Source organism: Periplaneta americana, chromosome 16 (genome assembly GCF_040183065.1).
Source record: "Periplaneta americana isolate PAMFEO1 chromosome 16, P.americana_PAMFEO1_priV1, whole genome shotgun sequence".
Taxonomy (NCBI): domain Eukaryota; kingdom Metazoa; phylum Arthropoda; class Insecta; order Blattodea; family Blattidae; genus Periplaneta; species Periplaneta americana.
Genome location: NC_091132.1, coordinates 39636619 through 39699064, shown reverse-complemented (window position 1 = coordinate 39699064; position 62446 = coordinate 39636619). Strand labels below are relative to the sequence as shown.

Sequence of the window (62446 nt, the reverse complement as noted above, 5' to 3'; positions counted from 1 at the left end):
ATTCAAAGTTTGTTGCGTTTTTAGAAGTCGAGTAGCAAATTGCGACAAATGCGACTGTGGCTTAAATCCTGGTTTGCAGTGAAACGCCTGCCCCTGTGCCAAACACTGTGTATATGTAGTAGCAGATGAACTTAAATATTTTGTAGTAATACTTTATAGTAAGCAATATTAAAAGAGAAGTACAATATTTTGTTATTCTATATTTCGACAAGTGAGAGTTCAAGATAAATTTTTTAACCTAGGGTGGTCAGTAGAACATGTTGAATAGTTTGCAATGTTTCTTCACATTTACAGAGACAACTGTTTTCGATGTTAATAAGAAATATTTCAATATACGAAATTATTTTTTTTTTAATGGTTCTTCTGTCCTTCATAGGCTAACAGCTTTTTTGTATCGAATGAAAATCTGATCAACTTTTCCGGGATCATTGAATCCACGTATATCTGCGAACAATTTTTTCTAAAATGAACTTGATGAAAAATACTGCTCGTACACGTCTAATTGCCTATCATCTCGTAATTGCTTTTCGTTTATGTATATCCTAATATATACAGACTCGTTCTGACTAAATAGTATAGGCGATCTAGAGCTTATATGTGATTATTTATACAGTATTATATTTATATTATATGTGATTATTTATATGGCCTTAGTGACCATATAATGACTATATTACGTGTTTAACATGAAATGTTTAATGTAATGACATGCGTCATTAGTTTTGTACATCCCTAAGCGGAAGAGAAGCTAAGTTCATGCAGTTACCCGTTGATGTAAACACAGCAGCTACGCCTAAAATATTGTGGAAGGAGTGAAATCGATCATTTATACCTCCCCTCTCTTATGCCCATGTCATCCTGGCTATGGTAATATTTATTTAATTCTTGAGGCCATCCTTACCTAACCTAAATATATATACCAAGAATAAAGATGTTTCATGCAATCCAAGAGATTTAATAATTATCATGTCTTTTTAAAAATAGAATTGTTTTCCTGTAATTTGAATTGTTTTCAATTTGTTTATTCTTTTTTTAAGCATTACGCTAAATGGACAGGGCAAGGGACAGCAAGATGGTTTTCCCATAGGTGTACCAAGATGAGATAATGATCTAGAGATGAGATATTTATTAGAATTAGAGCGACGAAGATCAGAAATCTGACTTGAGGGGCGTATAGAGTTTTACGCCTCCGTATCTCACGTCATCGCATTGTCAGTTATGTGCCAAGTCTAAACTGGCGTAACACCTGTCATGCGATATGGCATCTTCTTATCGACAGATGTCACAGTTCTAGCAACTCTATGGTCATGTTCATTGCCACATCATGAGCCTGACGAAAGTAATGTTCCATGTTCCAGACTCGCATTTTGAAGTACTTATTAAAATAACATTTATGGAAGGAAATACAATCTTTGTTCACTTGATTTGGCTTTTCGAGAGCTGGGCTCGACCCGGGACGAGTCCTTGGACTTAGACTTGTACACCTTGTACAGGGTGATTCATAAGGTTGCGCACAAACTTAAGGAGCTTATAGAGGGGTCGAAATACAATAACTTTCGTATAGAAACTTATGGTCTAGGAAGTAATCCTGGGTCAGTGCAAGCCTGGGAATGTCAGGAACTACATTGCAGATGTAAGCTTACTTTGCAATGAGGAACTAGGTTCGATACACTATGAAATGATGAAGACTTTCCTCTGCCACCACTTTTGAATGCGGTGAGGCACAAGGTCTTCATACGAGACGTTCTTCCAGAACTGTTAGAGAATGTACCACTTGTCGTGCGTCGTCAGATGTGGATGCAACTAGACGGAGCACTTGCACACTTTTCTCTTCAAGTACGTGACATACTAAATGACACATATCCCGGCAGTTGGATCGGAAAGGAAGGTCCAGTTGATTGACCACTCCGCTCCCCTGATCTGACGCTTCTTGACATCTTCTTCTGGGGGCATATCAAAAGCCTCGTGTACGAGACACCAGCTCCCAGAAACACTTCTCAGTATTAAATTTAAAAAGTTACTTATGGATTTTATAAAAATTGAAGAATTTAAATTTATATATGCTTATTGCGTAGTAGATATAAGACAAATTGTATTATATACTTCTTAATTTCAATTCAGCAATCCGCCCCCGAGCACGAGTTATACTCTTTCAGGGGTGAGCTAAAGTTTTTCTGTTTATTTATATTTTATGTTACAATAATTATTAGAAAAATAAATGAATAAAATAAAAAAATCACGTACAGTATCGTAATTTGGAATTAAGAAATCACTTTTGGCTCAGATAGTGAGCCATAGTGGATCAAATCACCAAAGTGTTGCATCAATTAACATTACAATATTGTTTATATTTTATAAATCTAGAATTTGAGAATGGAGCAATAAAATTATTGCCAGTGAAAATAGATAATTCACTAGAGCAAATTAACTTTAAGTTGTATTATCTCAAAACTAAGTCTCATGGACTTGATCCACTTTAGCTCTGAACATCTATGAAGAATTGCTTCCCTAGCAACAAGTTTCTGTGTGGGAATTCTAACTTTCAGTCTAACAACAATAGCTGTAATACAGCAAGAAACACAATCGTGTAAAAAAGAGTGTTACATGAACGTAAGTCTGATTTTCAATTGTATTTGATTTATTTGTAGAGCCACCGGCGTAGCACTTGCCTCCTGATACAGAGCTGCGCTCGGGCGTGGGTTCGGTTCCCTCTTGGGACGATTAACTCGTTGAGTTTTTCCGAGGTTTTCCCCAGCCGTTAGGCGAATGTCGGGTAAACTGTCTCGAATCCTCGACCTCATATCGCCAAATATCATCTCGCTACCACCAATTCCATCGACACTAAATAACCTAGTAGTTTATACAGCATCGTTAAATAATGAAAGATTTAAGGATAAAAAATATTTATTTGTAAAAATGTACTCGGTCACATTGTGAATAAGGCTTGGTTAGTTTACAATCGGACATACATGCTTCATCGCAGCAATATAGGAAAATATGAGCGCGGTTCACACTCCTGCGACAAAGTAGTTCTAAGTGAAATAACTTTTGAACATCTGGTTTAAAAATTGCGATTCTGGTGCTTTAATTATTAAATGGTTTGTAAATGATTTTGCTTGTATTTGTCTTTAATTTCATCCGTTCTGCTTACTACAATTCCCATTTTATTTAATTTGAAACAACTGTGTCTTCTTAAAGACTGATATAATAGGATCCATGTTCTCATAAAATGCTGTGCTCAAAATAGTCCATTGAATTGGATCCCTCTAGTGAATCGTCGTATAACCATTAACCCAAGTTCGATATTGTAAGTAACTATACTCTTTAATAAATAACATTTAAATACAATTTCAAATATCAAAAGTTTAACAATATATGTTACAAGTAAAATGTTTATCGTCTTGAATATCTTTTCTAATTTTGAATGTTATATTACATTTTGTAAACATTTTATATCGTGTGTAAACAATATAAACTGTCAAAAAATACTGGTGATAAAGCATAAATTACTAAACAATAAAAGTCTAATTATTTTTCTGTAACTTTTGCGGTTTCCCTAAAAAAAATGTTATCTGTGAGTCTAATGTTTTTGGAAATGATAGTAGACCCTCATTATTTACTTCGATCCGCCTCGAACATTGCAACTGTGGTGATAACCTTATTTAAAAATTAGGGCACTTTGTTGTCTTTCTACTGCGGTGGTGTTGGCGTGTGTTGCACGGAAGGTCATTGGCAATGACGTTCACATTTACTCGAACAGTAAATATTAGACTACTATCAGTCCTAAAAACGTGATATTTTGGGAATTAAAAACAAAAATATAAGAAAAACAAAATTTCACTACACATTATGTTTAGTAGACCGAGATGTACAAGCTGTATAATTTTGGCAGTTTATATCGTTTACATCCTACGTATTACAAGTTAAAAAATAAATAATGAGCCAATTTATTTCTTGAGAGAACTGTTATATCGTTTTAAGCAGTTAATATAGTTCACTACATGTTCCTGATTTTATTTGCGAATTCACGAACAGCTTCGAAGAAATTTGTCACTGTGGGCTTTATTAGTTTTGTTGGTAATACAAATCCTGTTGCAGTGTTCGTGAGTTCGACAGTGTAGGAGAATTGGACCCCTGCTTTAGCCTTCATCCAGTCGTCACTAGCTCCAGCTGCTGCGTCTGCAAACGAAAATTATCTGCGTAATATCATTCATAATTAAAAGAGAATGTTCTAAAATCAACAGCTCGAAGTGTTATTTCGGAAGTCGCGAACCGTTGCGTGTGGTAAAGAAAATCTTAAATAAAATAGTAACTATATTAAGAACTGTAAAACACTAAGAAGTTCCCCAAAAATCTTAAAACCTACATTAGAATAATTTTCTGTCGGTCTCTTGGAAAACATACGGCTGACATAACTTTCCTTCGCTCTTTCCTTTTCAACAAGATCTTGAGACCAAATGTTAACATTCTGCCTTCGACCTTACTGAATTTATATTCTCAGATACAGTGGGAATTTCCTGTTAAGTGTTCAGAGAAAGCACAACAGTGCACATTGATGTATTTAAATGAAAGGTTAGATCATACTGCCTCTGTTGTAGAATACAGTTTGAATTTGCTAGCGACAAGTAAACGATAACTAAGTACAGTCGACTCCGGATATAGTGAACCTCTGCGGACTTGCACATTTTGTTCACTATATTCGAGGCTCACTAAATCCGAAGTGTCTCTCCCCTAACCTTAAATGACAGGAATTAATGAAATTGTGAACAAGAAAATAAAATACTATACAGTAATTAAAATATTTCATTTTTGTGGAATGGGTTACACTGTATACTGTTACTCATAGTTGATTTACTTAAACTATGCTGTCGACCCACGTCCGCTTGCGAAAGATCACGTTCAATGTCACTTATAATATTCGCCTTATCTTTCAAAGAAAACACTACGCTTTGACATTTTTGTACAGTGCATTCACTGTTCGAACACTAGAAACAGACTGATCTGGTAGAAATGACAAACGCTGTTATAGTGTGACTGCGTACTCAGCCTTGGAATTTCCCGGAAACTGGGAGGGGATTGATGGAGTTTGAAAGCCATCGGAATCTTACCTTCATTTTATGCTCTGGACACAATATCCGTCCCCTTTTAATAAAAGAAGGCAATTTCATTTTCAGTTGTTTCGATGCTATCCGTCATAATGGAAGTGTTTCTGAGAACACTTCAAACTGCATACACCTTTATTAAGAAAATGGACCTCTGTGTAATAAAAGGGTCATTGCTAATTTAAAAGAAACTATCGGTATGACACTTAACTTTTGTAAATACTGTAACTCGATTGCAAAAGAAAATTCGAAATTTTCTGAATATTACGGAAGTTAAATTCTTCAGATACTCCTGTATAAGGTTGGATAATCACCATATCAATTGCGTCATTGTATCATTTTGGCTTATTTGAAAATTTATGACTCAATTTTTTAAACTGGCTCTGAATATTGTAGGCTACGCGTCTAATCTCTGTATTTTCTGGATTTTTTAAATAGAACCCCTTGAGTGGGTATCATTTATTTGTTTTTAGTGCTGTTAGGTTAAAACACGTATTACAGAATGTAAGATAAAAAAACGGAATGATCATATCCCAATGTTAATAATTACTAGATTTATTTATAATAATAAAAAATAAAATATCGTTAAAGGAAAAGAATGAATCATAGACCAATACGAATGTGTGTACAATTACACCATGGAAACGTATAATATCCTACAATACATCCATAACCTCTCTTCTATGGCGCTATTAGCAGAAAAGGAGACGATACTCAAGGGTTTGTTACTGGAGCTACCTAACAGTTGTGAGCAGTATGGGATGAAGATAAATGCAAATAAGAAGAAGACCATGGTTATCGAAAGAAAAAAATAAAGAAGGTAAACGTGCGAATTCTAAAGGAGGCAGTAGAGCAAGTGGACAACTTCGAATACTTGGGGTGTACTATAAGCACTAACATGAGCTGCTCCCAGGAAATCAAAAGGAGGATAGCAATGACAAAAAAAGCTTTTAATGGAAAAAGGAGCATCTTATTTGGACCTCTGGAAAAAGAAGTAAGGAAGAGACTAGTGAAGAGCTTTGTGTGGAGTGTGGCATTGTATGGGGCTGAAACATGTACATTACGAAGAACTTAAGAGAAGCGAATAAAAGCATTTGAAATGAGGATATGAAGAAGATTGGAGCGTGTGAAGTGGACAGACAGAATGAGAAATGAAGCTTGCAAAGTTTATAGTTGTAAAGTTGTAAACAGTTTTTGATACAGGGTGTATATTAACAAGAATAAATTATCAATGAAACATATTTGACAATAAGTTAACGATGCGAGGGGATTGAGTTTTGTGCTTCGTAACTTCAAAAATACTAAGTAATTGAATGTAAACTGAAATGAAGCATAGAATTCAGTAATTAATGATCATACTTACATAATACTCCCGCAGCGCTTCCTACTGTGTATGATTCACCACCTGCTTTCACGTGAGCATTGTTTACAGCTAGTCCCAGTGCCGTCTATTATGGAACAGAAAAGCAGTGTGTATACAGAGTGTTATAAAAATCTCTCCAAATGAAGAGCTTATTTCCAAAGTGACGTAAATCCATATAATACAAAACCTGAGGAGCCACGATGTTTTATTTCCTTATAACTAAATTCAGATATGAATACGTATAAATATAATGTAGCTTCATTCATTATTTGTATACTCATCCTAACAATGTATTTTAAAAATCTTGTGTTATTGGAAATGGTAATAGTTACCTCATATAACTTGGAGCTACTACGTTTTGAATCTAAATTATTTATTGACATAGGCTATGTTCTGAGTGACGTTTATGAACATTTAAATGAAGGGTTCAGAACCACAGTGGGCCAAGCGCCATTTACTAAAACAATAGAAACAAGGGTTAAAATGAAGTTATTACCATAATTCAGTGGAAACATATAGCAAGTAATATGAAATATGCTCATTAAAACTAAATGATATGTTAATCTGCATTAAACTATGGTATTCACTTAACTTTAACCCTTGCTTTCTCCGTTTTTAATAAATGGCGCTTGGCCCACTATGGTTCTCAACCCTTCAAATGTTTAATATATACCTACATTGCAGATATGTTATTGATTATAGCCTATATGAAGTCCACCACTTATTACAGCATTTACATGAGCAAAATATATTTTAAAATAAATGTTCAGAACATGAAGCAGGCTACATGACATTGTACTCAATCATCGCTATCACTTTCACTATCATTATGAATGTTGCCAGCTAGAAAAAAACATTTGTTAATAAAACGGGATCGCAGGATGGTTCTGAGTTATGCGGAGTTTATTTAGAAGCATCTTTATGTCTTTCATCTTCACCTGTTTCACTGGGTGGCCTAACAGTGTTGTCGGAGCCGCCATTTTCAGTTTACTATCTACGCCAGCCGTCGGCAAATTTGTACTCACTATGACATCACTGGACGCAAGCCGCAATACATAAGATGTAATATCAATCGAGGAGTATACTGCTTGTTCAGTTCAAAATGCGTCGTGGCTCGCTGTATGCCGTCATGTGGCTAGTCGTTGAGCCTAGAGAATTCAATCTTCCTACACTTCCACAGAGCCGTATTACGTATGTGCAAGAGAAGTTGCCTAGCAAGTACGGCGTTCATTCTGAAGAGTACTTACCGATACGTACGGTAACGCCTGTAGTGGCAGGAATGTGAACTGTTTGGAAACACGTACTGAGGTGAGTTTTTTTCTTACTGTCGGGATATGTGGAGAGGGTTAAGACGATTACTTACGTATTTGTTGACATTAACTTCGACGGTGAACATGGACACGAAGCATTTGATTAATGTTGTGGAATGTTGCCGTACGCAACCGATGATAACAGTACTCTGCGTACGACTTGCCCGCGCAAAACACAGTTCGAAAGAGGTTATGGTAGCACACAGACCGTACAGACCGCCATCTGTTGCTACGACATTCAAGTTATACCGTACACGTTCTCAAGTTCAGATAACAATAATAATCCGTGGCGCTACAGCCCATGAAGGGCCTAGACCGACCAGCCGGCTGCTGGCCTCACACCCACATGCCGAAGCAGAGGTGGACGATCATCCAACCAGAATGGAGGTATCGTGTGGTTAGCGCGATGATCCCCCCAGCCGTTATAGCTGGTATTCTCAACCGGATTTCGCTACCTAGCGTAGCTCCCCAAGTGCATCACGATGCTGGGTGGGCACCGGTCCCATACACTGGCCGAAATTTCATGAGAAAATTTCTTCCCCCATGAGGACTCGAACTAGCGCGCATTCCGTAACGCGAGTCCTAGGCAAGATGCCTTAGACCGCGACGCCACGGCGCGGGACCAAGTTCAGATTGACCGCCTTAATTAATAGACAACTTCTCTGACATAAAAGCTGAAACTCGCTTCAAATCGCTGACTCATGACAGTGACGTCATGACAACTTTGAAATGAACACCCAGTAGAGCACTCCGTTCGGATCCCAGTGGCGGAATCTCAACACAATGATCTGACGTAGACTACACAATATTGGTTTATAGAGGGGCAGATTATATTTTATTTCACCTTTATATTTACTGTGCTACAACAGCCTAGTAAAATACGTCACAAATTGCCACTCTTAATACAACTCGTAAATTTTCGTCTGCTAGTCACAATCTTTGTTTAGGTATTTGAAGTTTTCGTTGAGAAAACAAGTTATGTTCCGAAATATATTGAATATAGAGGCAGACATAGCAACTGTATAGGGTAGCGGCAGGTGACCTATGATAGGACTACACATAAGTTATTATTTTTTCTATAGAGAGAATTTTATACAATGGCAACGTTTTATGTCCTCACTTATTTCCAGCTCTATTAATAACATGTTAGTCCATCAAGTAGACTTTTTTAAAGTCATATTTCGATTCCCGTATGTTACTACAGATACAAGTTCCTTTATGTTCAGATTCATTTCTTGTATAAATTTTCCTCATGCTTGGAAAACTCCTCTCCTGTTGTATTTTCTTAAAGTGCAATGACATCGAGCAAATATTCTTATAGCTACAGAGAGATCCTTCGTAACTCTGCGGTTGAACATTACTAATTCTACTCTGTCAATATCTGTGCTTCCACCTAAAGCGAGAGATTATACCACTGTTTATGCATCTTTGATTTAATTCTAGTTCAGCTATTGTTTCAATATCCCTCATCCTCCTTTGTATTGTACGTGTGGATAATTTCATACCGTTAAAAATATCAGATTATTCGGGGCAAATATTGTTAGCAACTTTATTTAGATATGTTTTAATGAACTGTCCTTCATTATAGGACTTCGACGATTTTGCGATTTCCAAAGCAGTAACATAACTTGCATGGAGTTCCCTTTGATTCGTAGCTTGTTTCATCATATTTTAGTACCGGAACTATTATGTCAATTTTGTTTGTTTTAATGTTTTAATTGTCCAACCTACGAAAAGAAAATCATGTTTATAGTTATTTTCTACTGTATACATTTCCGTTTACAATTACATTATATATGTTCATGCTTACCTATGATTGAGAATTTTTCGCATTACAAACCAGAACATGGTACCATCGCGGGATAGTATATCTCGCTGAAAGGTGGCTGAAGACCATATAATTAAAAGAACTTCACTTTGAAGATTAGATTAATATCATTTTAAAACACACTCCATCTAAAATTTTACTCGAAAACCTACATTTCTTATGATGAGACAGTATCTGTAATTTCTATTATTGTATAGCTAACATTTTAAAACATAACTAAGTTTCAGTTGATTATGAGTCATAGAAGGGAATTAAAAATCTATTTCATCTTAATAGGGTATTTTTTTGTAGAAATTATTGATTAAGTATTAAGAACTTACCATTTCTTTTGCGTCATCAGCGGGTCTTTTTGTGTATCCCCACGGATGTAAGATAAACTGCGAAGAAGAAAATTTTGTAATAATCTTAACATTTTTCGCTAGTAGTAGGTACCCGTATTTATCATGTTCATAACTTATACAGAGTGTTTTTTAGTAGGTTATTTTACGACGCTTTATCAACATCTTAGGTTATTTAGCGTCTGAATGAGCTGAAGGTGATAATGCCGGTGAAATGAGTCCGGGGTCCAGAACCGAAAGTTACCCAGAATTTGCTCATATTGGGTTGAGGGAAACCCCCGGAAAAAACCTCAACCAGGTAACTTGTCCCGACCGGGAATCGAACCCTATACAGATTGTTAAAAAAGTATAGAATATTACTCATAACTTCTTAAATTTTAATTAAAAAAAAGTTTTATACAAAGCTGTTGGAGATAAACCATAAATTTGGTATCAGTGTTGGAAAAACGTTAGTTATTCTGACATGCAGGGTATGGAAGTAAACTTTATTTTTTTAAATGGCACCTATATTAAAATTTACATATTCCGAATTGCCATTAAATTTTACTATGAATGTGTAGAAATTTTACTCATTCACTGGTTTCATGTATTTAAACTATTTATTAAACTTATTTCGTTAACTTCACACTTAAGACAAATGAGTATGTAAAATCGTGTTGAGTAGGACATAAAACTAAAAAAAAGCTCTATTACTAACCAAACTTTACCACAGATGCTCAAAATGAAAAGCATTCACAGCCAAACAATGTTCCAGTCTATAACGAAAACTATCCATTGTGATATGAGATGGACCAGATCAGTCATGTAACTGTAAGAAAGACAATGGACTGTTTTTATGATAGACTAGAACATTGTTTGGCTTTGAATGGTTCTCATTTTGAGTTCTTTTGTAAAGTTTTGTTAGTAATAGTGTTTGTTTTATGCTGTTTTGAGTTTTAGCTTGAGGGTATTGACATGTTTCGGTGCGGATAAAGAAAACTAATGCAATATCTTATTTAACAATTTAGGAAAAATGATGGTATTTATACAATTTGTCGCTCACAGCTTGAGAGATGATAAAGACATGTTCGTATTGAATTCGCCAAAGACATTATTTAAACTGCTTGAAGGAATACTCAATTCTTAGGATCATCCGGGACAACCGATGAAATCTGGCCGAGTTGTTCTAAGATGCTGTGGTCACAGCTATAAAAATTATATCCTATAGATTTTGATTGTAATTGTGATTGTTATTGGAGAATATTATCTGTGGAAGGTACAGCACCTCTTAAGTTTCAGTATTTCAATACAGTACATCATTAAAAGCTGTTAATTTAATGGAGAATGGAATTGGATTTTCGATGAAAATTTTTATTTTTTATTTTTTCAAACTGTTATTTGATTTTCCCCACATTAAAATAGTGTACCATATGTGACTGCACTAAAATTGTGTCTATTATAATTTTTAGATTTTCTGAGGAGGGGTACACAAGTTTTAATAAAATTGTAACACTTATTTTCCAAAACTTTACGGATTTTGGTCGGAAAATTGCGTATTTTTTATTTTTACAATGTATTCTGTCATATTAACTCTTTAAATTAGGGTATCACATATGATTATACTAAAATTATATCCATGTTAAGGAGACACTAGGGTGATAAAATGCTGAAAATTTAGTAAAATCACTTTTTTGTTTTTTTATGGTCGTAATTATATTCGAGACTGTTTTAAATTATCTAGCCATGTAATTAAATATGACCTAACTTACGGTGCATGAATGAATTTAGAGAAATGTTTTTAATGCTCTTTTCTCGACTTTAAAATTTTAATCAGATTATTGAATTAAAAAAGCTCTTTGCACAGCATTTATTGTCAGATTTGTCTGAAATTTGTCACAGAGATCAATTAAATATTGATAAATAAAATTTAATTAGCATTTGTATGACATATATTAAGTTCCTGCGGGGCATATTAATATTGCACTTCGATTAAAATATGCTGTAATGGTAAATGCATGAAATTAAAAAAAAATATTGCTGCTGTCTATTTGGACTGAGCTCAAAAAGCTAATTAATTTATATTTCTATGACAATTTTCAAACTTTTGAGCAAATATGGACCAACAATTTTGGGAAGTTTGACGCAAGGGTTTTTTAGCGACGTCAATATAAAATATATTTAAAAAAATATTAGCCCAAATAGCACCAAATTTTGTACAGCACAGATGATAGTATTGTAGGCCTGTTTATGTAGTTAAATGTCACAAATTTTAGATGAAAATTGTATAAGTTTAAAAAAATCTTATGTTTCCCCTTAATTTTTAGTTTTTTCTTCTTCAAAAAGGGGTGTAGTATATGTATATATAGTATGTCTTATTTCAACGCTCATTTTCCGTAAGTTTATTTTTGTCATACAAAGGAAATCTTTTCTAAGTTTATATTTATTACAGTAGATCTCCAATTATCCGGACTAAAAGGGGGTAGTATGATCCAGATATGCAGGAATCTGGATCATAGGATCGGAAGTGAAAAGAGTCTAGAAACATCAGTAGTAAGCTACTGCATGTATCAAAAGTGCAAAATGAGTATAGGCCTACAGTTTATAATAAACAAAGTTACACATATTCAAACAAAATAAAATTTTAAATGTATTACAATTATAAGAACTCTTCATATTCCATACAGAATAGAACTTTACTTATGTATGATAGCACAGTGCACGAAATAAAAAACTTAAACGTATGCAACTTTCTTTGAATAAACAATTTCAAACTGTCCTGAAACGTGATCCGGATAATTGGCGATCCGGATATCTGGAGTTCGGATAAATGGAGTTCTACTGTATTAGAAAGCATACATTTTTAGGAATTGTTTATTTGGATGTTTTACATGTTCTGAAATTATGTTTTTGAAATTTTTTAAATTTCGGAGATGTACCAGACGAAAATGTACTGAAAATCGCTTAAAAATATGCATATGGGAAAAAAATAATTTCTCACTAAGAAAATAAATTAAAGAAAAAACTACTGTTTGAGCACAATTCAAGTTATGAGTACATAAGCTGCAAAAAATCAGCTGTCTAGGTTCTATAGTTTTCGAGAAAAAGTTCTTTGTGCAAGATATAATTTTGTCAAGATAGGCAATTCCTTATCTTTTTAATATGTTTTATTGTTATTGATATACTAGTGTTAAAGGTTTGTTAATTAAGGATGAATAATATATGAATTATTATATGAAATGCTGAAACTTACGTTTCCATAGGAGTGAAATGAGATATATAATTTGATCCGACCCTTGAGTCGCAGTGCGTAATCTCTTAATGCTCTGGTTTCTGGCTCCGAGAAGGGCTTTGGTCCTGCGTAGGTGTCACCGCATGGGTTTGGTCCCGTTCCTATTTCTGAATGTCAAAACCAAAGATCCCATAAGTCCATACACATTTACGATTGATCTGTGGTCCAAGCTTTATACTTACCTATCTGCTACATGAAATAACAACTCAACTGTGTGACTTATGTTTAGATACAAATTGGCAAACGTTCTATTCTAGTCCCATGTATCTACTACTATAAGAAAATTAATTAGCTATCGATTCCTATATATATGACCAAATCTGAGAACTAATATGGATACTTTAGTATTAATTTAGACTTCATATTGGAAAGAGAGGAGACTGTTCAGTAACCTTTATATGAAACAACGAGTCAAAGTCAGGAAAGGAGAAGAAATGTTAGAAGGAAGTGGAATAGGGAGAGGAGTACGACAAGGATGCCATGTATCACCTACCCTGTTCAGTATCTATTGGTACTAGGAGGATTTAGCGAAGAAATGTTTTCAGAATATGAGAGTGATGATTAAAAAGAGGAAGAAGAATAAAGTACATTAGATTTGCTGATGATGTGACGTTGTTATCAGAAGAGGAGATGATATTAAGAGATATGCTACTGGAGCTAAATGACAGCTGTAAGCATTATAGGATGAAGATAAATGCAAACAAGACGAAGATCATATTAATTTGTTAGAAGAAAAATAAAGAAGGTAAACGTGCGAATACTAAATGAGGAAGTAGAGCAAGTGAACAGCTTCAAATACTTAGGGTGTACTATAAACAGTAACATGAGATGCTGCCAGAAAGTAAAAAGGAGGATGACAGTGGCAAAGGAAGCTTTTAATAGGAAAAGGAGCTTCTTCTGCGGACCTATGGCAAAACATAAGGAAAAGATTAGTGAATTGCTTTGTGTGGAGTGTAATATTGTATGGAGAAGAAACATGGACATTACGACAAAGTAAAGAGAAGCGACTAGAAGCACTTGAAATGTGGATATAAAGAAAAATGGAGCGTGTGAAATGGACAGACAGAATAAGAAATGAAGTTGTGTTGGAAAGAGTGTTTGAAGAAAGAGTAATGCTGAAAATGATCAGGAAAAGGAAAAGTAATTGGTTGGGTCACTGGATGAGAAGAAACTGTCTACTGAAGTATGCAGTGGAAGGAATGGTGAACGGGAGAAGAGTTCGGGCAGAAGAAGATATCAGATAATGGACATTAAGGTACTTAGGTCATATACGGAGACAAAGAGGAAGGCAGAAAATGGGAAAGATTGGATAATGTTGGGTTTGCAGTGAAAGACCTGCCCTTAGGCGGAACACTATGTATATACCTATGTAGGAGTACCTAATCACTAAACCTCGGAATTTAGAATACTTGTCTTTTTTATGTGGTATTAAAGTAATGAAACGAGAAAACGCATAATGAAGAGTTGTTATACAGTCAATACACATTAAAGCTTATTTCTTGATTTCTATTTCTCAAGTGTCTTTTTTTTTAACGTTTAACATTTTTGCGAAATTCGTTCCCGTCTGAACCTTGTTTAAAAATCAATCAGAAGGACTTTTGCGGCCACGTTGGTGTCAAGTACCGCTCATTCAATTCGAATCAAGTTGGTTAATTTTGTGGATGAATTGAACGGTTTCTGTATTGTTGTTAGAAACAATGCCCGTTGGACATTTTACTTCTCTCCGTAAAGGAATCTAAAAATTGTCATTTTGTACTTTCATATATTCACTTGTTTGTTTGTTCGTTAATTAATTAATTCATTCATTTGCTAATAATTAAATCGTTAATTCATTTATTCAATAATTCATCTATTTATTTCTTCAACAATTAATTAAGTCAATCATCTATTTAATAGTTAATTGATTTATCCGTTTGTTCAAGAGTAATTGATTCATCCATTTGTTCAGCAGTTAATTACTTCTTTCAGTATTAATTAATTAGTTTGTGCGATAGTTAATTCACTTCTTCTGTATTTATTGTAGTTATTCATTTGTTATATATTGAAGCAATTCATTGATTCGTTCAAAAGTTAATTCATCCATCCATCCATCCATCCATCCATCCATCCATCCATCCATCCATCCATTTAATAAATTCGTTCTTTTATTAATCCATTAGACTATTTTTAACGTGCAATCATTTATTCGTACGCGCCTTCGTTCATTCGTATGTGCGTTCGTTCATTCGTACGTGCGTACTTTCATTCGTACGTGCGTGCGTTCATTTGTATGTGCGTTCGTTCATTCGTACGTGCTTTCATTCATACGTGCGTTCGTTGATTCGTACGTGCGTTTGTTCATTCGTATGTGCGTTCGTTCATTCGTACGTGCTTTCATTCATACGTGCGTTCGTTGATTCGTACGTGCGTTTGTTAATTCATACGTGCGTTCGTTCATTCGTACGTGCTTTCATTCATACGTGCGTTCGTTGATTCGTACGTGCGTTTGTTCATTCATATGTGCGTTCGTTCATTCGTACGTGCTTTCATCCATACGTGCGTTCGTTCATTCGTACGCGCGTTTATTCATTCGTACGTGCGTTAGTCCATTCGTTCACTTGTTTGTTAATTATTATTAATTTATTCATTTTTTACTTTGTTTTTTCATTAATTTCGTTCTCTCATATTTCTTCATTCATTACTTCGTATATTCGTTGCTGAATGAATGGACGTGAAAGAACAGGAACTCTAACTGAGCGATCTAGAATAATGAGATGATATTTTTTGTTTTGTTTTGCATGTTTAGAATCTAAATTATTCTTTTTCAATTAATTAATTAATTCAGCTAGTCCGCCTAATCAACCTATGAGATAGATGTCGGAAATCAAGTTACGATGCTGAGAGTAAAGTTAATCAGAGCTGCACTGGTTCATCAGTGAGTACGAAACATGACGTGATCTCCTGGTGGTAGAATAGTTTGTGCCAATATTACAGTATGCAGTTACGTAAATATCTTTAGTTGGATTTGAAAGAGCAGGAACACTAACTCAGAAATCTAGAATAATGACAGGATTTTGTTTTGTTCTGTTTTGCATATTTAAAATTTAAATTATTCTTTTTCAAAAGTTGTTCTACAAGGCATTTTATAGTCTATTTTCTTTTTTAAAGGTATTCTAACCCTTGTAGCACCACAACATCTATCTATAATTCCAGATAAAAGTAGGTTTTTATGTGATTTATGTATCCGTAAACTGTGGTTCAAAACAATTGCTAGCATTTCTTTTTCGCATACTACAGGAGAGAAGCTAGATGGCAGAAATTAATCTAGGCCTAAATAAAATAAATAACGTTATATCAACGGCACACATGTGAATAGAATGGTCCACAATGCCAGTTAGGTTAGATAACTTATCTGAAAGATTTCAATTTATTTATCTCAAAGTTTAATTGTAGTAATGTTACGGATCTATTGGTTAATTTAAAATAAATACTTTTTCTCTAAATTTAAAAATATCGTGCTGATATAGATTGGTTAATTAAAACACTTATGGAACATGATTGACCGATCGGCTCGGGCACTGGAGAAAGCATTTACAATCCTTCATCAATCAATCAAGCAAACAAACATATATATATATATATATATATATATATATATATATTCTTTGAGATATTTCAAACGAAAAAGTTTAATACAATTTTGCTCGTTTTTGCTTCCTTTCAGAGATAAAAGTTGTTTTATATGAAACATTTCATAGCGTGTTTTGGGAGAGCCATTGATTTAATTCCCAATATGCTCAGTCAGTTTAAGACAGCAGTATATTATGATAACAAATTATTGAAAAAAATTCAGTTTTGTCCTTTAAATGAGCATGAATTTGATCCGAACAAATGTAACTTTTCGTTCTGAATGGGAATTTTAAAATGTTACATTTTTCTTGTTAATCTGTGAGAGAATGAATTAAAACTACAAATTAACATAACACTGATCTTAACATAAATTTAATGAAGATGTTACTTACCATTCCAATGAAAATCAAAATTCCTATTCCCATCAACTCCATAGCAGGCATTACTTACTCTAGAACGAGTCTTCCTCCACATGCGATCCTGAAATAATTATGAATTAATTCGCTAGTGTTATCTTGTTCGTTATCACAGACAATAAAGATTGGGAACAAATGAATAGTTCTTCCTCCCTTATAAATGATCAGCATCATGTTGTGAGCCACAATACCACCAATACCCTCAACAACACTACTACCTCACTGTCACCAGTAACACCAACATCATCTTATGAATATGATCATCATCTACCTTCAGGGACTGGAATATTTGACCTGTTTCTTTCTCGAACTTGTGAGGTTTATGTTTTTTAAGGGGAGACTCCACTGAAAATCATGAACATTTTTCCAAAATAATTTTATCGACTATTTCACTTCTTTAGAATGCATATTTTCATACCTCAAATGGATTTAGTTGAATTCTGATTACAAATATGTTCAAAAATTTTTTAATTAAGGAAGAAAAGCTGTCAAAATTATTTTTTCATTAAAGAATTCTTTTTCAAATTTTCTAATTACAAATCTAGTAACTTCTTATTCTAAAGTTGGCTTCCTGACGTTACTAGATGAATGTAGCGGAGGAGAATTTTAATAGTTATGTGTTACACAAACATTTATTTTACTTTCAAATCCTTTTTTCCGTAAGATTATTTTTCTGATTAAACACCAACTTTTTTGTGCAAAATATTAATCAGTCTGGGTAAAATTTTTACTGCAAGTAATTATGAGATACCTTAAAGTTTCTATGCATTTATGTTGTAATAAATGTTGCTAGTTAATTTTATATATATTTTTTTCATGAATTCTTGAAAATAATATTTTCAGAAGTTGAAACAGTTCTTTAATGCGAATAAATGAGATATTTGATAAAATGAATGCGAGTGTCATTCGCACAGTGCAAGTGCTTTGATCGCTTCCCTTGCAAGGACCGCGGCAGTCCAACTCCTTGTGCAGGCTTTTAACATCTTCGGCGATCCTGATCTCTTGCTGTTCTGTCGTCCTTCTCCCCCCCTCAAGGGGATTTATTAGGCTACGTCCATTTTCGTCTTTCCCCTTAAACATTCTCTGAAGTTCGTTAAGTGGAATGGTGAAAATCGAAGTGAGAGAAGTGACCAACAGGCTTGGAACTCACATATCTATATTTTCTCAGCTCCAAATTTCCTTGCAAGGACGCTGTCTCGCGTACCTTTATATATTTCTCCTCCTCTCCCCCTCACCCATTGACAATGTCACTGAACGTTCTTGTCCTTTGGTGTATCGTGTTATTCTTATTCCTCATTCACAGTCCATCAAATATGGTGACCGACTTCTGATCACAAAAAATACGGGGATGTGAAGCCTGAATTCATTGATGGAACTGTTTAAATTTTTGATGTAAAATTATCAATTTAACTATAACACAAATATGATTTATGTCAGATATTGAGTACAATAATATTTAAAAATACAATATTTCTCTGTTTTAACGTGTTTACATTTGTCAATAGAACGCTGCAAAACATTTAACTTTTTATCGATATGAAAATTGAAAAAAAAAAAAAGGAAGGTAAACTCTTTACAAGCATATGTGGGGGCATACAGGAATACCAAAGATTGGAGGATCAGAAGAACTGTACTATATTGATTGATACCTACTAAACTATCGGTATCAATGTCAGTTATAGATATATTTTGAGATTATTATTATTGGATTGCATTAAAAATTGTCGATCATGATTGATAAAGAAAAATACGGGAGGATTAAGGTATTAATACGGTAGCTGGGAGGATCCAAAGATATTAGGTAAAATATGGGGGTTCCCGGAAAATAGGGAGGATTAGGATATCAGTACGGAAACCGGGAGGATCCAGAAATATTAGCTAAAACACGGGAGTTTCCGAAAAATAGGGAGGATTAGGATATCAGTACGGGGACCGGGAGGATCCAGAAATATTAGCTAAAATACATGAGTTCCCGGAAAATACGGAAGGATTAGGGAGCCGGTAGGATCCAAAAATATTAGCTAAAATAGAGAGATTCCGGAAAATACAAGAGGATTAGGATATAAATAAGGAGCCGGGAGGATTAAAAATATTAGCTAAAATGTGAGAATTCACGGAAAATACAGGAGGATTAGGTTATTAGTACGGGAACCGGAAAGATCCAAAAATATTAGATAAAATACGGGAGTTCCCAGAAAATACGGGAAGGTTAGAATATCGGTACGGGAGCCTGGAGAATCCAAAAATATTAGCTAAAATAGGGAGTTCCGGAAAATACGAAAGGATTAGGATATCAATACGGGAGCCGGGAGGATTAAAAATATTAGCTAAAATACGAGAGTTCCCAGAAAATACAGGAGGGTTAGGATATCGGTACGGGAGCTTCGAGGATCCAAAAATATTAGCTAAAATACGGGAGTTCCCGTAAAATACGTGACGGTTAGGATATCGGTGCGGGAGCCTAGAGGTTCCAAAAATATTAGCTAAAATACGGGAGTTCCCGGAAAATACGGGAGGGTTATGGTATCGTTACGGGAGCCTGGGGGATCCAAATGTATTAGGTAAAATACTGTAGCTCCCGGAAAATACGTGACAGTTAGGATATCGGTACGGGAGCCTAGAGAATTAAAAATTATCAGCTAAAATACGGGAGTTCCCGGAAAATACGGAAGGTTTAGGGTATCGGTACGGGAGCCTGGTGGATCCAAATGTATTAGCTAAAATATGGTAGTTCCCGGAAAATACGAGAGGGTTAGGATATCGGAACGGGAACCAGGAGGATCCAAAAATATTAACTAAAATACGGGAGTTCCAGGAAAATACGAGAGGGTTAGGATATCGGTACGGGAACCAGGAGGATCCAAAAATATTAGAAAAAATACGGGAGGTCCCAGAAAATACGGGAGGGTTAGGATATCAGTACGGGAACCGGGAGAATCCAGATATATTAGCTAAAATAGGGCGGTTCTGCAAAACACGAAAGGATTAGGACATCAGTACGGGAGCCGGGAGGATTAAAAAATATTAGCTAAAATATGAGAGTTAAAGGAAAATACAGGACGATTAGGATATCAGTACGGGAACCGAGAAAATAAAAAAAATATTAGATAAAATACGGGAGGGTTAGGATATCGGTACGGGAGCCTGGAGGATCCAAAATATTAGCTAAAATACAGGAGTTCCCAGAAAATACGGGAGGTTTAGGATATCGGTACGGGAGCGTGGAAGATCCAAAAATATTGGCTAAAATACGGGGGTTCACGGAAAATACGATAGAGTTGGTCACCCTACCAACAGAGCTACTATTTGTATTCATATTGTTGGCGTGCTATCACTTGGCATGACTTACATGTGTGTGAGAATACTCGTAACCGTCAGGGTTGACAACGGGTAACAAGTGCCACTCCAGCGACGACAATAGGTCGCTGTTGCTGCTGTTTTCGATCAGCTGGTTGATCACATACAGAACCATGGCCGGGGAGATCCATTCACGTGCGTGGATTCCTCCATCTATCAGAATCACTGGAGAATTACATGTTAAATCTTCGGAGATTTTGATGATCTTCATAACCCGACCTTCTGTCGATCTTCCGATTACTTCCGTTTTTGCTATTTCTTTATATTTGCGTGCCATATCATCAAGATAACTGTTTATCTGCAATAAAATTTAAATAGAATTAGCAAATTTGATTTGTTGTAGGAGGATTTTGGGTAGGTACACCATGTCATAGATGTAGGAACATCAACTTTGTAGTGCTGAATATAGGCTGTATTATCAGGGAAGACAGGCAAAGGTGGAAACCCATCTGTTGGCTCCGTCACCAAGAGATAATCTCCAGTCAAACAGATAGATTCTCTTTTTCCTGCCTTCCTTGATATTGTGGCTCTGTGAGAAGGTGCAAATAACCTTAACGTTGATTACCGTGAAGCTCCAATGGGGAATGGATAATAATGAGGAATTCTGTGATCGTGTGTCTATTGTAGATTATGGTGGGTGCATAAATATGACATTCCTTGCTGTCAGTGGTACCCATAATGAAACTTATGTAATGTCGTTCGGAATCTTTGTTAGCTACAGAAATAAATATAAGCTTTTTCAATGTAGTGTACATAATACATACTTCGCAGTTGCCTCATGAAACCTAACCACAAATTCTTGTGGACTTTTCATTATAGAATTTGATTTGTGTGTAGGATTTATTTTTTATTTTACTTTTTTATTAAATTGCATAAGTCACATACATAAAAAATATAAATAAATGTAAACATAAATATATAGATAATAAATAAATAAATAAATAAATAAATGAATGAATAAATAAATAAATAAATAAATAAATAAATAAATAAATAAATAAATAAATAAATAAATAAATAAATAAATAAATAAATAAATAAATAAATAAATAAATAAATAAATAAATAAATAAATAAATAAATAAATAAATAAATAAATAAATAAATAAATAAATAAATAAATAAATAAATAAATAAATAAATAAGTAAGTAAGTAAGTAAGTAAGTAAATAAATACATACATACATACATACATGAATAAATGAATAAATAAATAAATAAATAAAGAAATAAATAAGTAAATAAGCAAATAAATAAATAAATGAATAAATAAATAAATAAGTAAATAAGTAAATAAATAAATCAATAAATGGCCACCGGCGTGGTTCAGTCGGCTAAGACGCTTGCCTGACGATCCGGAGTTGCGATCGTGCGCGGATTCGATTCCGGCTTAGACTAATTACTTGATTGTGTTTTTTTCCGACGTTTTCTCAACCGTGAGGCAAATGTCAGGTAATCTACGAGGAATCTTCGGCCTCATCTTGCTAAATACCATCTTGCTATCACCAATTACTTCGACGCTAAATAACCTAGTAGTTGATACAGCGCCGTTAAATAACCAAGTTAGAAAAAAATAAGGAAAGAGAGCAAAATAAGTAAATAAATGAATAATTAATTTTTTTTAGTCGGTTATTTTACGACGCTTTATCAACAGCTTAGGTTATTCAGCGTCTGAATGAGATGAAGGTGATAATGCCGGTGAAATGAGTCCGGGGTCCAGCACCGAAAGTTACCCAGCATTTGCTCATAGTGGGTTGAGGGAAACCCCCGGAAAAAAGCTCAACCAGGTAACCTGCCCCGACCGGGAATCGAACCCGGGGCACCTGGTTTCGCGGCCAGACGCGCTAACCGTTACTCTACAGGTGTGGACGAATAATTAATGAATAAGTGACTAGACAGACAGACAGACAGACAATAAATAATTTTTGGTACTTACGTCACAATCAAAAGTTATAAATCGTTTTAAACAATTTCTCCATTACAAAATGTAACAGTAAGGTAGGCCTATAATGTAATTCAGTAAATAGACGAACGTAATAATGCTATGTATTACTGAATAAAAATACGTAACGTAACTTACCTTAGCGAATCTATGGAAGTAAGCGAAGGAAATTCCACTGCGGTATCGACGTGCCATTTTCCTTTGCTCTCTTTGCTCTTTTTCTAGGAGTCTGAAAGAAAATAAATAGTGTTGTAAAGTGACAGGAAAAAACTTTCTGTTCTCTCAGGTTGTTGTTCAGTATTATTATATGACAATCTGATTCATATTTGAATTTGAAAATTTTACTCAGAATAGCAAAAAATATACACAGATTATGCAATATATGTAATATGAATACACGGACTCAGAAGAAATGTTCCGTAGTAACAAATTTCCTTTGTAATATAATACGTAAAAGAAATTATAAAATTATGCCGTACGTTTTAAGTTAGTAATTTTCAAACAAAATTATATATATGGATATTAAAAAAGAAGAGTAATAATATATATTGAATACAAGTCATTGTTGTTTTTATATGGAAGTAATTCCATACAAATTATTTCTGAAAATTGCCACAGAGTATTTAATAATTATGATAACTATTTCATCCTGCAGTTATTATCCTATTTTGTATTTATTTCTCTACTTAACAAAACATTTTGGGATTGTTCCCCTAGAACCGAATAAGAGACCTGCTTCCTTTGGATTATTTGGAACGACTTTCATTACTTATTCGGGCTTGGACTTATGTCAACTGCTATTTTCTTGATTGAAGTTAATACCATATTGGGGTGCAACATCTTCGGCAGAGGAAGAAAGTATGTCATGCGTATCTCTAGTCAAATTGTTAGTTGTCTCAATCGTAGTTCTAAAATAAGATTCTATTTCATCCTTTCCCAATGTTAATTCCTGGTTATTTTTATCAGCTAATATTTTCCTCACTCCTTTTCTTCTTTGATAGAAATATTCTTATTGTATGAGTACATAATCAGATTTTGCTTTCTTCCTTCATCTTTCATTTTTAGATGTTCTTTGGGGATTGCTAGAGTCCCTATGTTGACGATTGTTATTGGCTAGACGACCACGTTGTCGGACTCGATATACATCTTAGCCGGATTTTTAGGACTTGGCTTTAGCAAGAAATTTAATAAAATGTAGAAAATTTTGATTCAGTTGTATTGTTTTAATCTGTTCAAATGCGACATGGATATCCACGTTGGGAAATGCACACCAAAGCTGCGTCTTCTGTATTTTTTTCTGATACAGAAAACCCTACATAAACCTCCTCTTCCTCCTCCTCCTCCTCCTCCTCCTCCTCCTCTTCCTTCCTTCTTCTTCTTCTTCTTCTTCTTCTTCTTCTTCTTCTTCTTCTTCTTCTTCTTATTATTATTATTATTATTATTATTATTATTATTATTATTATAATTTAACAGCGCCATTCTAAACAACATTTAAAGTCATTATTTCGAAATTTACAGGTAACTCGATAAACTTATACTGCATTTGATATGTTAAAAATTAAATTTCTTCTTCTTGTTCTCATTGTGTTATTCTTGTTCTCCTTGTGTTCCCCTTGTTCTTCTTGTGTTCCCCTTGTTCTCCGTGTGTTCTCTCGTTCTCCTTAAGTCCCCCTTGCTTTCCTTGTCTTCCCCCTTTCCTCCTTGTGTTCCCTTTTCCTACTTGCCTTCCCCTTTTCCTCCTTGTATTCCTTTTTAATTCCTGTATTCCCCTTGTTCTCGTATTCATCTTGTTCACCTTGTAGTCTTCTTGTATTTGTCTTCATATTGAATTTTGTATTCCCCTTATCCTCCTTGTTTTCCCTTATTCACCTTGCGTTCTCCTTGTCACCTTGTGTTCCCCTTGTATTCCCCCATTTCACCTTGTGTTCCCCCTTTTCTCCTTGTGTTCCCCTTGTTCACCTTGTATTTTCCTTTGCTCTCCTTATATTCCTCTTGTTCTCCTTGTACTCTTCTTGTTATATTTGTCTTCATACTGTATTTTGTGTTCCTCTTAAACTCCTTGTGTTCCTCGTATTACCCTTGTGTTCCTCTTACTCACTTTGTGTTGCCTTTTTCTCCTTGTGTTCCCCTTATTCGCCTTGCGTTCTCCTTGTTCACCTTGTGTTCCCTTGTATTCCCCCATTTCACCTTGTGTTCTCCTTTTTCTCCTTGTGTTCCCCTTATTCGCCTTGCGTTCTCCTTGTTCACCTTGTGTTCCCTTGTATTCCCCCATTTCACCTTGTGTTCCCCTTTTTCTCCTTGTGTTCCCCTTATTCGCCTTGCGTTCTCCTTGTTCACCTTGTGTTCCCTTGTATTCCCCCATTTCACCTTATGTTCCCCTTTTTCTCCTTGTGTTCCCCTTTTTGGCCTTGCGTTCTCCTTGTTCACCTTGTGTTCCCTTGTATTCCCCCATTTCACCTTGTGTTACCCTTTTTCTCCTTGTGTTCCCCTTATTGGCCTTGCGTTCTCCTTGTTCACCTTGTGTTCCCTTGTATTCCCCCATTTCACCTTGTATTCTCCTTTTTCTCCTTGTGTTCCCCTTATTCGCCTTGCGTTCTCCTTGTTCACCTTGTGTTCCCATTGTATTCCCCTATTTCACCTTATGTTCCCCTTTTTCTCCTTGTGTTCCCCTTATTGGCCTTGCGTTCTCCTTGTTCACCTTGTGTTCCCTTGTATTCCCCCATTTCACCTTGTGTTCCCCTTTTTCTCCTTGTGTTCCCCTTATTGGCCTTGCGTTCTCCTTGTTCACCTTGTGTTCCCTTGTATTCCCCCATTTCACCTTGTATTCTCCTTTTTCACCTTGTGTTCCCCTTTTTCTCCTTGTGTTCCCCTTATTCACCTTGCGTTCTCCTTGTTCACCTTGTGTTCCCCTTGTTTTCCCCCATTTTACCTTGTGTTCCCCCTTTTTTCCTTGTGTTCCCTTTGTTCACCTTGTATTCTCCTTGCTCTCCTTGTATTCTTCTTGTTCACCTTGTAATCTTCTTGTTATATTTGTCTTCATACTGTATTTTGTGTTCCTCTTATTCTCCATGTGTTCCTCGTATTACCCTTGTATTCCTCTTACTCACTTTGTGTTGCCTTTATTCTCCTTGTGTGCCCTTATTCACCTTGCGTTCTCCTTGTTCACCTTGTGTTCCCCTTGTATTCCCCCATTTCACCTTGTGTTCCCCTTTTTCTCCTTGTGTTCCCCTTGTTCACCTTGTATTCTCCTTGCTCTCCTTATATTCCTCTTGTTAACCTTGTACTCTTCTTGTTATATTTGTCTCCATACTGTATTTTGTGTTCCTCTTATTCTACATGTGTTCCTCGTAATACCCTTGTGTTCCTCTTACTCACTTTGTGTTGCCTTTATTCTCCTTGTGTTTCCTTGTTCACCTTGTGTTTCCCTTGTATTCCCCCTTTTCACCTCGTGTTCCCCTTTTTCTCCTTGTGTTCCCCTTTTTCTCCTTGTGTTCCCCTTTTTCACCTCGTGTTCCTCTTTTTCACCTTGTTTTTCCCTTTTTCACCTCGTGTTCCCCTTTTTCTCCTTGTGTTCCCCTTTTTCTCCTTGTGTTCCTCTTTTTCTCTTTGTGTTCCCCTTGTTCACCTTGTATTCTCCTTGCTGTCATTTTGTTCCCCTTGTTCTTATTGTGTTCTTTTTCCTCTCATTATGTTCCCCTGGTTTTCTTGAGTTCTCCTCTTTCTTCTTGTATTCTTTTATTTTTCCTTGTCTTACCATTTTTCTCTTTGTATTCCCCTTATTCTTCTTGTCTTTCCCTTGTTATCCTTGTTTTCTTCTTGTTCTTCTTCTCTTCCCTCTGTTCTCCGTGACTTCTCTTTCTTCTTCCTTGCCTCCTTCTCATTCTCCTTGTCTTCCTATTTTACTTGTTTCACTTTATCTTCTTTGTTTCATTTTTTGTACAAACCTCACATACTGTAGTTCTACGTAAAGTTTTGCGGCATAGTAGAGCTCTGCATTTGTCGACAGATGGTCACACTCACACGTAGTTCTACTCAAAGACATAGCATAGTAAAGTTATACTAACGATTTAATATTAAATGGTAGAATATATTTCGGACATACTTCGCATATATGCACATGTATAAGTTCAGAAAGAATGTAATAACTAGACAGTGGATGCGGGATGAGTTATCGTTGAATGTAAGTGCACATTTACTATATGTTACATTTTTTTCATTCAGACCATTGGCTGAACAGGTTTTAAACATAAACAGACGACGTCAACATGCTACTGTATCCGTACAGTCTGATGCAATTACCAGCGTTGCAGTAAACGACGGTATATTCTCATAAGATGTCGAAGCTGAATCGTCTTCGCCTATCGCTTAAATAGTTTTTGTATCGAGAGAATTTCTGAAGAAAATCTCTAAAATGGGGATCACTCAATTTCTTTAGAAGAATATTTGCACTGAGCATCATGTTGCACGTGTCGTTAGACCCGCACAAATAAATGATGATGATGATGATGATGATGATGATGATGATGATGTATATGGTTCCTCAGATTTCATTTCAACGCATTTCCTGTGCGATGTACTGTTGCAATGTTCCTCTATAGCCTTAGTTGTTCTGGTTTTTATTTCAATTTTACATACATTACATACGATTTTGTCTTCGTTAATACATAAAATGTCATTCTCATACTTCTTAATTGCATTTCGTATCTCTGAGCGAATTTAACGTTTTGGCATTACGAATGGATCAGCACAACATATTCAACGCGTACTAAATACTTGAGCAGGATAACACAACTGCACACATTGCGTTGCAATGTTACTATGAACAGAACGGGGTTCATTCGTTTTGTACGCTGCTGTACTCGCCAGGTACACAAAAGACGGACGGCGTGGCACGTGCCATATACTCTGATACGAAACAACTTCACTTTTCCTTAAGTCATCCTGCATCCACTGTCTAGTAATAACAATTTTAAACTTGAGTATTTTATATGGATTCCTCAAAAAGCTTCAGCTGTTGTGAGGGAATAACATTAGCGGAAGTTAATGTGAGAAAGAAGAGACGGAAAGTTGGTAAGGTCTCTAAAGATCATGATGAATGGAATGAAATATTTATAATTAATTTTAACATTGGGTTATTCTCGTTAAATAAACTTTTAATATTCTCATTAGCAGTCACGTTGTGAAACGGTTAGAGTAACTGAAGTGGGAGATTTCGTTTCAAGCAATAATGAAGTGAAATGTGCGTACTTACTTCTGCACGTCCTGTATTTGCAGTTTGGAGTCAATTTTTCCAGAACTAACGAATGCTTGAAATTTCTCATACTGATCAGGAGAGACCATGACGTCAACATAATCACTGTGGTATTGTGACCACGTGTCTATTCCTTCCATGTTCTGCAGCATTCTAACTTTCGGCACCTGGTCACTACTTGGCATCAGTCGAAACATTTTGTACCTAAAGCAATACACGGTAGACAATTTATATTAGCAAGAATAAATATCAAAACAAATGTAAAATTTTAAAGACTGCTTCCGTGGTCTGTTGATCAGCATGCTGGCTTGCAGATCAGGAGGTCCCGGATTCGATCCCCGAGCTCGGCTCTCGGTGAATTTTTCTTGAAGAAGAATAATTCCCTGGGTGTCTAGAGTCTGGAAATTTGTATGATTGTGAGTGTGTTGGGTTAATATTAATTAACCAATCATCAAAAATATAAAATACATCAGGACTGTCGCTGGGCAGTAATCTGAACACACGTTTCAGCGTCACATTGTTGACAAGTAACTTCATCTGTTAGCACAACCATAAAACATCTAATAGATGCTACAGAGTTACCAACAACGAAAAAAAAAAAATAAATTTCTTTGCAGAAAGAAAAGTTACATTTTTTCGGATCGAATTTCTGCACATTTAAAGGACAAAACTAAAATTCTTTCACTAATTTATTATCATAATAGATTACTATCTTAAGTTCACTGAGCATATTGGGAATTAAATGAATGACTTTCCCAAAATACGCTATGGAACATTTCATATAAAACAATTTTTATCTCGGAAAGGAACGAAACTCAAACAACATTGTATTTAACTTTTTCGTTTAAAATATCTCAAGGAATAACTCCCTAAAATTAATGACATTACTTGCGGGTCGCTCTGTATATAAAAAGGCTGATCCATCTAAAATTGACAATTACAGGCCCTTATCTATTGTTTCTGAATTTTCTAAATTACTGCAATTACTAGAATACTTGGAAAAAAATTATTGTTATCAGTTATCACCATTGAATCTCCCTGCATAGGGCGCACAATAAGCGAGTGAAAGCCTATGTGCAAGGAGCCATCTCAAGTTCAGTACGGTGGACTCTCCTAAGTTCGACAGAACAGAATTGAAAGTTCAGTCTAATAAGGGTAGTGGGTGTGGCAGGTGAAATGAATACAAATTCTTATTGGTTATCCATCAACGAATACAGTACTGTACTTGCATTTCCTGCCCGCCCCGAGACTTGTGTATGCGCTTCTATAATCTTTTCGCTGTAAGAAAAATCCTAATGTAAACAATAGCACGTGACTGAAGTGAGGCTTCATTGGCCGCTGTTTGGCGCCATAGATTCTCAGTACATGTTCCCCCCTACTATTGTACAGGGACATCACTTTATTTTTACCAACATTTTTAACATTAACCTGGCTATACTCGAAAACACTGTTGCCCCCTTCCATTACAGGAGTTTGATGTCACTAGTGCAATATGTAAACAAATCATTTTACTAGGTATAGGAGGAGAGAAAAGTAATGTATCCATTTATGTTGTAGGGAAATACGATATTACGATTTTCAGTTTGATAATCACTTTTACGGAATTCATCAAACTACAGTAGAGTAGTAACATTTTTTTTTTTTTTTCAAAAAACTCAACTTTTCAGGCGGCTATGTTCGTTATGTAATGTCTACTTTATTTAGCATATTAATTATTGATGTTAACATACAATATAGAGAGTGCATTTAAATTGAGGTGGTCATAAGTAAAGGGCTGTAAGTGCACTTAAGTTACTTTTGAGAAAATGGGGTTTAAATATTTAAGCTATCGTAAAATCGGTGAAATTTTTATTTAAATTTTAATGTGTGATGCGATTAAAATATCCCTTTGCCACTAAAATTGTAGATACTTTTGCTTACACTGGATGCACTTAACTCACGTTATTAGAAATGTCACTAGCATTCCTTTGCTTCTAGCCACCTCAATTCAAAAAAAGCTAATCTGAATTTTTAAACAAGTTGCTGAAAATGGTTGCCGTTCATTACAATGCAGGCTTCAATTCAGTACGCATATTATTAAAAACATTTTGAAGCATATTCTCTGAAATTGAATTTATCGTATCTTGAATATAATTTTTAGTACGATATTATTAATACAGGTTCTTTCTTCTATAGAAAACACAATCATATTTATGAAACACACTATACACTGCAGTGTTTACTTCACTGCTTGAAGACTTCGAATGCAACAGCGGCCGTAAGTTTGTGTGTCTGACGGGAGCAAGGACATTAGTGAAGGGGTGGGAGTGAAGTACATTCAGAAATGCAGGTACAATAAAAATGCAAGTAAAAATAAAATGATATCTCTGTGCATTCTGTTTCATGTTAAACAATTCCCGTTACTCGTCAAGTAGGCCTAACTTCACTACTCTGCCTTCGTTTGCTTAGGAAACATTTACTTTATAGTTTCATTTTGGAGATGCCGATAAGCATAATGTTTTACAATGTCAATTTTTTATTTTCCACCTTTGCTTATCTTAATGTTTTTGGATTTATATTAACGTTTTCGATACTTAGTGTGTATCATCTTCAGATGTGTATATCAATATGTGTTGTGAAGACCTAGCCTCTTATTGTGTAGTGGGTTATTCACGTGCGTGTGACCTATCATGATTTCTTAATTTAGCTAAAATTACTATAAATGTACTTGATGCAGTGTGTGGTTGCTTGTTATGATTCTATTAAAATTCTTTCTTTTGAAAGCACACATAGGTAAATAGGAAATTATGTTAAAACCAATATTATGACATAAATATAAACAAGTAAAATATACACTATAAAAACACTGTAAAACACTGTAAACACTATAACACTTTTATCATATTTATGATTGGCTGTGTTAGCCTGTTATGTCGTAAAATTGGGTTGTTGTTGCTGTTCTTGGTTACCTATGTGTGCTTTCAAAAGAAAGAATTTTAACAGAATCATAACAAGCAACCACACACTGCATCAAGTACATTTATAGTAATTTTAGCTAAATTAAGAAATCATGATAGTTCACACGCACGTGAATAACCCACTACACAATAAGAGGCTAGGTCTTCACAACACATATTGATATACATATCTGAAGATGATACACACTAAGTATCGAAAACGTTAATATAAATCCAAAAAATTGACATTGTATTTACTTTATAATTACTGCAATTAAATTATTTTTAAGTCTTATGTCTTTACAATGGACAGTTGAGGATATAGAAGCCATACTTCAGTACCACGTTCTTACGTGAACAACTACGAGCTCAAGTGACGCCAGCTTGTTACAAGAACAGACTACCTCGGTATTACTGTTGGTATTCATCCGCGTTCATAGTACATAACAAAATATAAAAGTAGCTTTTCTATTACATAGCGTTTTACACATGAGTGAAGTTAAATGTTTCATCGTGTTTAACAACTAGAATTCAACTTTTTATTTTCAAATAATACAAGATTGTGGTTTCCAAATACGAACTATATTTTCCTGCGTCATGTGAGTGTTTCGACTGGGAGCCAATCACGGGTATGACAGCAACGTGCTTATGTTTACATTAGGATTTTTCTTACAGTGAAAACAGTACAGTACCGCAGTGGGTTTCGATAGTTCTGTCTCACAAACGACACGATTCTCAAATAGAAAAAGAAGGGTGCTAGACATAGACATCTCGCTAGCCCGCGCTACGAGCGTGCTAAAGTATCCCCGGCTATCGTCTGATTACTTGTACAGGATTCATATCATATTTTATCGTTAACACTGGTTTATGAATACGAAAAGCGTTAGTTCGCTGATCATCCACCGGAAGCCCGCGCTAAGAATGTCTATGAATATGGCCCGAAGAGTTCATTAATTTAAAATCAGTGATCAATATGGATGTCCTAATCAATAAAATATTCTCTTTTCCTTTAACAAAAGTATCACTACAAGACACAGAGCCAATTCCCATTCAAATGGCAAACCCATTTTTTAGTGCCCGTATAGGGGCGTGTCAAATTCTCCTACGTAAGCAGTTGAACTATAGGATGTCGAACTTGATTTCTGTCGAACTTAAGAGCTTCCGCTGTACTCGAAAAGCCAATCGAACCGAAGAATGTAAGGTAACAAACTCCCACGTTTTTTCATTCTTAAAATAATATTAAGTGTGGTATTATAAACGCGCTTAATATCCTTTTATACAATCGTACATCGATTCAAACTCAGTCAATTGACATAAAATTGGTTCATAAAAGTAGAACAGAGAAGAAAAATGAAACAGCGTAACAAGTTACTTAATTATATCTAACGGAGCGCTGCTTGTTTTTACGACATACATAGTCTTTCAGCATCATAGAATAAAACCATTCAGATTCGAAGAAACTGAATACGCAGTTTACCGGTAAAGTAACTTTATGTGACCGAATGTAAATTATAAAACTTTGCATTGAGTTATCTTAAGTAGAAACTCCATTAAAATTTGGTGATATCACAGGTGATTTCAAGTTATGAGATTACAAAATCGAATATTCACATAAACCATTTTTTAAATTTAAACAAACTTCCCCTGAAATAGGGGTTACCCTGAACGACAAAGTATACCAAATATACAAATATTAGTAAATGCATACTAAATCGGCGGAGTAGTGTAAAACGAAACAAAAAATAAATATTATATAAAAACAAAAGACAAAATAAGAACATAAAAAATTATAAGTGATACCTAGAATCAATTTAAGTATGATGTATAAACAGATGTTTAATTTTTTATTGAACTTAATAACAGAAATGTTCAAAATTCAGGCTTCATTTTGGCCATGGAGTTAGAATAATCTTGGTCCTTGACTAATACTGTGTTTTAAACTTGCCACTGTGAAACATTTTTGTTATCTTAATGGTAAACTAATTATTGTTTATAAGAAAATTGTATTTAAACTTTACGATTTTTTACTAATGAATAGACTATTTGTATAATTGTTCAATCTTATGGAATTTAAATTCAGAAATTTCAGAAACTTCAAAATTAAATCACCACGAAAAATTAGCTACTTTCATTAACACGTTATATAAAATTTGATAAATTTATTCCATTCTTATAATCGCATTTAAATAGTGACAGAAATAGAAAGGAAACAATTTTAAAAGTTTATTTTTCATTTATTAAATGTACACTAAACGCAAATACGGTCATTTATCACTTTGTGGAGAACAAGTCTATTTATGTGACATTTATAGATCCCTTAACTGTTGAAATTTATTTTTCACTTTTGTGTAAAACGTGCTAGGAATAAGCTACTGTAATTTTTAATTTTCGACTTCTGCTGTTTATGCTACAGCTCGTTAGTTTGTATTTTGGCTCGCAAAATAATATTTATAGGTAAATTTTGTTTGATTTGAAGACTTTGTTATTAGTGATATTAGCAAACAACTTTTTAAAATTATTCGTTAATCATCAATTTATTGTTACAGCTGGCGCCAGCGTTTTTGGCGTGTGTCCTAGATATATAGTGCCCAGTTTGTGAGCATGTTGCTAGTGCAGCTGAGAATGGTACCACTTCCGATACACGTCACATCAGCCATTTGCCAAACACAGTTGTCAGACTGACTGCGGAAAATGTAAAACACTCGCACTTAACGTTCCCATTACTTATTTCACACGCCAAAAACGATGACGTGGACTGTATTACAATTTACAATTATTGCAATCAGGAAACTACAAATTATACTGCCACAGAGAGCCAGAAACACTTGCACATGTCCTGGGCTCTTGTCCGCACGGTGAAGTACTCCGTAACTCACGACACCATAGAATTCGTTCCATGATCGCCGAACAGTTTAGATCAATAAATTTTCAAGTGTTCGAAGAAGTTCACGGACTGGCAGACAATGGCAGTACAAGAAGAATAGACATGATTGCCATCCCCCCAAATAACAACAATGGCTACATCATCGATCCCACCGTTAGATTTGAAAAACAAAAGAGCCAACCTGAAGATGTAAATAGGGAAAAAAACGACATCTATGTACGTACCGTTCCATATTTCATGGACAAATACGGCCTACAACAAATTGAAGTAATAGGCCTTATGGTTGGAGCGCGCGGAACTATTCCCGGTTTCTTCTTCCAGACCTGGCAACGTTTCGGCCTACAGAGGAAGGCAATTGATGACATCGTTCTTGCAGCTCTGAGAGGATCAATATTTATACTCCGCAACCATCTCTACGGTCAACAATGATCTTCAACTAATTAATTAGTAGCTACTTATTTATTCAGTCATTTCTTGTCGTTGTTGTAAGACTCTCTTCAACTTAAGCATATGTATATTATTTATACTTCCAATTGCCTATTGCACAATATGCTCTGTCTTTGTGGCAGCCTGTTAATACAGGGAGCTGTTATCGTTTAGATAAATGAATAAAAAATCCTACATAGAAGCTTCAAATGCAATTACATGACCTGTAACACAAATTAAGTGGAAGAATACAAGTTTAAAATTCAATCATTGTCAAAGTTTTATTCTATTAACGCATTTTAGTATATTTCTTAAGAAATTATGATTAATTCTACCCTTACACGAAACGTCTTAGGGGAGAGTCGAGTAGTATCGGACATCGGGTAATATCGGACAGTGAGTTTCTTTCATCTACCACACGATGATAGTACCTGATTGACATGGTTACGTTTCAGTAATGTCGCATAGAGAAACGTAACCATGTAATTCAGGTACTATCATATGGTGGTAGATGAAAAAAACGCACTGTCCGATACTACCCGATGTCCGATACTACCCGACTCTCCCCTAATTTAAAAGTTTATTTTCTATGTTCTGAATTTACACTAGTTCACCTTAATTTACAATTTAATTGAAAGATACTTGTAAAAGATTATGTTTTTGATATTTAATATTTGTCAGATTCAAATTTCAAACCTTTGAGTTAAAAATAAGTAATTCCGTTCGTTTACTTACCCTTCATAAGTCTTATTACGGCTAGACCCGAGGTGCAGAGTAGAGCAGAAAACTAAGTAAAAGAACGTCAACATGTCTGCTTTTTATACATGCAGTTGCTATCTAACAGCGCTGAAATGAAAATGTGCGTACTTTCCTTTCTAATAATTCGTCGCTTTATATAGAAGAAAAAGATCTTAAATCGTACAAGCATGAATGTTACGTTTGTACGTAAGACCATAACTCGAGCAGTTAATGTAGGTAACATAAGAATTCTTTAATAGCAAGCAATTAAAAAACGAATAAATGCTAGTACTTGGTTGAGTGATTGACACGTGCAGCGGACTCGGCTGTAGTCATATTTCTCCTGAATCGATATCCATATCATCTGTTAACCAAGTAGCCAGCCTTATTACATTAGAAAGTAGTAGCATGCAATGCTATCTCTTAGATTTTCTTTACAATTCGATGGTGTTTGGGTAAAGGGAGATAAATAATAAAAATGAGTTTTGAGTTAAATGAAAATGAAACGTCTGAGCCTTATTTCAAATTATTTTCTACACATATAAAACAAAAATATTCTGCGATTAGTTTATTTAGGTTTGGTTCAATCTGACATCCAGTATGGTATAATCGGATGGGGAGGAGCAAAAAAAATTACACTTTCTCCGCTCATATTGTTTCAGAAGCGGATAATTAAAATTTGCTTCAACAAGTCAATTGATTATCCAACAAATTTGATTTATTCTGATTTTAATGTTTTCCAAATTGAACAAAATACATTATTAAAATATTATCATGAAAATCGTCTTAAATATAAAGAAAAACAACATATTTATTCTACCAGAAGAAATTTTACATGTCTTTTTTTCTAGTAGATTTCGTTTTTACAAAATTAATTTGTGTTAACATGTATAATTAACATATAGTTATGCAGTGCAGTAAAGTTGTGCACTTGTTGGCAAGTGATTACATCTACACGTATTTCTACGTAAAGATATGCAGCGTAATAATGCTATGTACTTGTCGACAGATGATCGCAACGACACGTATTTCTACGTAAAGATATGCAGCGTAATAATGCTATGTACTTGTCGACAGATGATCGCATCTACACGTATTTCTACGTAAAGATATGCAGCGTAATAATGCTATGTACTTGTCGACAGATGATCTCATCTACACGCATTTCTACGTAAAGATATGCAGCGTAATAATGCTATGTACTTGTCGACAGATGATCGCAACTACACGTATTTCTACGTAAAGATATGCAGCGTAATAATGCTATGTACTTGTCGACAGATGATCTCATCTACACGCATTTCTGCGTAAAGATATGCAGCGTAATAATGCTATGTACTTGTAGACAGATGATCTCATCTACACGCATTTCTACGTAAAGATATGCAGCGTTATAATGCTATGTACTTGTCGACAGATGATCGCATCTACACGCATTTCTACGTAAAGATATGCAGCGTAATAATGCTATGTATTTGTCGACAGGTGATCGCAACTACACGTATTTCTACGTAAAGATATGCAGTGTAATAATGCTATGTATTTGTCGACAGGTGATCGCAACTACACGTATTTCTACGTAAAGATATGCACCGTAATAATGCTATGTATTTGTCGACAGGTGATCGCAACTACACGTATTTCTACGTAAAGATATGCACCGTAATAATGCTATGTATTTGTCGACAGGTGATCACAACTACACGTATTTCTACGTAAAGATATGCAGCGTAATAATGCTATGTATTTGTCGACAGGTGATCGCAACTACACGCATTTCTACGAAAAGATATGCACCGTAATAATGCTATGTACTTGTCGACAGGTGATCGCAACTACACGTATTTCTACGTAAAGATATGCAGCGTAGTAATGCTATGTATTTGTCGACAGGTGATCGCAACTACACGTATTTCTACGTAAAGATATGCAGCGTAATAAAGCTGTGTACTTCTCGAAAGATGATTGCATATGCATTTATTTCGACGTAAAGATATACATCATAGTAAAGCTATACACTTGTAGATTTTTTTTTACTTCCAATTAACTGTCTAAATCTATTTATTTTATTTTGTGGATCATTGGTTTTAATTTAGCGGAATATCGCAACAGGACACCTATTGAGTGAGAATTTTGCAAATGGAGTTTTGCACGTAAATAACTATTTCATCCATTCGGAAGAATAAATTGACTCTATCTTTTTACAAATAACAGAGTTGTAGAAACAAGGTAGCTATACGTATAGACAAAGTAATAGGGGTCATTCTGTCAGTTGCAAGCGGAAAACGACGTGTCTGTGGTGGTTAGTTGTAACGAGTTTGCGGGCTTTGTCCAGGCGACAGGGACGACAAGAGAACGAGGAACGAGGACGCAGCTTGCTCGAGTGTGTTATCAATAATGGTGCGATTTCAAACGATGTTGTATAGCATTACGATTGGAGCATTTATGGAAGACAGCGTAGTTATGCAAGTGGTCACCGCTTCGGTATCTCAGTTGTCAGAGCTTTGGCATACGATGATTGCACAACTGGGTTCGAATCCCGATGATGAGTCTTATTTGTGGTGAACAATACTAATGTTCCTGAGAGAGTTCTTCCTCGGTGTATAGCGGATCTTAGTGTATTGGGCTGGTTTAGATGAGAATGCGCCTGGCCATGAGGGTTAGCACAATAGATAGTCCATCTGTGAAGTTCGCTCAATTAATAACACAGGCCTGCGAAATTAAATTTTTGTTTTGAGGCACAGGGATGAACAGGTATATAAACCTAATTTTGATATGCTGAATTGAAATCTGCTTACTATTTTTTTTTTGTTGTCACGTACGGTTTTTTACCATATGGATGAATGTTTAATTTTAGCAATATATAATTTTTTAAATATACTGTGACGGCCACGTGAGATTCGAACTCACGACCAGCAGAAGGAAGTGCAAGGTCGGCCGGCGCGGAGGTTGCGCGCATCTGCTTCCTGTGGCATGTGCTTTTTTTATTTTTATTTTATTTTAGTTGGTTATTTAACGACGCTGTATCAACTACTAGGTTATTTAGCGTCGATGAGATTGATGATAGCGAGATGATATTTGGCGAGATGAGGCCGAGGATTCGCCAGAGATTACCTTGTATCCACATTACGATTGGGGAAAACCTCGGAAAAAACCAACCAGGTAATCAGCCCAAGCGGGGATCGAACCCTCGCCCGAACGCAACTTCAGACCTGCAGGCAAGCGCCTTAACCGACTGAGCCACGCCGGTGGCTGTGGCATGTGCTATGGTGGGGAGAAAGGGGAAAGAGCGACTGCGGCAGAGAGGAGAGATATCCGGATGATTCGAGAGGGGAATCTTTCGCGAACTCTCCAGAAACTATAGTTTGGTTATAAAAGACAACGCGCAAGTGAACGCGAGTCGGTCAGTCAGTAAGGCAGTGTTGTTAAAGTCAGTGGAGAGCAAGCCAGACAGTCTTGGGTAGCAGTGAAGCCAGCTTCGAGACCAGAGCGCGACTTGAGTTGTGTCCGTAACTGTGGAGCCTGAAGCCCGGAGTTCGAGTGCAGTGGACCGCAGTTGGGGGACCTGAGTTCGAAGTTCAGCGGATCGTCTCTGAAGGTCTGGGGTTCGAGATTCTGTGAACGCGAGTGACAGCTAGAAGAACTAGCCAAGACAAACGAGCTGTGAACTGAGAACTGACAGTTCTGTGTTGTAAATAGTGCTTTGTGAATATTAGTTAAGATTAACAGTTCATTGTTGTTAACAGTCCAAGTAAATTGTCATTGTCGTTTGTGGAGTGCAATAACAAACGCTGTGTTGCTGTGCAGAGAGCAAATCCCATTGTTGACGGGAGTGAAGTTAAATTGTAGAGAGTGAAGAGTTATTGTTGTGATAATAAAATTACATTGTTGTTCAGTATAAAAATTTACAATACTTTAAAATGTGCGAAATATGATAAAAATATCAATTGTAGTACGGATACGACATTTTAAAATGAATCACGAAATTTCAAACATATACCTTAGGAAAATTATTTTCTCCACCGCTTCGTTGAAAGCGAACGCTGAGTTCCATGTTTTTGTGGTCCCGATGAGAGTTATCTCTTATTAAACACCAACAATAATCATGGAGATTCTGGTATAGATAAACGAACCCTTTTCTGCCACTGTCCTAGATTTTCTGCGCAACTTTCACGCACTCAGGATAGAGACCGATGGTGAGCTTATGTGAGGCCGGAAATGAACCTCCGAGTTCTCTGAAAACAATTTGTAAGTAAGTTGATGTAACTTCGTTAAATAACGAAGTAGAAATACATAATCAGCATAGATGTATTCCGACAGTACTGAAAACATTATAGTGGTATACCATGAAGTTCCTGCTTCTTATGAAGATGCCTTTGTCACTTTTAAACCCGACAAATGTATCAAATATGTTGTAAGAGATACTTGATTTTTAAATTCCATTATTCGGGGAATTGAACATTGTCGAACACTCATTTCCTTTCTCAAAACATTTCTCTAGCATCACCTATATTCTAACAAAATCTATTATTATTTCGAAAAGATGTACAGTACATACCGGTACTTATAATACGGAAAAACAAGATCTATGTAATATACATAAATTTAGGTATATCAATGCATTAATGCAGAATAATATGAATTTATATCTTATAAGGTATATAATAAATGTCCTAAAGAACTATTTCATTTGCACAGGAATGTTTATCGGAAACGAATTTCTGGTTGGCTGATTGGCAGGTGTTTTTATGCTATTGATTACTTTTTTAATCTTAGTGATATAAGTTTTTAATTTATTTGTGATTATGTGGTAATTTTATGCGTTGATTATTTGTGATTATGTTTGGATGTGATTTCATTTATACTTGACTATTAATCAAGGGCACATTATTGTGCTCACAGATATGTATGTAATAAAACAAATAATTGTTTATTCTCGATCAACCTATAGTTAAATGAACCAATTAGGAAATGTGTCATAGACATAGACATAGAAGGGGAAGAGAACCTCGCCCATGGCAGAGTAATTATCCTCTCTGCCATCTACCGTGGCGACAAAGGTTCGAGCCTCGTATGGGTTATGAAGGAATTTGTGGAGGACAAAGCGGGCGGGGAGGGTTTTTTCCGGGGTTCTCCCGTTTTCCCTCACTGTCATTAGCATCATTCCACAAACATTTCATAATCACTCTCACTCTGCGAGATCTCGACCCAGGTTTCTATAATAAATAAAAATGACTGAAAATTGTACACATTTATATCTAATAAATTATAACAAAAAAAAAATTTTGACACTGCAGTACATAGGGATGCTCCATTTCCCGCCCGATAAGCGCTTTTATAAATCTACTACTGCTTACACAAAGCATTACATATTAAACACAGTAACAAACACGGTCATTGATATCTCCATGGTTACTGTACATATTGTAATATCCAAGCATTCTTTAAATTGTACCGCAACTATAATTTTGCTCTCGACAATCCACAACAATGTCAGAGTACAACACTAACTTCAGTTGCCAAGGAAATGGTTTAGTTTCGAAATTATTCCAAATTATATGTGCACATTGAAGGAGAAATTTAGGAAATATTTTAAATTATAGTAGAATACAACGCATGTAAGTATTGTTTTATAATTAAAAGATTTATCATTGGAACTAATGATATTATATACAATGAACAGTAATGTCACAAGTGCTGATAGTTTCCGATATGTACAACACAAATTTCATTACCACAGAAATAATTTCAGGCTTGTAAAGACATTGTGGTATAAGTCTATATCAGAAGAATGTATGAATGTTTTAAAATTAAATGACATATCATTGGAACTAATATATACTAACAACAGCTTTTAAGGAACCCGGAGGTTCATTGCCGCACTCACATAAGCCCGCCATTGGTCCCTAACCTGAGCAAGATTAATCCAGTCTCTATCATCATATCCCACCTCCCTCAAATCCATTTTAATATTATTTTATATTATATTATATTATGTTATATTATATTATATTATAAATTATATTATACAACATTAACGGAGGTAAAAATTTATCTGAGAAATTGGTCCAAAGGCAGTGATTTAAATTCACATATTACCATAAGTTACAAAATGTTTCCTCATTCCTCGTAGACTACATTCGTTGTATCACACTCCATACTAACAACCTTTCACTGTGTGACTTTGAATTTCAGAAACGAGCTTTATCTTTGAACGAAATTCAACAAACAGTATATATCAGCAACTGGTAGACGCAAGTGTTTCTACGAGTCATCACGCTTCCACTGGTGCATAACTCTGAAATCAAGCAATAATTTTGGAAGACAGGATTTTCACCATAGTAATTCAGCATATTTACTGATGTCTGCGAGCGCAAGAATTTTCATTTCCCTGCACGCTTCCACTGTGTAAATCTGCAATCAAACAATAATTTTGGAAGACGGAATTTCACCTTAGTCTATAATTCAGCTAATTTACTGATGTCTGGGAGCGCAAGTGTTTTCATTTCCCAGCACTCGACTCGACTCAAGCAATAATTTTCGAAAACTCAGACTCACCATAGTATCATAGTAGACTCAGCATATCTACTGATGTCCAGGAGACGCAAGTCTTTTCATTTCCCAGCACGCTTAAACAGTGTAACTCGACTCAAGCAATAATTTTCGAAGACTCAGACTCACCATAGTTTATAATTCAGCATATCCACTGATGTCCAGGAGACGCAAGTGTTTTCATTTCCCAGCACGCTTAAACAGTGTAACTCGACTCAAGCAATAATTTTCGAAGACTCAGACTCACCATAGTTTATAATTCAGCATATCTACTGATGTCTGGGAGACGCAAGTGTTTTCATTTCCCAGCACGCTTAAACAGTGTAACTCGACTCAAGCAATAATTTTCGAAGACTCAGACTCACCATAGTTTATAATTCAGCATATCTACTGATGTCTGGGAGCGCAAGTGTTTTCATTTCCCAGCACGCTTAAACAGTGTAACTCGACTCAAGCAATAATTTTCGAAGACTCAGACTCACCATAGTTTATAATTCAGCATATCTACTGATGTCTGGGAGCGCAAGTGTTTTCATTTCCCAGCACTCGACTCGACTCAAGCAATAATTTTCGAAGACTCAGACTCACCATAGTATCATAGTAGACTCAGCATATCTATTGATGTCCAGGAGACGCAAGTGTTTTCATTTCCCAGCACGCTTAAACAGTGTAACTCGACTCAAGCAATAATTTTCGAAAACTCAGACTCACCATAGTTTATAATTCAGCATATCTACTGATGCCCAGGAGACGCAAGTGTTTTCATTTCCCAGCACGCTTAAACAGAGTAACTCGACTCAAGCAATAATTTTCGAAGACTCAGACTCACCATAGTTTATAATTCAGCATATCTACTGATGTCCAGGAAACGCAAGTGTTTTCATTTCCCAGCACGCTTAAACAGTGTAACTCGATTCAAGCAATAATTTTCGAAGACTCAGACTCACCATAGTTTATAATTCAGCATATCTACTGATGTCTGGGAGCGCAAGTGTTTTCATTTCCCAGCACTCGACTCGACTCAAGCAATAATTTTCGAAGACTCAGACTCACCATAGTATCATAGTAGACTCAGCATATCTATTGATGTCCAGGAGACGCAAGTGTTTTCATTTCCCAGCACGCTTAAACAGTGTAACTCGACTCAAGCAATAATTTTCGAAGACTCAGACTCACCATAGTTTATAGTTCAGCATATCTACTGATGTCCAGGAAACGCAAGTGTTTTCATTTCCCAGCACGCTTAAACAGTGTAACAATAATTTTCGAACACTCAGACTCACCATAGTTTATAATTCAGCATATCTACTGATGCCCAGGAGACGCAAGTGTTTTCATTTCCCAGCACGCTTAAACAGTGTAACTCGACTCAAGCAATAATTTTCGAAGACTCAGACTCACCATAGTTTATAATTTAGCATATCTACTGATGTCCAGGAGACGCAAGTGTTTTCATTTCCCAGCACGCTTAAACAGAGTAACTCGACTCAAGCAATAATTTTCGAAGACTCAGACTCACCATAGTTTATAATTCAGCATATCTACTGATGTCTGGGAGACGCAAGTGTTTTTTATTTGCCAGCACGCTTAAACAGTGTAACTCGACTCAAGCAATAATTTTCGAAGACTCAGACTCACCATAGTTTATAATTCAGCATATCTACTGATGTCCAGGAGACGCAAGTGTTTTCATTTCCCAGCACCCTTAAACAGTGTAACTCGACTCAAGCAATAATTTTCGAAGACTCAGACTCACCATAGTTTATAATTCAGCATATCTACTGATGTCTGGGAGACGCAAGTGTTTTCATTTCCCAGCACGCTTAAACAGTGTAACTGGACTCAAGCAATAATTTTCGAAGACTCAGACTCACCATAGTTTATAATTCAGCATATCTACTGATGTCTGGGAGCGCAAGTGTTTTCATTTCGCAGCACTCGACTCGACTCAAGCAATAATTTTCGAAGACTCAGACTCACCATAGTTTACAGTTCAGCATATCTACTGATGTCCAGGAGACGCAAGTGTTTTCATTTCCCAGCACCCTTAAACAGTGTAACTCGACTCAAGCAATAATTTTCGAAGACTCAGACTCACCATAGTTTATAATTCAGCATATCTACTGATGTCTGGGAGACGCAAGTATTTTCATTTCCCAGCACGCTTAAACAGTGTAACTCGACTCAAGCAATAATTTTTGAAGACTCAGACTCACCATAGATTATAATTCAGCATATCTACTGATGTCCAGGAGACGCAAGTATTTTCATTTCCCAGCACGCTTAAACAGTGTAACTCGACTCAAGCAATAATTTTCGAAGACTCAGACTCACCATAGTTTATAATTGAGCATATCTACTGATGTCCAGGAGACGCAAGTGTTTTCATTTCCCAGCACGCTTAAACAGTGTAACTCGACTCAAGCAATAATTTTCGAAGACTCAGACTCACCAAAGTTTATAATTCAGCATATCTAGTGATGTCCAGGAGACGCAAGTGTTTTCATTTCCCAGCACGCTTAAGCAGTGGAACTCGACTCAAGCAATAATTTTCGAAGACTCAGACTCACCATAGTTTATAATTCAGCATATCTACTGATGTCCAGGAGACGCAAGTGTTTTCATTTCCCAGCACGCTTGAACAGTGTAACTCGCAATCAGGCAATCATTTTCGAAGACTCAAACTTCACTATAGTTTATAATTCAGCACATCTACTGATATCTGGAAGACACAAGTGTTTTCATTTCTTAGTCCTTTAACTCTGCTCTTCTCTACGGAGTAAAAATATTTCAAATTTACATCTAATGGATTCTGAGACGCTCAATTATTTTTACTCAACATGTAAATATTGTATCTGAAATGCCCAGGTGGTTCTGATTAACATCTTCTTTTGTCTGAGAGGCTTCCAATACTTATGTCTCAGAGGCTCCCAATCTAGTGGGATCTGAAATACTTGAATGTACAGTATATACTTAATGGATTCTGAGAGACTCAAATCTTTTACTCAACATCTAAAAATATCTGAAAGTCTCAAATATTTCTACTTAACTACTACTTGTGTCATTGGGCCTCAAACTGTTTGACTTAACGTGCTTCAAATGGTTTCATTTAACGCCTATTGAGGCCTGGAATACTCGAATGTGTCTACTTAACATCTGATGGATTCTGAGAGCCTCAAATGATTTTACTCAACATCTAGTTATGTCTGAAATGCTCAAAAGTTTCTATTTAACATCTATTTGTGTTATAAGGGCTCAAATAGTTTCACTCAACATATATTGACCTCTGAAATACACGAAAGTGTCTACTTAACATCTCATGGTTTCTGAGAGCCTCATATGTTTTTACTCAACATCTGGTTATATCTGAAAGGCTCAAATGTTTCTATTTAACATTACTTGTGTTATAAGGGCTTAAATAGTGTCACTTAACATATATTAGGCTCTGAAAAACTGGAATGTGTCTACTAAATATCTAATGGATTCTGAGATGCTCACATTTTTCAGCTCAACATCTGCTAGTTTGTGAGAGTCTCAAAAGTTTCTACATAGTACCCAACGAATTTTGAGAGGCTCAAATGTTTATATTTGATAGCACTCGTAAATTTTGCTAAACATTATTATATCAGTAACATATGATTTGCACTATGTAAATAATTTGGTGTATGTGAGGGGCTCAAATAATTTTATTTGCAAGCACTCATCAATTGTAATAGTTTACATTCCACTTTTAGATCTGGAAGAAAAATTTGTTATGGTATACAATAATTCATGCATGTTCTTCTGTTTTTCTTGTAGAGTTCTGCATTGAAGTGAATGCAAGCAAATGTATTTTCTCTTTAAATCCATTTTTATGTCGTGAATTTTACTGCTTTCTTGTAACAAATTTATTTTTAATTTATTAATCATGATATTGTATTCTATACGTGAATAAATTAACAATTCAGTGATCTCCTTTTCTTTAACGAATGCTGACTATTTTAGGAAAGTAATTTATTGAGTTAGCTTTTAATATTGCTGTTTTTCAATTTGTAAATAATTTAACAAAATAAGTGAAACTTTTAACGGGATCAGAAATAATTAGGCTGTAAAATGGTTACCTGAAACATAAATCACAAAATGGATTACAGTAAAATAGCAAATATGAATAAACGAATGGTAGCTTTAGCGTAAAAGCTGTGTTGATGTGGTCTAGGCTTAATGGACAATATAAATAAACATCAATGCATTTGGTAGATGTAGACCATGGATGTAGAACAGCGCTCTCAAACTGTGAAACGATTAATACTGTTTCCTACCGTAGCTGAGCTGAAACGACAGTCAGTCATCTCGCTGTAGCAGTGTTCTGTACGCAGTGTGTTTATAAACTCTGGCGGCTGGTATGGATATGGAACGACGATTCAATAGTGAGTGGACAGATAAATATTTATCTTAAAGGACGGAAAGACACATTGCTTCAAATGTAGAAAAGAACTTGGATACATTAGCCATCATAATATTAAAACGAATTTTAATTCTACACATCATGCTGAAGCTTATGGACCAGAAAAGTTATCCGGGTTCACTCGTGAAAAGCTGTAGAAGAATTAAAATCAAGATTGAATTCAGAAAACCTTCCATCATCATCGGGTGTTAGTAGAGTAAGCTTGATTCGTGCTAGCTACAAAATTAGTGAAATTATTGCAACGGCTTCAAAGCTATTTACTGACGGAGAATTTGTGAAAGGCTGTCTCATAGCTGCTGCAAAAGGGATATGTCCGGAATACGTTAAAGATTTTAAATCTATATGTTTGTCTCGTAATATTTTTGCAGAGTGCGTATCATAAATGGGAGATATCTCGGAGGAGAGGAACAACTGATAGCAAGATGAAAACTTTCACTTATTACTTATTATAGCTGTTGATGAAAGTACCGACCGGAAAGATACGGCGCAGCTAGCTACAGTATATTCATAAGGAGTGTCGATTCAGATTTCAGTGTTCATGGAGATCCTGTAGATGTCATTTCACTAAAGGATCGAACTCGAGGAGGAGGAGGAGGAGATATTTTTGAATCTGTAACAAAAACTATGAACAAATTCCAAGTCATACTAAAAGTAATTAATTTTTTTACATCAAAACAGTTTAAGTTTCTGAATTAGAAGTTGCTCTGCTACAACACATACACACAAAGTTGATATTTTAAACATGATATTAACAACATTATTATTATGATTTATTTCCGTCACTAACGAAAACATTCATGGAATGACCCAGTAGATAAAACATTATTATTATTGTTATTATTATTATTATTATTATTATTATTATTATTATTATTATTATTATTATTATTATTATCATGATCATCATCATCATAATTCATCCTCAAGCAGGCCACATTCTTTGTTCATCAGAGTTTATCAAGTGCAAATCTAAACTGAGTTCCTAATCAATTGGTAAGATGTATAAAATTTATCAAAGTACCAGCCGCCGCAGTTTCGCTTTTGTTTACGGCCGGACTGCCTGCTACCTGTGTTCAACCGTTGCACGGTAAGGGAGGAGTGAAGGCTCAGCAGTTCACAGCTCGAGAGCGCTGTTCGACATCCCTGATGTAGACAATAGACACAATTAATATAAAAATATAAAATATACACAATTATAAATAAGAGTGGAGGATAATGATTTGCTAGCCGGTAGTAAGTGAAGACGAAAAATTATAAATTTGAAAAAAAAAATCACATAAATATAGCCAAAAAATGCTCCAGAGATAGATTATTTCAAAAGAATCATAAAGACGTTTACCATGTTAGCCAGTCTCTTGTTAGGGATAAGAAGAAGCAAGGTATCATGGGATTGGTAAAAACTAAGAAGATAGGAAAATAATCTCGGTATCTCTAAGGCATAACCGACTGATAATGACATGAAAATGTGTTAATCGAAGCTCAGAAAAAAAATGTTCTCGCTATAATACACCGTGTCTCTAAAGTAAGTTCCACGTTAATATTATTTTTATTTAAATATTACTTAAACTAAGACAATGTTTGATGATTCATACGGTGCACAAGGTTCCTAGGTTTTTGTTTCACTACAGAGATTCGATATGAGCGCCATGTGTGACGCGATATTCGAACTCCTGTCACACTCTGGATAACATGTCAGGTGTCACCGTGGCTGCGGCTTCTTCAACTCTCATTCGTATATCCTGCAGGTCTCGTGGTAGAGGTGGCACGTAGACTTTTTCCTTTATTTAATCCCACAAGAAATAATCGCAGAGGATTAAATCAGGAGAGAACGGCGGCTATTTCATGTACCAGTACGCGTTGTCCGCTGTCTCCTAGTCGTCCTACTCAACGTTGAGGAAGTGTGAGATTGAGATAGTCGTGAACTTCACAGTCATAACGGGGAGGTGCACAAGGACTTCCGAGGGCTATGTAGAAAACACTTCCGGTACACACTCAACACATTCATTAGAAACTCCTGGACGTTCAGTCTTTTTCTGTGGGCACAAACAATGGGTTGTGAGAAATTGATGATGCCACTTCTTTATCACCGCCTGAGTACCTCCTTTCAATATCTCGTCCGAAAAGAACGTTGCAATTGCGTAACACAATCATTTCTATCGACGCAATATGATTTTTCTGCACCACTAAATGTCTCTGTTGGATTGTTGCGCACAGCGCCGTTTGTGGCCAACCAGGGAAACTGTAATTGAAACAAGACAAAACTGGGTGGACTATTGTTGCCGACGAGTTAAAAGAAGGATTATAGAGGGACCAAGTTGCCTTGTACAGCGCTCTTAGCGGTGCCGCCGCGAAACACGGCAGAAATGGAATAAACGCCTTCCGTTGTTTAAATTCGTCTGCTTACAACGCTATGTATACGGAGATAGGAACTACGAAAAAACAATACATCTTGTGTGTGCTAGATTTAACTACAATAGCAGAAGAGAAAAGACAAATGATATATATATATATTTTAGGTAAATTTTATGAAGCTAAGTCCATAGTTTTGTTAATGAGCAGCATTTTTTGCCATGGGAAATGTGTAACAAAGCCCAGTATACAAACTATGTGTACTACAGTATTTTTCTTTTCTTGCAGATTCCTTAAAAAAAAAGAAGAAAAAAAAAAAAAAAAAGGAACTGGTGAAACAGTAAGTAATAAATATGAAATGAGACAAATTGTGTCCCTCCCAGCATAGGATTTTGTATTCACGACATTTCTTGTGCCCTTACTGGTTATAGAAGAAGACGATGTACTGTAGTTTATAAAAAGACAAACGATAAACCAAATAAATGGTTCAATAATAATGGACTTATACTAAATACGGATAACGCCATTACAATTCTGTTTCAAATCCGGTTAGAACGTAATAGCAGTAAAATATTAATATTGTATTTCGACACTGGCATCCAAAATTCTGCAAAACTCTCGGGTAGGCCGTATTGTTGTTAGTATGGACATGAAAGAACATAATTATACACTAATAATAATAATAATAATAATAATAATAATAATAATAATAATAATAATAATAATAATAATAATCTTTCGTGTCCAGACAGACCAGCCGGCTGCTGGCCTCACGTTCTCATTTCGATAATTATACACTACTCTAAAAAAAAAAGGACTGAAAGCGTGTTGGGTCATGTTTTACTCAAGTTACAATCTTAGAGGTAAAGCTTTCATTCTGTAATATCTTATGGTGTAGTAAATAGTTCTGCAACGTGTAGAGGCTGGGAAAAGAATTTAATAAAATCATCCGAATCATACATCAATTGAAAGGTAGGTCTACACGATGATAATCGCGACCTTGCAACGATTGTTGGAACTCCTGGATGGCTCAATATTATCTTTCATGATCCAGAGCTGTCCACCCAAGAAAAACTTGGATATTCGTTAAACTGAACATTGGACCATTCCGCGAGAACATTGGACCATTTCGCGAGATGGAATAACTTCGCATACTGTCTATAGCGCCAGGCGTTCAGTAGCAATGTATCATTTCTATTTTTCGTAACTGGTTGTGCAGGACATATGCCTTCGGATTTCACCCAGAATATTAACTCGCGATGTGATATGATGTCAAAGCGAGTATAAATAACAGGAAGAAAAAAAAAACTTTTTTTGCTGAACTGTTAGACACTAGAAAACTTAAAATATTCAAAACTCCTTCAAGTTGCAAAATATCGCAATGTTGCAACCAGTTTCACTTCAACTGTTAAACACCCGTAGGGGCGAATGCTAGTCTCGAAAGTTAGGTTTGCTCTTTTATTCATAGGGGAAGATGGTAGGATATAATAATTCATAATTAATAAAAATAATCAGACCCACATAAATAATTTATTTTATAATTATGAAATCATTATGAGTCATGGATCATAATATTCGCTTATCAGATGTAGAAGTTCGATATAACAAACATGGCCAACAAAAGAGTTTATTTAGTTTTTTTCGACCCTGCCAACCAATGCATATTTTATTGAGCTGCGCTGAACGAGCGCACATATTCTCTATGTCTGTCTTCTCTTGAATAGTCCTTCGGGAAAATGGATTTAATAATAAGGTTTCAATAACACACAATTCCGAACTCATTGCAAGAATTAATAATACATTCAGCAGCTAACACATGCATTCCGCTCATACAATTACATTGCACTCGCAAATCACAGCACATTCCCGCTGTCAATACTGCTCTGTGTAACGTTAAATAGTCGTTGGTGTACTGTCCGTTACTCAGGAGAAGACGAGCGGAAAGAATGTGACCTTCTTGACTATCGCTGTTGATTATTATAAACATCGCTCAGATAAGCATCCCAGGTTATTACTCGTGCAGAAAACATGAGTAGCAATGCGTATGGAAATTAAAGCTAAGTTGAACAGAAGGAGACCTAATGTTTCCGCTTACTGCAGTACAAATATTTCACGTGTTATACGTTATCTGTTCACATCCCTTCCTCCTCAGTCCGCTCTTGTCTTCTGAGTCACCGACAGTAGCTCTCGGACCAGAGCTTCAAAAGAAGGATGTGCGCCTAGGACGGACCAAGGAGGAAGGCACTTGCGCGCGCATCATATTCTCGCTGTTTCTACGTCTTCCCTGTAGCTCCGAGAAACGAGCAAGCGTTGCGATACTTGCGGTGTGCAACCTGCGGATGGTATTACGCCTATACAATATTCCAAAAATCAAAATAAATTTAATGTACGTAATCCCATTTTGAGAAATACACATTCTACGAAAATATTGGGCTTGCGCAGCAAGCATAGCATGCCCTGAGAAATCGCCCCTTTAAACAGGTCCACATGTTCGTATTCCGACTCACTGAAAGAGGATGTACCATTCGAAGTAATTAGACTAAAATAGACTGCCACTAATTCGGAAATAATTTTTGTAATATTTTGCATCAGTAAGCTACATTTCCCGCAACAAATTCATGTGAGAATTCATCTTTTGCTTTTGCAGTCAATCTTTAACATATAGGTTTCGTTTAACTTTGCGTTTTGTGGCTATTGCTGATGTTATAGCTAAACACATCTTCATTTTATTAGGCTGCATTGTACTTTTGCGTCTGTACTGAACAAGAAGCACATTAATATTGACCAGAAATATGGACAGTAATACTGATCGTGCTGGATTGCTAAAATATTGATGCGTACTGTCAGTATTATTGGATAAATATTAATAATAATTATTATTGATCATGGAGGGGCTGCAAAAGGAATGCTGTTTCACTCTTCCAACTGGCTGTCGACTGCTCAGAAGTTCTCCTTCACGTAAGTGCCGTATACGCGGATGATAGCAAATAACCGTGTGACTGTGGGTTCTATCAATTCTGCGGGGATCTCATGCTTGTGTTCCGTGTTGGTGAGTTCGATGGTGTAAGACAGTGCCACTCCAGCGACGCCTTTCATATAGTCATGGGCTCCTCCAGCAGCTGCGTCTGTATGGAAATTCCATATTAGTAACACATCAAAATAACAGGTAGGTAATTAAAGCATTTTTAAACTAACTAGATTTTAAGAAGTAAATTATAATATATGGTTAATAAAATTAATAATTTCAATAGAATAAATAGCAGTTTGACTTCAGAAAGGGAAAAGGTACGAGAGATGAAATTGGATTGCCACGAACAATCGGCGAAAAGCACCTAGAGAAGTATAAAAAAATGTACGTAGTATTTGTGGACCTAGAAAAGGCGTTTGACGGTATGGATTGGAATAAACTGATGGGAATCCTAAAGAAAATTGGTGTGGATTGGAAAGAGAGAAGTTGTTCAGTAATCTTTAAATGAAACAACGAGTCAAAGTCAGGATAGGAGAAGAAAATGTCTGAAGGAAGTGAAATTAGGAGAGGAGTACGTCAAGGATGCCCTTCATCAACTACACTCTTCAACATGTACTTGGAGAATTTAGTAAAGAACTGTTTCCAGAACATGGGAGGAGTGATAGTAGGAGGAAGAAGAATAAAGTGCATAAGATTTGCTGATGATATGGCGTTATTAGCAGAAGAAGAGATGATACTAAGGGATATGCTACTTGAGCTAAATGACAGCTGTGAGCAGCATAGGATGAAGATAAATGCAAATAAGACGAAGACCATGGTCATAGGAAGAAAAATAAAGGTGGGTAAACGTGCGAATTCTAAATGAGGCGGTAGAGCAAGTGGACAGCTTCAAATATTTGGAGTGTACTATAAACAGTAACATGAGCTGCTGCCAGGAAATCGAAAGGAGGATAACAATGACAAAGAAAGCTTTTAATAGAAAAAGGAGCATCTTTTGCGGATCTCTGGAAAGAACTAAGGAAGGGACTAGTGAAGTTCTTTGTATGGAGTGTGGCATTGTAAGGGGCAGAAATATGGATATTACGACGAAGTGAAGAGAAGCGAATAGAAGCATTTGAAATGTGGATATGGAGAAGAATGGAACGTGTGAAGTGGACAGAGAGAATAAGAAATGAAGTTGTGTTGGAAAGAGTTGGTGAAGAAAGAATGATTTTGAAATTGATCAGGAAGAGGAAAAAGGAATTGGTTGGGTCACTGGCTGTGAAGAAACTGCCTACTGAAGGATGTACTGGAAGAAATGGTGAACGGGAGGTGTGTTCGGAGCAGAAGGAGATATCGGATAATAGACGACATTAAGATATGTGGATTATATGAGGAGACAAAGAGAAAGGATTGGAGAAAGCTAGGTTTGCAGTGAAAGAACACTGAATGAATGAAATAGAATTATTGCAAGAAATTTAGGGAAAGTGAATGTCAACAAGTGTATACGTTAATACAGTAATTTGTATACATTTTATTACATTTGCATTTCGGAATCCGAAATTATTCACGCAGTCTTTTATTTTTATTTTACTTTATGTAACAGAAATTACAAGAACTTGTTGCTTGTATCCATTGCACTATTAACTTGTTGCATGTAGCTTTGTAATTTTATGGAACAGACCCCTGGACTTCCAAGATGAATAGTGTATTTACTTGTAGCCTAAATACTTACAGAGAGCATTGGTAGAACCGCCAATGATATAAGATTCACCGCCCGCTTCCACGTATGCAGCGTTGGCCATCTCTGCTAGACTGTGCTGTAGAATAAGGGAGAAAATAGAAGAAGTACGAGTATTTTATAAATTTTGAATGGTAATGAGAAAGAGAATAGTTAATCTGAACGCTAGATGCGATTCTCCATAAACATGTTTCTGGTAAGTTTTGAGTCCCCGTGGGATATTGGGATTTCGTAGGGATTTTGAATCAGCAGCAGTTCCTGACAAATAACCTGTCTCTCTAGCAGAGTTGGTCACGTAAATTACATGGTACATATTTTACGTACGTCGCACAGTGGTCCGAATATTAAAAAACATGGTCAAAAATATCTCCCTACTTATAATATAAATTATACCACGCTCAATCAACAAATAATTGTTTAAAATGAGAAATATAATGAATTTCAATGACTTACATCTATATCGGACCTCTCCTCCATCGCTAGTCTTCAGAATCAGAATCTCCCGAGCCCTCGCTGTTGGGCCCTTCAGATGTAGAGAGCAACTGGAGCACTTGCAGTGATAACTGTGTTCTCTCCTTCTTGGGTAGTTCTCTTAGGTTGGAAATTAAAGGGTCTGATGCAAGAAACAGTCTATGGAATAAGTCAGAGTTGGTAGTAATTCTTGACGTCTTTCTGGTGTGATCTTGTCGAAATCTTCGAACAGTTATGTTTAATGATTCTATTGCTTCCTCTGTTAGTTCCCCTATTGGTAATAAAGCTGATTTTACAATAGATGCCCCATGAATAAGAATTTTGTGCAGTGTTAGTGGCATATAATACCATGGGTATAATTTGACAAACAGCTCTGTGGTTTTCCTGCAGTATATATTAAATCGCGATTCACTTATATTTTGAAAACATGAAATTGTAGTAAGAATCACACTGAATCGTGAAATTAAATCATAATCAACTCCAGTTAATTTAGATGCTTCTTTAGTATTTTCAAAGAATCTTCTTGCCGTGTTCCCATCATTTGTGGTCCCATATTCTGCTTCGATGTATCTATAATAAGCCCTAATCTATTTCGAAATGCATCATGAATAGTTTTCTTTCTTTTCTTCATAATTTCTCGACTTCCATCTCGTACATTTGCCTTCTATTTTTTAAATTCAAGCCGGTAAGATATATGTAGTATGCATTCAAAAAACCTTATATGTGCATGTAGAATTGATAATCTAAAGACAAAATTGGAGGTATCTTCTGACTGTTGTAAAAATTCAAGATTATTTATTTGTGAAATTTTTGCACCACAGATGTAGCACTTCATACTGGATGACTTCGCTAATGCATTGCATATTTTCCCGTCTATCATAGTTGAAAGTACTGAAAACTGAACTGTGCTGTTACCTAATGTAAATGGTTGCAAGTTCTGTATCTGATTTTCTACATATACTCTCTCTGCTTTTGCTATTTCTGTTGTTTCGTGTACCCACTGAAGTTGAATAGATTTGCAGAATCGAGTTGATGAAGGACGGGGATTCTTCCATGCAACATCTCTACTTTCAGCATCAACCAAGCGCAGGGGAACCAATGACGTAAGAAATAAACTTTCATCACTTTTCTCTTTTTGATTCCATATCTGTTTATATTGCGAATGACCTGAGCTGCCGTCAAAACCCCATTTACAAAGCCACATGTAGTTTTTATCCGTGTTACTTAGAGGTGAAATATTCAAGATTCTGTAGGCTGTGTGATGTAACAGAGACTGTAATTTGACCTCACATTCATTTTCGGTCACTTGTATGCCTTTGAGTAAGTTTCTTTTTTAGCTTCTAAAACGTATTGATAATTGGAGTAGAGATCATGGTTATGTGTGTCATTTTTCTGATTGTTTTATATTGATGTCTGGACAGATTTGAATCTATTATTAATGAAAGAGCTTCTTCATTTGTGAGTCTAGTAATTTCCTTTTCTTCTTTCCTCAAAGAATCACGAATTCTTTTGCCTCTGCTAGGTGTTGTGGTTGTTACTTCTTTTAACAATTTGGCTGCTACTTCATCACCTTCTGACCTCAAATTCATTGCTGTAGCATAAGAGAGCTCTTCAGAACACATATTTTCTCTAGTTTCTTTTGCTTTTCTTCGTTTACTTCTTTCACTTAATTCCCCAAATACTTTTGTAGGACGACTGCGACCCAGCTTTCCTGATGTGCTTGGAATATCGGTATGTTTTTTCGGCGTTGATACGCATGAAGTATTTTCAATAGGCAATGTTATGTTATGATCTAACCAACGAGAATATCTATTTGAAAAATTTGTTTCACTATAACACACTTCAGCCATTGCTGATAATACAGAAGGAAAAAATGTAGTCTAAATGACATTGTATAACTTTTTTGTAGCACTAGAATCAGTATTAATTTCAAATTTATTAGTCAAATATGACGTGACATAATTTTCTTGTTGCTTCCGAGATTCGTTTCTCCGTTGTCTAATTTTATGGTGAAGTTCATGGCGACTCACAGAAAAACTCATTTTGCACTTGCAAAATAAGCTCACCCTGAACCACTGAATGTATCAAGATGACTCAATACAGTTAGTGTTTCAGTCAGCTTGGAAGGAACCTCTTCTACAGTAAACAGAACGCGAGTTATGACTATGAGCTGTCACAGTTATGGCACATGAGAATTGAGGAAACAGCGCGCAGGGGTAGTCTTGGGCTCGTAGAGGTTGCCCTTGGATAACCTTGGAGATGAAACCTTCAACATTCCCTAAAAGAAGGCTTCCTTTAATAGCTGTGTAAGTTTCACAGTGTACATATTTATACATTTTTTTAAAACTCTCTATATATTTAAGTAACTTTTTAAAAATAATACTTGACTTCAAAAAATTCTAATTAATACTAAAACATAATATTAATTTAGATGTTACTGTGTATAATGTAAAAGACATATAACATTATATAATAAAAATATTTACTATTATTTTTATGCATTTTAAAACTTGATCAGGGCTCTTTCAAAATCACATCACTAAGGTAAAATTACACAAGTTAGATTTATGTCACTTTTGAACAAATATATCATGAAACCTGAATGTTATTATTAATAAATGACCTGTAATTTCTGAAGGTCAAGTATTGTAGAATTATTGGAATGTGATTTAAAGATTCTGTATCGAAGTTGAAAAAATGATTTTTGACCAGCTTCTAAGCGATCCGGACCACTGTGCGTCGTGAAGAAAAACTAATCTTTGCAAGATTTTTTTACGTGGCGCGATAAATTAATAACAAAGCCATAACAATACAAATGGTAAGTATTTATTTTAGACGGTTTCGTTTACAATTACAGTAGTGAAACTGATTTTGAGTGGTGAAATATAACAAATAAAATGTTTCAAAAGTAACGAATAATTGCAATTAAAATTGAATGACGACTTTTGGACAAAAACCTCAGACTTATGAAACCTTGCATTTAGAAAGTAGTAGTTTTATGGAAACGAAATAATTTTGCGACTATTATTGTGCGAGTTATGATGTCATCGATAACATTTTTAAGTGGCACCTTATCGGGTTTTAATGTTACATGAAAAAAAAAAAATCCTGGTGTCAACAGTTTTGCGATAGTAGATAAATTCTCGAAGGAAAATTCTTCATCACATCAAAAAATTAATTTCTACAGAAAAATTAACATCATTTATATACGTTCCAATAACTTCGTGTAATGTGGAAAGAAGTTTTCTCGGTACAAAAACATCTTCAGGGACAACAGATGCAGTTTCTCAGTTGAAAAGCTTCAGCCACACGTTGGTCATGAACTGCAAAGCTTCGCTGATTTTAGACAACGTAACCACCTCTGCTTCGACCTCTAACGAATAGTGTGAGTTCATAGGTACTCATTAGCATTCGTACTGTTACAGAAAATATTATTTCTCTTCATTTATTATTGCATATTTATTGACATATTTTGCACTTTTTAAGGACATATTCGCATGCATATTTAATAGTTTTTAGGGACAAACTTCCAGCCTAATTATAAATTTTTTTGCTTATTTACATAATATCATTACGTTTGAACAGCCCAAAAATATTTAAACAATTCCACCGCCGGCTTCAATGCACTTTTTCGCTTTGTTGACAGCAGTCTTCTGAGTCGTCTTGCGAGTGACAAATTCGTCCCTTGTGCTTACTTACTTTGTTTTTTGCACAATTCGCCTTTCATTCACCCCACAGACAAAAATCGACAGGAGTAAAATCTGGTGACCTTGGTGGCCAGTGTACGTGACCACCGTGGCCGATCCATAATTTGAGACCGATTGTTTATTTGTATTTTTCCTTATACTGTATAGTATGAAGACGCGGCTTTTCTGTACAATGCCCATATAACTAGAGAGCCACGTTATTTGTCAACGAAGGGTGAACAAAGCAGTGAAAGGGAAAAGGTAATGCATAAGAGCCTTAATTTTCAACCATCCTGGGTTTAGCAATTTCCATGGGTATTATATGAAAAAAACAGGCGATGTTATTTTCTGTAAAATATGTAAGGGAATTTGTGAGAAACAGCAATTAATGTTTTCTCTGACTTTTGTGCAGAGTCCTGTACCCCATCAATATTTCAAAGATGTTGGTGTCTATGTTAAATGAAGGCTGAGTTAATGTACAGTACCTACTTTATCTGATATACGTACCAATGTCTTCCAGTCGGAGGGTAGAGCGTCCTCATATCCCCACGGGTACAATATGTACTGAAAATAAAATTATTAACTGCTATGATAACTAAATATTTCGTGTTGAAATTATCTATTTAAGGAAACATAAGATATTGGAAGTCGTTACTAGTACTTACTCCACCATGCGTGTGGAGGGAGAGGTAGAGCTTGATTTGTTGGGAGTTCGCGAGGGCGAAATCGCGCAGGGCTCTCGTTTCTGGCTCCGAGAATGCGTATGGACCAGCATAGTCATCATTACAAGGATTGTTGCTGGCCCCTGCCTCTGCAACATATATAATCGTTATGATCATGATTATCTGATGGTAAATTAGTGTATGACTTCAGGCTTTCTCGGCGTGGATTCATAATGATGGATTTACGAGCTATCAGCCAAGTTAAAGTTGTGGAATACTCCAAGCTTTCGGATACTGACTCTGTAGCCATCGTCAGAGAACTGAAGATGTCGATGTCTGAATGTCGTCTCATATATATATATATATATATATATATATATATATATATATATATATATAAATTGTAAATTGTTCCGTCAACTGATGCGGGATTGGCGAGCGCCAGGCGTTCAATAACAATATATAATTTCTATTTTTCGTAACCGGTTGTGCACGAATGTAGTTGGACATTAAATTTATATAGGCCTAGTATAATGTTCCTGATTTTTATCTCATATCTATCTGAAACTGGTGAACTAACTACATATTGACAATCTTATTAGTCTTGTTACATTTATCCTCCTGAGAATATAGTATACTATATAATACTTCATGTATAATAATAATAATAATAATAATAATAATAATAATAATAATAATAATAATAATAATAATAATAATAATAATGACTTTATTCAACCTGGCAGAGTTTAAGGCCGGAAGGCCTTCTCTTACACTCAACCAGGATTAAAACATGCTTACATAGTTGAACATAAAACTGGATCGGAATTAATTAATAAATACTGATAAAATTTAGGTACATAATGAGATCAAAAGAGGTAGTTACATAAAAATTTACCTCATAAAATAAAAATAAACATAGTGAAATACATATTAATGTTGTTGGAATCAAATACGAATCACATAAAAACAGAAGCCGATAATTCAATAAAAAAATGTACACAGTAAAAATAAAAATAAACACATTAGTATACATATTAGTATTAGATTACAATTAAGTAGGATTTACATAATTAAACCAGAAACCGACAATTGAATAAAATGTACACAATAAAATATATACTAATAATAAAAAAAAACAACACAGTGGGATACATATTGGCATTAAGTGATAAATAAACACGATTTACATGATTACACATTAAAAATAAGAGACAAAAAATAAGAGAAAAATAAAATAAAAATAAAAAATAAGAATAAATACAGTGGAACACATTCCATTAAACATTTGCAACGCGTTAGGTCTGGCAACTCATCAGAAGATATTTTTCTAATTTACATTTAAAGGAAATTAAAGTTCAGCAACCCTTGACTTCAGGCGGCAGAGAATTCCAGTGACGAGAAGTAGCAACAGTGAAAGATGAAGAATAAAGCGATGATATGTGCAGTGGTATTTCTAGCATGTTATCATATTGTGACCGAGTATTTAAGTTATGATACCGAAAAGACTGTGGAATCGGACAGATAAGTAAGAGGGAGTAGAGGTGTGCAAAATTCGGTATAAGAGAGAATTATGAAGTAAGATGTATACGTACAGACCCGGTGTATAGTATAATATATCTGCATTATTTGTGTCCTAACTGTAACCTGCAGAGTTTTTTCAGCATTTTTTTCATGTCGGTGACTTTTTTTTAAAGTGTAAAATTATATCGAACTTTAAAAATAAAACAAAAATATGTCAGGACTCAGGAGGTTAAATGTAAAATATACAAACTTGAAAAAAAAAAAATTCCATTTCTATACTACAGTAAATAATTAAATTTAATTGCTTCAGGAAAGTATGTAACTTATATATGGATTCATAACAGACAAATATGAAATTTCATGAGTGCTAGAAATATGTATGATTGTGGGCCTGTCTACACTATTGTACTGCTTAATATCTAAAGCTATAGATTAATAGCATACATTATTATGACTCACCCATCCAATGAAAATTGAAATTTCTGTTTCCGTCGACCCCAATGCAAGTAGAAGCATTTGAACGCGATCTTGTTTTCCTCCATGTCCGATTCTATATGGACGAAATGTATAAGTGGTTAAAGGAGCAGTCCGCGATAAAATTCGAAATTTTGATTATATTATAGGATGTTTACCTAAGTAATCCTTAGATTAACGGCGTTTGTCTCATCTCTCTACGCCTTTTAGTTTGTGAAATATTAAAGGTCTTACTGCAAGCTCTGACGTCATAACCACTGATCGCTTCATAAGACTGCATTGTAGTTCCGTTTGACATATAGTGTAGACCGAGTAAATACAAATTCATGTTACAGGCAGTTATTATTAACTCACTTAGGACCTATCACATGCATATACTGTAATAGTAATAATAATAATAATAATAATAATAATAATAATAATAATAACTTACCCAAACTCTATCCCACTTTAAATCCCGTGTACAATGCATTCTGTTCCATTCTGTGATTAGAACGACTTGGGTCTGATAAGGGTTCAAACTGAAAAGGTTTAATATTTTGATCAATTATAACCTAAGTCAACGTCTTCACTGAGTGAGTGAATGTATGTGAGACGTGAAATATTCGTTATGAAGGGACTACAGATACGTGTTTATCTCACGTCAGCAATAAATTAGTACATGGTTTATATTATTCTATTGCACCATAGTTGTTGAGTCACACGGTTTAGGCACCGGGGCTTGTTTGAGAGAACTATAAAACATGTGCATCATCGAATTGCAGTAGTGGATAACCACGAGCTACTTCCAACACATTTCTCTGTATATCTTCTCTCCACGCGTTTTCCTTCCTGCTGTATGTTTTCTTTTCCATCCATCGTTTAGTGACTTTAGGGTACTGGAGTCTGGAGCCAGTTACATCTCTTTTCACGTTGTAATTATGGCCTACTATCGCAATCATAGTTCTTGTTACTATTCCATCATATGGAAAGTGTTTTCTCTTAGGAATGTAAACCAAACTCTCGTTATGATATGATTCAAGTTTGCTGGTGTGACAAAACCGATTAGTCTGCTTTAAGTCTTTTAAAGGGCAGGGTTGCATACAACATTTTTCAGAGCATTGTAATCGTTGGGTCCAGGTTCGATCCATTCCCTCTCGCTGTTATATGGGTGAATGTGTGCACATTTTTTATATGTCTCTGTTCGTGTATATTACAAACATGATTTAATACAGCAATGAATCTGTCTTCTAAGTCGTCAGAATCACCTTCACATGTAGTACATAACCACCATGAGTGATTTATGATGCTGTCTTTCCACATTTGTATTTTATCATATGTTTTTGCAGCGGCTTCAAGGTTTTTAGATAAGCTTTTTGCAATGTGCCAAATGTCAAATTGATGGTCCACCATTCCTAATTCCTCTATTGCGGTCCGACAGAGAGGGTACTGTTTATTTTTTCTTTTAGGCGATCTAGAACTTTTTCGCATGCTGCTTTTTCAAGATTGCCTACAATTAGGCCCTTTTGCAGAACTATGAAGTCTATAAGATTATCTGAATCGAGGTCCATTACACTGTAAGTCACATATTTTGCACTGTAACCAGGTGAGTCAAATTGGTCATCACCGCGATTCACACGTTTTTATCTTTTAGGGAATTGATAAGTTGTTCATGAATGTGAAAATAACTACTACACCTACTGTTGGTTCTACAAATTTTGAAATTATTTTATAAAATGTTGTCTTGCCGATGAAATATAGTTGCAAAGTTTTTGAAAAATTTTCAAACAATTTGTACTTTATACCTGATGAATTAGAATTTGAAGTTTCTTCATCTATTTGAAAAGATCTGTCTAAGTTAGTTTATGGCTCACTCACATCTGATTCACCACACACATTTCTTAGCGTCTCTCACCCTATCTCACACTGCACAGCTTTGTTTATATTAGGTTTCTGTGAATTTTCAGCCTCATCGAGAACTACACATACGTCAATATTTTCAGCTATAGGTGCATCAGTGCAACTTGCTATTACTTCTTCGACGACCTTTTGTCATTTATAAGCAGAGGAGCGCTTAGTATTAGAACTGTCTTGGGGAGATTCTCCTTTCAAAAATAAGGGACAGCAGTTTTCTTCATTTTCAAAGAAGTTCTATTGTCTTTCATTAAACGTGTTTTTAATAGACACGATTCTTCAAAATTAATATCATGGAAATGATTAGAACACACAACAGCAGTTTTCGATGGTGTAAAATCTTTTCTGTTGATTTTCTTCAGCCATGTTTTAAATATTTGCGGTGACTTTTCTTTGCTCGGAAATACATGAAATGATACCCCTTCTCCATGTTGTGCTTTTGTTCTTCCCTCTGAACACGAAAAATCACAACACCACGGCATTTTAAACTGTATTACGATACAATTTCTTCTGTTTAGTCTACTGTAGTTCAAAGTCGTTCATATAAAAGAAAATATGCCCTACATAAAACCACAACGTTGGTATGTGCTGTTTTATGATTAAATGAAAAGCAAAATATAACTTCACTCAATCACAACTAAGTCCGAAATTCTGTTCACGTGTATTACGGCGCGAAAAGATTATTTAATACAAAGCGCTGCACTCGGGATGTTCTCGGCCTACTACGCAATCACACCAGTTCAGTGGCTGTGACGTCATAAGTATTTGTGCGGAGTCGGTAACTCAAGAACCATGCCTCGCATTGACATGCGGTAAATTACATTCTACTTAGATTGAAAAACGTGTTTGATTAAAGCCAACTTAATTTTATCGCGGACTGCTCCTTTAAGTACATTAATTTAAAAGGCACACATGTACAAAAATGTAAAGACTAT

General features: G+C 35.5%; 2 protein-coding genes across 2 annotated transcripts in view; both read right to left on the bottom strand.

The window, feature by feature from the left end:
- Positions 1-1762: 1762 nt before the first annotated feature.
- Positions 1763-34892, bottom strand: LOC138692093 (carboxypeptidase B-like). Its single transcript, XM_069815027.1, has 9 exons — positions 34766-34892; positions 27785-27988; positions 22672-22762; positions 20584-20889; positions 17211-17298; positions 13171-13316; positions 9924-9980; positions 6466-6550; positions 1763-4179 (listed from the first exon to the last, which is right to left on the bottom strand). Exons 1-9 carry the CDS (start codon positions 34837-34839, stop codon positions 3998-4000), a joined length of 1233 nt encoding a protein of 410 aa, XP_069671128.1. The 5' UTR covers positions 34840-34892; the 3' UTR covers positions 1763-3997.
- A 14738-nt stretch (positions 34893-49630) lies between these two features.
- Positions 49631-62446, bottom strand: part of LOC138691376 (carboxypeptidase B-like) — a 17635-nt gene continuing 4819 nt past the window's right edge. Inside the window, exons 4-8 of the mRNA XM_069813282.1 lie at positions 59604-59694; positions 57624-57769; positions 57466-57522; positions 52796-52880; positions 49631-51238 (exon numbers count right to left, since the gene is read on the bottom strand). Of these exons, the coding sequence (XP_069669383.1) occupies positions 51054-51238; positions 52796-52880; positions 57466-57522; positions 57624-57769; positions 59604-59694 (564 nt within the window). The 3' untranslated portion in view covers positions 49631-51053. The remainder of the gene's footprint in view (positions 51239-52795; positions 52881-57465; positions 57523-57623; positions 57770-59603; positions 59695-62446) is intronic.

Bases quoted from the DNA above. Each gene is read 5' to 3' on its own strand.
- LOC138692093 (XM_069815027.1), bottom strand. From the start codon at position 34,839: ATGTTGACGTTCTTTTACTTAGTTTTCTGCTCTACTCTGCACCTCGGG. The intron at 17,299-20,583 runs GTAAGTCATGCC...TAATTATTTCAG, and splicing joins ACGAGTATTCTCACACACAT to GATCGCATGTGGAGGAAGAC. The intron at 9,981-13,170 runs GTAAGTTTCAGC...TCTTCTTCGCAG, and splicing joins CATTTCACTCCTATGGAAAC to TTTATCTTACATCCGTGGGG.